Raw genomic sequence first — 71,698 nt, forward strand, 5'->3', positions numbered from 1 at the left:
CACATAGATGGAGCTTCCAATGCCCAAGGGAGCGGGGCTGGATTCCTGCTTACCAACTCGGAGGGAGTGGTTACCGAGTACGCCCTTCGATTCAACTTCAAAGCTTCCAATAATCAAACCGAGTATGAAGCACTTCTCGCTGGCTTGAGAGTGGTGAAGGAGCTCGGGATCGACAGCCTCAGAGTCTTCTCTGACTCTCAGCTGATTGTGGGGCAAGTCAAAGGCGAATTCGAAGCACGGGACCCGACCATGGCAAAATATTCCCGGAAGGTGAGAGATCTCATAGCACACCTCAAGTATTTCGAGATCTCCCACATTCTCAGGTTGGAGAATGCTCGGGCCGATGCACTCTTCAAGCTTGCAACATCTGCCTACGATGCTTTGGGTCGGGCATTTGTGGAGAGTCTCGAGCAACCGAGCATCGACAGGGCTGAGGATGTACTATAACTGACGATCGAACCAAGCTGGATGGATCCGATCGTTCAGTATTTGACCGACGGAGCCAGCCCCAAAAACCCCACAGAAGCCAGGCAACTTCGGTGGACAACCTCCCAATATGTGATGATGGACGGACGACTCTACAAAAGGTCGTTCTCCTTTCCCTTGCTACGATGCCTAGGATCGACGAATGCGGACTACGCACTCAGGGTGGTGCATGAAGGGATCTGTGGGAGTCACCTGAGGGGCAAATCCTCGGTCTACAAAGTCCTATGGCAAGGTTACTACTGGCCCACCATGAAAAAAGATGCGGCTGACTTGGTTCGGAGGTGCGAGCCGTGTCAGAATTATGCTAACTTACAATACCGACCCGCCAACCAACTGACTGCCATCGTCGCCCCATAGCCCTTCGCCCAATGGGGGATCGATATACTCGGCCCTTTCTCTCCGACGTCTGGTCAGAGAAAATTTATAGTTGTTGCCATCGACTATTTCACCAAGTGGGTGGAGGCCGAATCTCTGGCGTAAATCACCGAGCGCAAGATGGAAGACTTTGTCCAGAAATCCATCATCTTTAGGTTCGGACTATCGCACACCATCATCACCGACAATGGGCGACAGTTCGACACCAACGATTTCAGAGAGTTTTGTGCGAGATTCCATATCACGCACATGCTGACCTCGGTCGGCCATCCACAATCCAACGAAGAAGTCGAAGTGACCAACCGGACCATTCTGCATGGGTTGAAGACCCAACTGAACGAAGCCAAAGGCCTCTGGGTCGAAGAGTTGCACTCGATCCTGTGGGCATACCGAACGACACCCCGGGTCCCGATCGGAGAATCTTCTTTCAGCCTGGTCTAAGGGACGGAAGCGATGATCCCACTGGAGATCGGGCTGCCATCGACTAGGGTTGAGCAATATTGTGAACCGGGCAACTCCGAGTGCCGGAGGGCCGACTTGGACCTCCTGCCCGAGCTTCAACGTGAGGCTCAACTCCGCATGGCTTCCTACCGACAAAGAGTGGCTCGATACTACAACACTAAAGTTAGGCTAAAGTCTTTAAGATCCGGAGACCTGATTTTGAGGAACGCGGAAGTCTCGAAGTCTCAGGATCAAGAGAAACTGTCTCCAAACTGGGAAGGACCCTACAAGATTGCAGACACATGCAGGTCGGGCGCCTACCAACTTGAAATCCTGAAAGGGACGGCCATTCCCCGGACTTGGAATGCTGACAACCTGAAATTGTATTATCAATGAATTCTGTATGCCCTCCTTGCTCGGAATGAAATACAATTTCAAAACTCCGGAGTCTATGAAGTTCGGCTCTCCGTCGAAGGTCGGCTCTTGCCAGGAGTCCGAGCCTCGACATCCCGACTTGGTCCCAACACCTTGTTGAAAATCTACGAATCCACGACTCGATCGCCGAATCTACGACTCTACGTCGGATCTACGGCTCTATGATGAATCTACTACTCTACGCCGAATCTGCGGCTCTACGATGAATCTACGACTCGATCGTCGAACCAACGGCCTTCGCCTCTAAAGGCAAAAGGGGCTTCGACCAATGCGGCTGGCTAACTTGCCCACTTAGTTTTGACTAAGAAGGGCAAAATGCCAGGACAACCGCAGTCGCGCTTGCGACAGGCCGACTTAGTTACGATCAATCGAAGGATATTCGGCTTGCTATCGTTTATCATATGTCCCGACGTGTACGTCCGACTAAGGGTCGGACAATGGATATTCGACTTGTCATCGTTATCCTATCCGAATACATCGGACACTACTCGGCTACCAGACTCTACGGAATGATTGTGCCGATGAGCTACGTTCGGTGGTTGGTCGACGCTCGGCCTAACAGACACACCCGACCAAGGCCTGGGCAGTGGATGCTCGACCTACAATCGGTGCGGCACTCGACCATCGGGATGCCGGCCTGTGATCGGGGCTCGCACTGACTTTGGCACGGCGAACGCAACTAACCACTTTGATTGGCTACGCTATACCCTACCGAGCGTCCTAACGACGTGTGTCGGAGCTACGATCTATACACTCGGGGATGGCTCGGCAAAAAAGCACTTCGAACCGCATGCGAGAAAGTGTGAAAAGTCTTTGATTTTATTAAGTTGAAATAACTTACAAAATTGGGCCAAAGTTCGGCTACAAAATTGGGACAAAGCTCGATTGCAAACATCAAAGACAAAACAGAAATAAAAAATACAAAGATAACGGAGCAGACATTCCGACTATTCGTCGAAATCGACTTCTTGCACCGGGTAGAGTTCGGGAGCAACCGATGTGCCCGCTCGGTTCGGGGAGGGATCGGGGGTTGGAGCCGCCTCACCCTCGGCAACTTATCCATCGACAGTAGGTCGGCCTCCTCTTCTGCGGCTTGATCCTCCGATCTTGGAGGGACAATATCGCTCAGGTCGAGCTCCGGGAGCAGACTCTGAATCGCATCCCGAGTGTCCTCGTATCCGACCCGATAGGAGGGGAAGTCACTCTCCAGGAGCTCCTCCCTGTACTCGTCCGAGCCACGGAAGCCCTCCACTGCCAGACTCAGCGCCTCCTTGGCCGACTCCACCTCCGCCTTCGCTATGTCGGCATCGGCTTGGGTGGAGGACAAGTTCTCCTCAGCCTTGGCTAAGTTCTCCAGGCTAACGCGAAACTGTTAGCGCTCGGCCTCGAGCTCCCTGATGCAGTCGTTCCACTCGCACAGCAGTCGGTGAACCGAGCGGGTCTTGCGCCGAACTTGCTCGCGAGCCGACTGAAGCTCGGCCTCCGAGATGGCTGGGCCATCGGTAAGTCGGAAGATCTCCTCCTCGAGCCTAGCCTCACGGTCGGCCGACAACTTCAGCTGATCGACCAACGTCGCCTTCTCAGCTTCGACGGTCTCGGCCCTATTCTTCCAGGCCGTCCAGAGATCGCCGAACCTCCGATACCCGACCTCCAGCTCGGACATATTGTAGATCTGCTGCAAGTAACAGGCCGGTTGTCAGAAGACTGAACTGATAGAAAACAATAATGAAGATGAAAGAGGAAGAAGAGGAGCTCACCTAGATCATCGTCGGGTAAAAGAAAGAAAGCATGTCGGTCACCCGCCGACTCTTCATGATCTCCCGGTCGGTTTGGAGGATGGTCGCCTGACACAACATCCTGGCCAAATTATGGTTGGCCAGGGCCGACGCTCTTTCGGGTAGTTGAACGTCGGATGATGCGGCGCGGCCCGCCGACCTGGTGTCGTCGCTCGACGCCATCGGAGCCTTCCCTTGTTCGGTCACCCAGGCCTGGAAGTCAGAAAGAGAGGGGAAGCTCGAGCTCGACTGGGTCCTTCCTGAGGCCGTGATGGCCGCCGTCGTAGGTCGTTCAGGCTCACGTGCTTCGGCCCGAATCTCTTCTGTGGGTGGGGGAGCTGACACTCCTTCGGCCGCCCCTTCCTTGGATGGTGCTTCGGGTGCCACCGCCGGCACCGACAGTGCGATAACCGGCTCATAGCCCGATGCACATTCGGTGTCGGGCCGTGCTGCCGCCATCGCGATGTCAGTCGGGGATGCTATCTGAGGCCTCTTGGGAGGCCGCGAGGGTCCGGCCCCGGGCGTCGGCCTCTTCCTCGCCGCATGTTGTCGAATGTCGGCATCTGTCAGCCTCACCCTCGGTGGCATGCCTGCAATTTCAACCAAGGATCAGCACAAGCCCAAAGACGGATAAAGAAGACAAAAATGATCGACTGATCGAATAGTACCTAAATGGGGAACCGAACTCAGGCCGGCATCGTACAGAGCTTGCTCGGTGACGAGCTCCCTCTGCTTCGGTACCGACACATCCTTCAGTCGGTGAAAATCCTCTCGATCTCCAGCCTCCACCCAACTGTTTTCATTCGGCTGAGTCCGAGGGTCGCCCCAGCGGGAAGGAAACCCCAAGGTAGCGAAGAGGAAGCAAAGAAAAATTGGTTCTTCCATCCGTCGATCGACGATGGAAGACCAGTGATGAACGAAAGATCCTTTCGGGGACTAAAGAACCACCACCCTCGGACTTTTGGGTGGGGTCGGAGGATGAAGAACGCCTGGAAGAGAGAGATACGAGGATAGGTCGGCAAAAGCCGACACAGCAAGGCAAAGCTGATTATCAACTGGACTGAGTTCGGTGCCAGTTGCGTCGGACAAAGCCCGTAGTAATCCAAGACGTTCCGGACGAACTCCAGAATCAAAAAATGAAGATCTGCCCAAAGATCTTCGACATAGAAGGCCACCTAGCCTGGAGGTGGGTTGTTAACCCGACCCTCATCCCCAGGGGCGAAGAGCTCGAACTGCTCCGGGATACTGTACTGCTCCCTGAGTCATTCGATATTTGCCCCCGAAAGTGAAGAAACCTCCACCTCCGGGATCGACCGGGAGTCGTCAGTCGGGTTCCCCGACTGACTCCCTCGAGGAGAGGTTCTAGCCATAATTCTAGTCCCAGAAAGGAGAACAAAAAGAAAATGGCAGAGGAGGAAGGGTGCAAGAAGACAAGGATAGGCAAAACTTCAAGAAGAGCTTTCGAGGGGAGAGCACGAAGACAACTATCTGAAACTGGGGGATAACTCGATAGAGTCTCAACGTCAGGAAAAGATTTGTAGCAGAAAGTGAAGTTTTGGATGCAAGTGGCCGCATATATATATGGCCCTTCGATGATCGAGATGAAAGCACGTCGAACGAAGGTTTCCCAGATGTCGCCATGTGGCAGCGCCTGGACCCTTCCTCAATCCGACGGTTCGACGCACCTGCCCCCAGATCGGGTCACGTCGCCTCCATCCGCGTGAACAGTTCCGGCCCAATAGCCCCCTGACACATGGCGGAAAAGCCGCATCTCGGGATTCATTAACTGACGGCGGTTCGTGTTCCCAAGGAGACGGTGGTTCGTGTTCCCAAGAAGACGATGATTCATGTTCTCAAGGAGACGACAGTTCACACTCCCAATGGGACGTCTGACATCGGATTGATCGTTGGTACGATCGTCAGAGTCAGAGCATGACGTGATGGGTAACCACTCCTTTCGTCCGAAGCTGTCACCCACGTGGAAACGCTGGCCAACACGACATCCGACTCAGGAGTGAGGGGGCAACTGTTGGGATATACCAACCAACCCCTGTACGCCGACTTACCCTCAGACCCAACTCTCGACTCTACCGACCGACGCCCGACTCTACCGACCGACGACTTCGACGATGACCGTCGACAATGTCCAACCGAAGGTACGTTGGCCGAATAGACCCATACCGTTCTCGATCGGCCAAGCGGTCGAGCTCAAATCACCGACCTACTGTCGGGGGTGGCAGCCGACGTCCGACTTTCACAAGGTGTCAGATTAGCCGACGGTGTCTTCGGGTCATCACTCGACAGCTGAATACCGACATATAGTCGGTCAGCCCACCCAAACACCGTACGACCGCTATGGACAGTTGTCCTGTCAAGGACATGCGGCATGGCCGCCCTGGGGCATTGCCCTGCCAAAGACACAGACTGATCCCAGTAACTTCACAACTCACGATGATTTGACAGCCTCCGACGATTTGACAACTCCTCAGTTGTCTGCACCATTAATGATGGGACCATACCGCGGTCCACTATAAAAACGGGATAAGGCAACAGTATTGGTAGGTTCTAAGTCCCAAGCTCTAAGTCACGAGAAGCGCCTTTAAGCTCTTGAGCTCTCTTTTTCTCTCTCTCTCCCGCTGAGCCTCTGATTTTCCACTGTTGCCTAGTCTCCTCTCTGACTTGACCGTCGAAGGGTCCCCGCTGGAGGTATCTCCGGTCTGTGAGGACTCTTTCTTGCAGGTGCGCGACGTCGATGATCGGGCTATGGGGGGGGATTGGCCGCAACACATATCTTGCCATATTTTCTCGTATGTAAATGGTTATCTCCAATAGCCTCGCTTGCACGTTCCAAGATTTTGATCATGATGGGCTCGGGCCTTATCTATTTAAATTTCTAGTGGTCCTTCAGATAAGTTCAATTCTCAAATTCAAAATATATGTATTAGTGGAGATCCACATAGTTTTTAGGGGTCTTAGGTTGAGTGAAGTCTATATGTGATTGAGCTCCCTCTCTCTATCTTGCACTCGAATCTCTTTTATTACGGTAAAATGAACTAATTTAGACATTAAAGAATTTTTTATGAAAAAATATTGACAAATGAATTTTTTCTGTTTGTGATATTTTAGGACTGATCTGAGCATTAGAACGACTATACGACTATAATAAACCACTTCAAGATCTCTGATCGGCTATTTAATCTCTTTTCTATCTCATTCAGCCCATGGATCCGATTAATCTTCAGCTGCAACAATTTATTTGTGATTGCATTATGAAGGTCCAGTCCATATCTCTCACCATCAAAAGGTGAATGGACACAGCTAGCTACGCCCCTAGAAAGTACCGTGGGCGGCTGGTGATTTAAGACGGGAGTTCTCCCGTTTCCATGACGTGGGCGAGATTCGAACTAGTTGAGCAGTACGCTTGCAACGTAGCAGCTTTATGAGAAAAACCAATGGTAAAAACTCTAGGATTAATTAGACTGACATGATGCTCCGACCCCACGGTTAGACAAAGAATTGGATCCAAGTTAAAGATGGTAGAGATTTTACTTGCCGTATCAGTCATGTCAGATGAGTGCTGACACCATCTCCAACCAGCGTTTGAAAGCCAGAGTTCCCTCAAAGTGGAGAGGCTACTAAACGGCTAAACTTACACTGTTGCCGATCTAGATATTGTATCAGTTTATTCATAGTTATTTTATTTAGATCATAAAATGAGTCAATATACACCTTTAATCGAATGAATTGGGAGAAGAGTTTCTTTCATTCTGTTATTATGTGAATTTTGAGTTTAGATTAGTCAGATTGGTTGAGGAAAGGCAGTTCAAGATTGGCTGGATTAGATTAGATAGGCCAGATCTTGGGTGGCAATCCATGGTTGAGTACAGACCGAGCAATTCCTATCTGGAACTTGTAGATGGTTTGATTGTGGGACAATCAATAGATTTTATTTTTAAATATTTACTAATTATGAAATAAAATATATAAAATAGAAATTATATCCTGCATCATGCATCATGTGCATCTATCGATGCATCAAGACGTAAATTGTTCATATATCACACTAGTAAGCATACAATTTGAAGATATCAAGACCGATAAATTTTTGGAGTCCACTGTACTGGAATCATTCTGTCATCATTGCTTCACAATCCATTAGCAAAAACTTTTTTTTAAAAAATCTCTTTTTTTTTTGCCTCCTTTGATTCTCATCTATATGCAACCATGTGCATGCACTAAGAGGTATCCAATCAAAGATAAATTAAGTTCTATATACTACTAAAGCTAAAGGTACACCATCTGTGTAGGCCCATTAGCAAAATCAAATTCCTCAAACACTAATGGTCAACAAGTGGTGTAGGATGCTTTTTTTGTTTTTTTTTAATAAAAAAATAAAGTGAATTAGGCAGACATGAGAGTGGACTTTCAACACATGCACAAGCTTGCCTTTTGTTCATGTCCCATTTGTTCACAGGAACCACATGAAAATCAGAAAAAGAGCAGCCTAACACCAAATCTATTGAGCAATTCTTTCAAAATCAATATTTAGCGGCTCCAAAACTATTGCCACCCTAAAGATTAATAATTAGACCTTCAATTTTCTTTTTGTGATGGAAATATTACTAAGATATGAATCCTATATTTTAGTGTTGCATGCTGTGAGGATTGATGTGATCTCCAGGGCCCTGAAAGCCATCATGCAAGCATATGCACAAAGTCACCATCTCTCTCCCATTCAAAAACATATATTCCTTATGCCAAATGCTGCTCTCTACCCATTCCTCCACTTGGCTGGAATCTGGTAACGCTCCAACGTGGTGGTTGGTCGCCCATTCCCTGCCTTGAATTGTGGGGAAAACACCACACCCACCCCCCCCCCCCCGTTGTGGACTCATACCAAATCTCTCTCCACCAAACCTCAAACTCTAGCTCTTAACAACTCAAAACCCAACCAACTCTCTCTCGCTCTCGCTCTCGCTCTCGCTCTCGCTCTCATGGGTCTCTTCTGCTGCGGTAAGGACACCACAGCTCTAGCAACCACCACCACTACTACCACATCTAACAAGCTCCGAGTATTCCGGCACGAGGAGCTGGAGACCGCCACCGCCGGTTTCTCCCCCTCCACTCTCCTCGGCCGCGGCAGCCACGGCTCCGTCTTCCTCGCCTCCCTCGACGGCGGCCGCCTCCTCGCCGCCGTCAAGGTCCCCTCCGACGATGACTACTCCACCTTCGACACCGAGATCACCCTCCTCTCCTCCCTCCCCCGCTCCCCCCTCCTCGTCAACCTTCTCGGCGCCACCCCGGCCGGCGGCCCAACCCCCCGCATCGCCGTCGTCGACCTCATGCCCCTCGGCTCCCTCCATGACCTCCTCCACCATCCCCTCCGCCCCCGTCCCCCCTGGCCCCGCCGCCTCCGCCTCGCCCTCCACGCTGCCGCCTCCCTCGCCGCCCTCCACGCCCTCCAACCCCCCGTCGCCCACCGCGACGTCAAGCCCTCCAACCTCCTCCTCGACGCCAACGGTCGCGCCCGCCTCGCCGACTTCAGCCTCGCCGTTCGCCTCCCACCACCCCAAGCTCTGCCCCCGGCCGGCACCATCGGTTACATCGACCCCTCCTACCTCCGCCCCACCGATCTCTCCACCGCCACCGACGTCTACAGCTTCGGCGTCGTCCTCCTCGAGATCCTCACCGGCCGCCGCGCCATCGACGTCGAGTACAGCCCGCCATCTCTGGAGGACTGGGCAGCGCCGCTCGTCGGGGCGGGGCGGTTCCCGGAGCTGTGGGATCCGCGGGGGCGGCCAGCGGAGGGCCGCGAGGAGGAAGCGGCGAGAGACGTAGCAGTGCTGGCAACGAGATGTCTAGCGCCGGTGGCGGAGGAAAGGCCGTCCATGGCGGAGGTGGCGGAGCTTCTCCGGGAGGCGGAGTGGAGGGTCCGATCGCCACCTCCGCCAGCTTGGCGGCGGCTGGCGAGGTGGGTGGTGGGTCGGGCCAGGAATGGGAAAGTGTCCGACGTGGCGGCGACTTGAAGTGCGCTTACAGTTTTCATGTTGTTTAATACGATATAAATTGTTTAATTGCGTTGCTGTTACATCAGCGCTGTGTCATTTCAAACAGCAAACACTTATTCTTCCGACGTGTGTCAATATCCGTTGCTGTTTGTAACGAGACAGAGGATCAAGTGAGTGTTAAATGATATATTTGTTATTTTATACGATCATTTTTTTTCCCGTATGCGTAACGTAATGAATTGGTTGTCGAGGGTAGGGTTAGGATATGATAATCTGGGATATGTCAGGATTAGTTATCTTGAATGGTAATGGATGTGTGGTGTGTTTAACTTTGGTTGAGTGGTTGGACCCACCAATGGGAATGGACGGGGAACCACCAACTACGCAATTATACTCGGGTCCCAGTCCCACGTCGGATTTCATTAAACGCGGACAAGGATTGGGTGGACATGTTTATCTGCTATCTTTAGAGCTTTGTTTAAAGTTTTTGAAACACGGTGTTAGATTTACCGTCATTCTCATCCTTTAAGAACATCACGTCCGTACCTAAAATAGGTAGATGCTGTAGTTATTGCGTCATTGTTATATGGTGCTTGGAAAATATTATTAATATTTATGTAAGAGAAAGGAAGATTTGGTATATATGATCCATAAAAGGAACAGGCGTGCAAGTGAACAATGGCATTTGCACTGCAGAATAGCGAATGCAGGCTTAAGGATGCCAGCATCACCATCCCATCTCTTCTTTCTCGGAAATGGAGGGCTTTTAAAAAAGAGGGCATGGTGCGTCCATCTCGAAAATGGAGGGTTCTCAAAAATAGAGTGCAGGAGTGCACCACAAGGGATATGGTATGTAGAATGTAGCCTTGGTTCCTGAGTATTAATTTTGAGTCCCTCGGTCCCACCGGAACCCGAAATGGAGTTATCGTTAGATTTTTTTTTTTTTTTTTGAAATCTATTTCTTTTTTTAGTTGCATATGAGATCTAAAAATTGACAAAACCTAGGTTGGAAAATTTTGTTGGCTTTCTTTTTGGCTAGGTCAGATCTGCTATTCAATCATATATTTAAATTTATTATTATGATAACACTTAAAAATAACGTTGAGGATTGCCTCTGTCGATCATCCATTACTGCTTTTTACCCAAAAAAAAAAAAAAAACTATCAATGATTGGTTGCCAATTTTATTTTTCAAAATAAAGAATGTCATTTGCATGTTTTGCTTAGCACCTCTCAAACGATTTGATTGTTTTTTTTTAATAAGATAGAGTACTCATATATTGCGAGTATTAATACAATCAAAAAAATCAAGAAGAAGAACGTCATGAAATGTCTACGGCATCTCAGCCACCTTAGTCCACGTAACTTCTTTGATATGCTCAGCCATAAAAGAAGCCATCCAATCGGCTGCACTATTGGTCTCACTATAGATATGTTTGATTTCAATTAAGGAGTAGCCTTCATTAAGATGTCAAATATCGCTGAGAAGAAGATGAGCAGTTTCAACCCTCGGCTACTTTCGTAACCAACAGATGACTGTGGCCGAATCTCCCTTCATAATTGATATCTCTGCATGCAATCGTAATCATGCAAAGGATATACCAGCCCAGGCAGCATGCATCTACCTCCGCTATAGGAACAGTGCTATCAAGAAGGTGACACCCACTAGCTACCACTAGTCTAGAGTCAGGACTACGAATCACAAAATTTGTACCACTTCTGAGATCTCTCATACTGCCATCAAAGTTGACCTTAAGAAAACTCAGAGATAGAGACTCTTAAGTAATAAACACCACATGGGTTGCCACCTGAGCGGCCGAGGTGTCTCAGATGTCTTAAGTAATTGAGGCCGAATTAGTTGATAACATATGCATAACCTCAATCCCTAGCCTGCACCATTGCCCTCTCCAAAGTAAATCTCGCCAGCTGCTAAGATGCCTCAAAAGTTTATCTATTCTTAGCATGCCAAATGTGATATACGATGTATGCCTTCCTAATCCCTATCCCCCTGGAGGAGTCAATCTTCAAGCTCCACCGTAGCCCCTCCAGAAAATCCTGAGCTAGCTCTGTAGAGGCACTAGCTAGCCATCTGGAAGAGCCCTGTCAAAGTCCAAACATGCCGAGCTCTGTGACAAAGAAACAAACCATGGTCCATTGTCTTCTCATCACTACAACCACTTAGATAAGACAGAGAGAGGTCCATACCCCTAGCACACAGCACCACCTTGGTCGGAAGCTAGTGCCAGGCTACCTTCCAAAAGAAGAGACAAACCCTTGGGTGGACATGGAGCCTCCAGATCCACACTCCATCCATCCTCCTAATTGTCTCTTCTCTGAACACCTCGTAAAGGTCACTCATCATTACCTTTGATGTGCAAGCAAAACTCCAGACTCTAATATCCGGACCATCGAAGATAAGGACAGTAGTGGCCGGCACTCTCTCCACTAGAGCAGGCTCAAAGAGCTAGGATACCACATCAACACACCATCCACCCCCCTGACTGGAGCAGATCTACTATCCGCATTGAATCTATAGTCTTCATACTAATATAGATCAGCCAGCGATCCACTGACAAGTTAGCAATCCAAGGGTCACAAATGAGGTTGATGTCTCATCCATCTCTCACAATCCATCTAACATGGTCAAGAACCACTTGGGCCCATAGATAGATCTCCTTCCACATAAAGGAGTCCCTCTGACCAGCTTGGGTAACAATACCAGCAATCTAGGAGCCATACTTGGCTCTCATCACCTTACTCCAAATGCAATCTGATTGAAGCAGGAATCTAGTCACATGCTGAGCAATCAGGATCTCACGTCTCACTGCAAGAAACTGAATGCCCAATCCCTCCTCTCTGGTCAGTTGGTAGACCACATCCCATGTCAACAGATGAACTCCACTACCATCTTAGTGTGATCCCTATATGAAGTGCCTGAACTGCTGGTTGATCTTTGCCATCACTATTTTCGAGATGAGGGTGTTGGACATCATATAGGTCAGAACCGAGCCGAGCACCAATCCAATCAGAGTGACTCTATCCATCATGGATAAGTATTTGATTTGCCAACCCTCCAATCACTTCCGGATCGATGCCTCCATCTCGAAGCAATCTGCTCTCCGAGGTCTCCATCCTGTGATAGGATTTGGTTGTTGGGATTCTATCAAATGACACTTACTTTCCATTCATAGGACCACTCTAGCCTAGTGTCATGCTTTCTCAATGGTTCGACATGCCATGAATAAACTTGCATTTTGATTTTCTTGCATAAATTGTGTCAAGTTTTGAGGTTTACTGATAAAGTTTGAAATGGTTTTCTCTGGAAAAGAAGAGAAAAACATATCAAGTTTTAATTGCCTGCTTGCTTGGGAAGTCTAGCGCAGATGGAAGAGCGAAGGCAGGTTGAGAGCAAGAAATCTGGAGGAGTTGAGCTTGGTCTTATCAAGTGGTGCTGGAGATTTTTTATGGAGCACGGTGCCCTTGGAGGACTAACAAAAAAACTTCTACAATAAGCAAAGGAAGTTTGGACCCAAAACTGAGAGGTCGATGATCCCTCCTTTGTCATGCAGTATAAACTTGAAGGCTGGAGATGGGAAGAACATCAAATTTTGGACCATATTTGGCTTGGTAATTTCAGTTTTGGGTGTCTTTTTCCCTGCTGAGGCATGAGAGCTTATATATATATATATATATATATCCAACGGGCAATTTTTGGAGCAGAAGCAAAATAAAGTGGATGGTGATAGTTGGCACTGGAGAAGCAAAAAAAACTGGATGGAGTATTGAAGAGATCTTGTGGAGTTTTTTGAGTTCGTTGGCCCCTAGCTTTGTCCAAAAATTCGTTGGGTGTTCAAACCTTCGAAATCTTTTCTGTTTGCTCCTTCTATTATCTAATCAATCATGCAAGGTGGTCCCATGAGCACCTTGATCTTTTAGAATATCTCGTGGTGTCTTTTTATTTATTGCCTTTGTGAAGGTTTCAAACAAACATGTGAAAGTTTTTATAATTTCATTATATAATAATGCCATGCAAAAATGATTATTTATTTATGATGATTCATCCCAACAAATGCTGCAAATAGCATTTCATATGATCGGTATTAAGTTGCTAGGTAGAATAAAAGTTTTGATCCTATAGTCTCTCTTTCAAATATTGTGCTATAGTGCTAGCGCCGTCTAAGAACTTCAAGCTTCACATAATAGGAAAATGAATGAAATAAGAACTAGGCTTGACTTGCTTGAATTGGACTTGATTAAGCTTACAAAAAGAATAAATAGATAATTTATCTAAACATTGTTTCCAAGAAATACAAAGTATGATCGCTTGGTATTAGTGGCATGCTATATCTATGCATTTGATTAGCAAAAGGTTTGACCGTATGTACGGGTGATTTGGTAAGGTTATACAAAATTGGTTCGATACTTCACTTTGAAAGTTAATGAAGAATATAAATCAAATAAATAAGTATAAATTAATAGATGTTGAACTTGATTGTAGTTGTCTCAAATAGTTATTCATCAATAATTTTTTCTTAATAAATTTTGTGAATAATAAATATATCAATATCCAACATATGTAAAGATAATTGTTATGGTATAATAGATATGTTAGAATAGCTTCCACGTGATAGAGGTGACATTATTGTTGAAATTTATTGTCAAGTACAAAATACAAATCATTTTTATTTTTTTAATAATTTTTTTTAATTTTTTATAATTTTTTTATAATTTTTTATAAATATTTTTTTATTTGATATTTATTTTGAATCTTTGAACTAATACGATCGATCTATTATACAGGGTGCTGTTCTATAATTATTTCATATTTTGATTAAGGGAAAACTCGAGTTTAATTGGTCTAAGCCCAATTCATTATTTACATTTGATTGGACCAGCAATTAAGCTGGCCCAACTAGCAATGCTATCCGCACTCATAGCGGCGTTTGTCAAAGTTTGACAAAACCGCCTTCCAGATTGGATTTTAACATTTGCAAGTCCGCGGCCATTTCTGGGGTATGATAAAATCACTCCATTAAACGAATTAAACGGCCGGTGACCGGGTTGAAGAGGAGCTGAATGCGAGATGGAAACCCGCTATTGCCGGTAAATCGGGTAAAATATTAAAACCAGTTAGTGGTTTTATCGTTCACTTTTTTTAATAATTCTTATGTATATAATATCAATCGCCGACTCGATTCCCCACTCTCTGTTCTCGATACCCCTCCAACCCAAACTCTAACCTCAGCCCTAGCTTCGGTCCGCCCCCTCGTTTTAATTCTATCCGTATCACTAGGATCATTTTCGGATTTCGGCGTCTTTCTCCGATTCGAGGTTCGTAGACTCCTCCCCATAGTTTTTCTTATGATTTTTTTTCTTGGATTTTTCCATCAATTTGAGTGTTCTGCACGATCCCTGTTCTGTGGTTCTCCTTTCGGAAAATTTGGAAAAAAATTCTTTTTTTTTTTTTCTTCCCGTTTCCCTTCGATGTTTTAGGTCGAGATATTGTATTTCTATTTGTTAATTTGTTCGATAATTATCCAGCTTGTTCGATTTTCTTTTGACGGGAAACATTCTTCTAGAATTAGAGTTTTTTGTTTGTATGATGGGAGTGTTATTTAAAAGCTGCCTTTTTTTCTATGATAATTGATCGTTTTGGCGAGAAAATGATCTATTGCTGTGGCTATTTCTACGACTCAGATATCAGAAGATTGGGTTATTTCATCCCGAGATCTGATCCCCTCATGGAGGCCCTCAAGGAACTCCTCCCTCCGGCAAAATCTACCGGCGCCTCCTTCTATGACCACTCGAAGGACCCTTGGTTCAAGGATAGGTACAGCTCCTCCTCGGACCCCTCCCAGTCCTCCGTTGTCAAGCCTAACCCGGTCCCACCCTATGGGAAGCGCTCTGGTTTCGTCCCTCGGAAGCCGGAGGACTTCGGTGATGGGGGTGCCTTCCCTGAGATCCATGTCGCCCAGTACCCACTCGGCATGGGCAGGAAGGACGAGAAGCCTGGCACCAAGATCCTTCCCCTCACTGTTGATTCCCAGGGAAATGTCGCATTCGATGCAATCGTGAAGCAGGACGAGAATGCCTCAAAGATTGTGTACTCCCAGCATAAAGACCTTGTCCCGAAGTTAGTGACAGAAGAGGAGAAGCATGAAGAAGAGATGGAGAAGGAGATCGAGGAGACTACCGAGCGGACGAAGGCTGCTTTGGAAAAGATTGTTAATGTTAGGTTGAGTGCCGCACAGCCGAAGAATGTCCCTACCCCATCATCAGAATCGAAGTTTATCAAGTACAAACCCTCGCAGGAGTCGGCGGCTTTCAATTCTGGGGCGAAAGAGAGGATTATTCGAATGGTCGAGACGCCTGTGGACCCTCTTGAGCCCCCTAAGTTCAAGCACAAGAGGGTTCCAAAAGCCTCAGGTTCCCCACCGGTGCCCGTAATGCATTCCCCGCCACGCCCGGTCACTGTGAAGGATCAGCAAGACTGGAAGATCCCACCTTGCATCTCGAATTGGAAGAACCCGAAAGGTTACACGATCCCCTTGGACAAGCGTCTGGCTGCTGATGGAAGGGGTCTTCAAGATGTGCAGATCAATGATAATTTTGCAAAGCTCTCCGAAGCTTTGTATGTGGCAGAGCAGAAGGCTAGAGAGGCTGTTGCAATGAGATCAAAGATCCAGAAGGAGTTGATGCTGAAGGAGAAAGAAAGAAAGGAACAGGAGCTGCGTGCATTGGCTCAGAAGGCACGGTCGGAGAGGACTGGCATCGCTCCAGCCCCTTCTGCCCCTCTGCCTGCTGATAAAAATTTGCTTGATGATGATATGAGAGTGGAGCCCCACGAGCAGCGGAAGGAGACAAGGGAGGAAAGGGAAGAGCGGCTGCAGCGTGATAAGCTTCGTGAGGAACGGAGGCGTGAGAGGGAGAGGGAGAGAAGGTTGGAAGCTAAGGAAGCTGCAATGGGGAAGAAGAGTAAGATCACGAGAGATAGGGACCGTGATATTAGCGAAAAGGTTGCTCTTGGTATGGCTAACACTGGAGCTGGACGCACTGGGGAGGTTATGTATGACCAGCGGCTGTTTAACCAGGACAAGGGAATGGAGTCTGGATTTGCTGCTGATGACCAGTACAACATATATGATAAGGGTCTGTTTACAGCTCAGCCTACACTTTCTACACTCTACAGGCCTAAGAAGGATGCTGATGCAGATATGTATGGAGGAGCTGATGAGCAGCTGGAGAAGATTATGAAGACTGATAGGTTCAAGCCTGACAAGGCTTTCACTGGTTCGTCTGAGAGGCCATCTGGTAGCAAGAGAGAGAGGCCAGTAGAGTTTGAAAAGCCAGAAGAGAATGATCCCTTCGGGTTGGATCAGTTCTTGACAGAGGTGAAGAAGGGTAAGAAGGCAATGGAAAAGATTGGTGGTGGAGGAACCATGAAAGCAAGTGCAGGGTCTTCACTGAGAGATGACTATGAGGGAGGAGGATCTGGAAGGACTCGCATTGGATTTGAAAGAGGACGTTGAGAACTGGACCAGATTCAGATATTTTCTGTGTACTTTGGAAGCGCCTGATTCTTAAGATAAAGTTTCAAGGCTGAAGGTAAGCTTCCAATGCTCAGATCTATGATTGGTTTTTGGAGCAGCATTTAGTCTTTCTACCTTCGATCAAGTTGTTATGTGCGGATAGATGAAACTCTTCTAAATGTTTGAGCTGTTGTAGCACTATCTCTGAGAAAACCATGGTCGTTGAACAATTGATGTATTACTTGTTTATGACTGAAAACTACATGTGTGCTCAACTTCTCGTGTTTTTATGCAGTAAGATTTTCTGTTTGTTAACATGTTGATAAAGATTTTCCTTTATTGATCTACTGTGAGAGCAGAAGAGAGAGCATTGTAAAACCTAATATAGCTTCATCCACAGTTTTGAGTAAGTGCCCATAAAAATAGATGTAAATCTAAATTGAACACAAGAATCATTACCATCGATTACTTTAGCTTTGGGTAACTTATTCCTTTTTTTTCCCTTCACTTTCTCATTTGTTGCATCTCAAAGTAGCTTTAATGTCAATTATTTCCTATCTCAGTTTTCCATCAACCTAGTTCTTTTATTTTCTTACTGTGTTTCGAGTCTTTTATCTGCATTCTGCAATATATGCTGGAATCCACATTTTTCCATGATACTGTGAAATGTTATTGCTATTGGGATACTGTAATCGAACATATTTTTCATGACATGTTATTCTATAATTAAACATCTTTCTGAACTGGTCTTTTGTAAATGCATACAGGTTGTTTGTTTTGAGGTACCTATCTCTAAATTATGCTGTCCTGGGTTTTCACATTATGTACTGATCCCTGATATACATCTTTTCCCAAAGCTCTCGAAAGTGCTTTTGTTTGTCTCCCTATTTTTTGCCAACAGTATTTGTCTTACTGAAGAGGAGTTAATCTGTGGAGTTAATCTGTGCATAAGATGAATCCAATTTAAGTTCTTCAATTGAGCTGCTTTGGATTCTCTGCAGCCGATTCCACTTCCAAGCTATTGCACATGACTCTTCTGGCCTCAAATTGGATTGTTCATCAATCAGATGGGTTTATCATGCTTGATTGGATCCTCCTGAGAGTGGCATTAAAAGTGAACTGCAGTGGATCATTGCTGATGGGAGCACTATTGTATGGTGATGAGCAATTTTGCATCATTTTTCCTAGGGGAAATTTATGCAGTTAAGTGAATTCGAATGTGTTGTCTAAACGGGCAAGGCATAGAGCAAGGAAATAGCAAACTGAATAAATCTATAGAGGTCTAATCAAGGGCAACAAAGTACAGTAAAAAGAAACATCGACAGATTTAGTAATTCTGAAGTGCTTCCTTTTGGTAATCTATGTTTAGTTGAATATTCTTCCTAAATCCCAGATACATGGACCCAAAATTCATGTCAATGTTTTGGAATCCATATAAGTTATCGAATATCAGCTTTAACATTGTTAATGCTATATTTGCATGTTAGATTTCTGAGAAGTTGTTTGGAATTTAGACTTTTTATCTGACCATAACTGGTTCAGAGGTTGACTAATGAGGTCATATATTGCAAAGAAGATGATTTGCCCTCCCACTTGCTCATTCCATTTCCTGTTATTTTTTCCCTCTAAGTCTCTCACTTTCTTCACTTCCCTGCAACTATCTAGCATGTCTGAATTCACCATCACCAATCCACTTCAATTCAATATGTACATCATGTCTAGTCCCTCTCTCTCTCCCCCCTCCCCCCGCCATGGCAATGGGTGAGTTGTTATTGGACTTAAATATCATTCTCAAATATCATCTCTCTACTTAGTTGCAAAGTAGAAGCTATAGAATGTTTGTTTTCCACTGGATGTTCTCGAGGATGGTCGAACTCTGACTGTTATCATACGCCAATTTTTGGGTATGCTGCCTAAAATCTGAGTTAATTTTAACAAGATGTTGGTCTTTATTTTGGCAAGAGACGAGATGCAGTCAACGTTTGTTGGGCAGTTTGAAACATGAACCTGATGTCGCTGATCCCATTGTCAAACTCATGGTTCAGGATTCATTACTTTCATTCCTGTATGGATCTTATTGGAACTGTATATTCATCATTATTCTGAATTAGGCATGCGTGCTTTGAACCTCTTCCAGAGAGACCTGGGTGGTCAGGTGATTTGGGTGTTTGAAAGGCCGTCTCCTAGACTGGATTCTTATATTTTGGAACGGGAACAAAGAATCCTACGACAATAGAATCTCATTTAAGTGTCCCAGGTCATTCAGCTGATATCTTGGAGTGGGCAAGATGAGATCGAGTAGGATCTATATATTCTATATATATAGAATATGATTTCAGAGAGTGTATCAGAATTCACATATCTGAGAAGTTATGTACAAAATATTGTGCAGGAGTACTTCCCTCAGTTGGACTCTTGAGCAAATCATTGTAAATCTTGTGATTATTTTGATTCCATGTAGATCATATCACAAGATCCACGATCCTGTGATCATGGAGGTTTTAAGCAGGAACACCTCTGTCTAGTGATTGGATCAAATCAGCAAACAAAGAATGAGAAAAAAATTGAGATGGAAATTTGCAGGAACCAGTGACACATCAATCTGGCAATCGAACCAACTTCCATCAAGAAGACTTGAAAGATCATGAAAAGCCACCTCAGCAGTTCCATTTTTGAGCAATGCAATGGTTAGATTTGTTACTACACCTTAGATTCCGGGTCTCTGAATCTAGATTTTGGACCAGCTTTGTAGCGCCTGAAAATTCATGAATTCATGAAATCAGTCTTACTTATCTGCACAAAAACTATGTAATCGAGTCAAAGAAGACCAATTCAAATCTTGGATCGATCCAATTGTCTCATTTGTCTCTGACCCTCAGATTTTCGGACCACTAAATCTGGGTTCTGGACGGATTTATAAATGCTTGACGGTTCACAAATTCATAAAATGTTTTTCACTTACCTAAATTGTTTAATATAATTAAATAAAACCTAATAAACACCTCATTGTTTAAATCTTGGATCTGATGGGCAGGTGAACGTACGGATTTCTGTTCATTTGATCTGGCTGAATCCTACCTTTTTCTCAAGATTCTTATGTTTAATTCTTAAGCTGATTGATACACCGATCATTATTAAACAACCACGGAGATATACAGCTCACCATAATTTAGAACTGCTGCCTGACAGAAATAGATACTTTTTTAGATAATAATTCATCACTTCTTAGTAAGTATAGTGGATGATCAATTTTAATAATCTGAAACATAAAGATTTTGATCAGATTGATATTTTATGACAATGCAATTTTGCCGCTTGCTGCAACTTTGCATCAATTGCGTCCAAGAGGTTTAGATCATTATTGGGTTTAAGAATGAGTCATTTGCAGGAAGATACTCTATGTAGAAAGTAAGTTTTTCCCCCTTTTTTTTTGCGAAAAAGAGGATCAGAGCTCCACCGGCTTCCTTAAGATATTGAAGAGTATAGAGAGATTGATGATATTACACTACAGAGGTTGAAGAGAAGGTGAAAGTAACAAAATGTTCTCACTACAGAATAGAGGTAAATGGAGACATGGTATCAAGCAGTAATCCAAGTGGGAGAGCTTGGAGCTAGCTGCACTGTTCAATGTAGGCTTTTGTGAAGGAAGATCTTGTAGTTTCTTTCTTTCTTTCTTGCCAAATGGACCAGCTTACTCTCAGGATGGTGGGTTTTGATTAGAGAAACTACGTTAAGTCCTGTAATAAGAATCTGAGATCAAACTTTTCCATGGTGATGCGCGAGATGTGAGTAGTCTCCAACACCATTTTGAGATTAAAGCTCTGCTGAAATCCGATATCAAAATTAACCTTCATACTTAATCCAAAACGGTTGATTCAAAAGTCGATTAATATTGGAAAGATCCTAGACCACTTACACGTATCCCTAGGGTCAATTGGTAAAATTAGCAATTTGGCCTGTTTGAAAGAGAGGTAAATTACCCATATATCTAATAAAATTGACTTAAAAATATAACCTGAAAATAATTATAATAATTATAAATCATGAATTATCACCGAAGGATATAATGAGAGCAAACTTCCATTGCATCTCAAAGCACAGAAAATGCCCAAAGGAAATTTGATTGTTTCATATCATTGTATATCATGCATATTTGTATTTTTTTATATTATTTATATATTCATGATTGATTTCCAACCAGCTTTGTCGAAGGTGGCTTACATAAATGGTTGAAATTAACTAGAATATAATAGAAACTTAGAAAACATGGTTTCCACGTTCCCTTGACAATAGAACATTGTGTGTCGTGGTCTTCATGAGTTTGAATGATATTTCTTAATCCAATTTTCGTGCCAATCCGCACAAGAGGTTTTGGTGATACATGATAAAGAGGTGTGCCTTTTTTTCAATTTGAATCAGCTTAATTATGCTAAATATGTTCAATCCATGCATGTTTGCTGGTCTTGTGGAATCTTTTGTATTCTAACTTCATCAGAGTGGTATGACAGTCCACGTGTATTCAAAAAAAAAAAAAAAAAGAATAATGAAAGAGAATGAGGATGAGGATAAACATTGCATCATTAACAATAGTTAAACTTTTCTTTATCCGAAAGAGTATGCTTCAATGGAAACTCTTTTAGAACCTGAAGACTCCTGTGGAAGGAGTCTCGTGAAGCCGAAACGGATAATAGAAGATTAATTATTAGCAAAAATTGCAAAAAAAAAAGTAAGCAAGAAAATGAATTACTAATGGATCACCAAACGCAAAGAGAGATCTTAAGTTTGGCTTGCTCGCTTCAAACATAATGACAATTGATGCGCATGCGTGTCAAGCACCCCGCGGGACGGTCCCGTATCTTCGGCTCACGAAGTATTGTCTGCTCTGGCTAGGTCTGGATGGGAAGCATGTCCCATGGTCTCCACTGGAGTTGTCCTTGGGGTCCTGGGCCTTACCGGAGATTATTCCGTCTCGGTCCAGCGTCACGCAGACGGTCTCACGGTTTTGTCCCTTCACCTCCTGAAGAGGAAAAAGACGTCTCGTGAGGGAAAGGGGGGTCCCGGGTTTACTTAAGCACACGTACACTCAGAACCCACCCGATGTGGGACTATTAAGAGTATCCCCCCGTGACCTGCCCACAACACAGCCCCCCGGTTCTGAGGGTACTGTGCGAGGGCAGGGGACGGGTACCCCCTATCTGGCGCGTTACTGATGCGCACGCGTGTCAAGCGCCCCGTGGGGCGGCCCCGCACCCTCGGCTCACGAAGTATTATCCGCTCTGGCTAGGTCCGGACGGGGAGCATGCCCCGTGGTCCCCAATGGGGGTTGTCCCTGAGGCCCCTGGGCTCCACCGGGGGCCCCTGAGGCCCCTGGGCTCCACCGGGGGTTATTCTGTCCCGGTCCAGCGTCACGCAGACGGCCTTATGGTTTTGTCCCTTCGCCTCCCGGAGAGGGAAAAGGCACCTTGTGAGGAAAAAGGGGGTCCCGGGTTTACTTAAGCACGCGTACACTCAGAATCCACCCGATGTGGGACTATTAAGGATATCCCCCCGTGGCCTGTCCACAACAATAATAATAAAATAATATTATTAATAGCAACAAAATGGGTCTCTCTGTCTCATCACAAAATTGGTGGCTCAATTCATGAATACAGAGAGACTAAGAATGGTCTGACTAAGGTTTGCTTGCACGTATCTTACATTAGGTATAGATAATGTTCCATAGAAGATGTCAAAACTCGACATTTTACTGCTAAAGCTTCCAATTAGTGGTGAGATTTTCAGCTAAATAGGCTTTTACTGGAGATTGCTACGATGACTGATGATGATTGCATGAAAGGGATGTGGAGTTTGAAATTTGCTGCAACCTCATAAACCTCCAAGGAAATGGAAGCATAGTGAAATAGAGGAGGAAAACAATTAGGCCGGTGGATAGGTAGAGAAAGGCAATGGCTAGGGATATAGGTGAGGGGGACAGAGATCATTGGGAGGAGGAAAACAGAGCAAGTAGATTGGTTTTAAAGAGGATGTAGATGTCTTACCAAAAAAAAAAGAGGATGTAGATGTGGAGTGAGAGAAAAGAAAGAAAAGTCGCCTCAATCTATGATGTCTAAAGGGATGACATGTGGCGAACATACTGAATGTAGCTGCTGAATGTTTAGCCTTCATTTTAAGTCAAACATCAAGTCATACGATTTTTCTCACTGTCTGGACGTGTGCCTCTCATAGCCATAGATAAAAATTCTCCCTTCCACTGGTGGTCAATGCCTTTTTCCTTTTTTTTTTTTTTTATTTTTCTTTCCTTTTTTTTTTTTTTACTTTTAATTGGCTACATTAAGAAACCCCAACGTAAATACAATCCAAAGCATGTGACAAAATAAGATCGTGAAGCCAACGTGTAATCATATCCGAACCCATCTAGATAATGATGTTAATGTGATCAGCAATATTGGATGTCATCCAATCGATTGCGTTATTCGTCTCCTGAGATATGTGCTTGATCTAACAACACGCACAGCTCACGATTAGTCTTCGAACATCGGCTGTTTGAAGATAGTAGTCATCTTGGAGTTCCAAATCGAAAAATAATTAAGAGATAACAATCCTAAAGCCCGCAAAATAAAAGTATATACCAATCCCTCTCAAGTGGCCCTCAACTCTGTATGAGGCACTGAAGTGTCAAAAATGATGAAGCCCTTGTTACAAATGAGCTGGGACTCACATCCTAGATAACGAATCCAGTTCCATCAAGATGTCCTCCCCTCGATGCTGCCATTGAAATTGATCTTGAGGAAGCCAGAGGGCGCGGTGGTTCCAAAAATGAAAGCCCAATTTTTTTTCAACTGTCAAAAATCTCGCCCCTCATAAAATCAGCGGCATCAATCATAGCTTGCCTCACAACTCTCAGGAGGCTATCCTGAGACCCATCAAAGATTCTCCTATTCTGTGCCATCCAAATGTGAGAGGCAGTACAGTAAAAATTCGTAACCATCCTCTGGCACATAGCTAGTCTGGCAAAGAAAGTGGATGAAAGCTTGCTTGTCCCAGCAAGTAGTCAATGCTCCATATGATTGGGAAATTTTATATGAAGTTCTACAAGAAGAACAGCTACGAGAAAAGAAATTTTTATCTTATTTATAACAGAGCATATCTACTAAGAAGTAACTACAAAAGAGTATGTCGTTGCCGAGCAAATTCTGATACGGCTCTGTAATCACACAGCTCGGGATTTCCCTTCTGTTATCTCTTCTTATTTCCCGCTGTATGTGTTTCTGAATCTGCCTTTTTGGTTCTTCTCCCCATAGCAACGATTTCTTTGCATATTGTTTGCTTCCACCGAAGACACGTTTGGTTCGTAGGGAGAGGAAGAAAAATATGGTTAATCGAAAAATAAAGAAAAATCTCATATTAGGTTGGAATTTTCAAAACAAAAAGTTGAAAAGTAGCATTTTTATATGAATAAGGCTTTTATATTTCATGAAAACAAATCCACATGAGATTTAGAAAAATCCAATTCTCATGGATTGAGAATTGGAGTATTTTTTTTTTAAATATATTTTTAAATTTTTAATTAGATGAAATAAAATATAGAGAATTAGAGATAAATTTTCAGCTCTACTTTCTTAAAAGCAGCTCCTCAGATGAGTTTTATATAAAAATAGCTATCCATTCCAAATGTAAGTTAAAAATAATTACCTATTTTTTTAGCTGAAACTATCTTTATATCCTTATATTCTTTAAAATACTGCAGTATTACATTATCATAGTGCAGTATTCTTTGACAATAAGATAGTATTATATTATATTAATATAATATTTTTTTATAATAATACAATATTACTTTATTGTATTATATTAGTGTAGTATTCCTTTACAGTAAAATAGTATTACATTATATTAATATAGTATTTTTTTATAATAATATAATATTACTTTATTGTATTATATTAGTGTAGTATTTTTTTACAATAAGATAGTATTACATTAGTATTCTTTTATTATAATATTACTTTACAACAATACAATGTTGCTTTATAATAGTCTAGTATAACTTTATAATAGTATAGTGTTACTTTAAAATAGTATAGTATTATTTTTATTATAATATAATATTATTTTATAATAATATAATATTATTTTATAATAATATAATGTTACTTTATAACTGCAAGAACAATTGGATCATTTCATCTCATTTAGATAATTACTTTTAAGTTATATTTTAAATAAAAAAAAATTTATTTGAAACTTAAGTGAGTGACTACTTTTAAGTTTAAACTCAATTGATTATTTCTCATTGGTTGTCCCAATAAAATAAATTTTTTTTTTACTAACAGCATAATAGATATTTTACATAAATTTCTTAAAAAAATAAATACTCAACTAATAATAAATTATTTTAAAATATATTATTTTTTCATAATCAATCAAATATACAAAAATTATTTTTTTCAAACATTATATATCCAGATATTCACTTTTTAAAAATAATATTTTAATAAAAAAATTCTTTCAGAGAACTAAATGGATCCTCAAATCTTCTTTCTTCTTTAAAAATATGGAATACCCATCTTGTATTTGATCTCAAAAAACTCTTGATGAATTGAGGTTTTTTTTCTTTTTTATATCAATCTATGACTTATCTACAAGATCCTATGAAAGAGCATCTTGATTTCATTGGCTTTAGTTTAAGCTTATCTGCCGCATCCTCAATTATCACTTCATTTGGTGCTGTAGAGTTCAAAGACCATTATAATGGCGTTACCAGTATCTTTTGACCATTGATTGGCTGGTGATGTCAATGAGCGCATCCGAAAAGATTTGAAATCGGTGCATCGATAGGACAGCAACAATTGTAAATATTGGCCTGTTTGTTTGACTCTTTCTGAAAAGATTGAAGAGATAGTTGGTTGTGACGTTGAAGACTGCATGTCAAAACTTTTATATGTTGGTCGTAGTACACTTTCGTAACCAATTGACTCAAATATCTCATATGGTTGCTTGTCAACAAATAAAGCAGAAAGTAAAATTCTCGATAAGAATCAAATTAAACAAGTCTGTGACTTGATCTTTTGGTGAATTTGGTAGCATTATTTGTACAAACTTGGCATCAAATTCCTCAGCCCACATGCCAGATTTAACAGTTCAAAGAACAAACAACACCAAGTATGATAACAGACAGCATTGCTTTTCAATTTTAGGTTCAATCTCTTTTGTATGTGTCTCATTTAGGTAAATTTAAGTTCTTTCAACTGCCATACAAGGGAGTGCAGATTTGGGAACAGATGTTTCACAGGCTGAAGATCTTAGGTTCCCTGTTTTAAGTCATAGCTTTCTTGGCTTACTAACCAAGATAGAGATCCAGAACTAGATTCATCTCTCATCTCTGAAATTTGAGATAGTTCGATTTCAACATGCCAGCCCATAAAATCCAAAAAAATTCCTAACCATCCTTAGTAAGATTCTATCCCAACTAAATGGTACAATTACCATGAGAATTTACTCCCAACCAAGATAGCACCTTCAAATTTGAGGTGTTAAAAAGCCACTTCTATTCAAGCCAAATATATCATAAAGCCAAAGAAGTTCCACAAAACAATTCAGATTGTTGGGTACCTTTTCTAATGCTAACAGGTGCAAAATATGATTCATACAGAACCCTTCTTATGGGGATAATCTTGTAGACTAGATGATCAAGCTTGTGTCTGAGCTACTTAAGCTCTTGATGGAATAGAGAGAGCCATTGAACTTAAATTCATTTCTGCAATTTCAAACAAAGTGTTGCCTACCCTCCTATCAAGTAGACCAGTTCATGAAATGGTTTATTTTCATATGGACCTGGGTAATCAGCAAAAGGCACTAAAACATTCTCCTTGTTTTCCTTTCTTTACCATGTAGTGCACCACAGTTGTGCTGTCAACTAAATGGACACGCTGAGATGCACACATCAAGGGTGATTTACATAGAAAGGTGGACTGATAGTTCCTAATCCTGATTCCCCAACCCTGGTGGCCAGAATGTAAAATGCATTTCTTTTGGATAAACTGCAATGATGGATGGGTCATTTTCATTTCTTTGGGAAGAAGGATACCCAACGATAAGCACCAAAAATAAGCTCTGGTAGTCATCTTCCTCGCCGTCATGGAAGGTGCTATGCGACATCTTAGAAGCATAGAGCAATTGAAACCAAAGGATAATGTGAAATCAATGCATCACCCTGTTATAGGTCATAAAGATCTTCAGTTTAAGCTTTGATTTTAATCTTGTCATTCAAATCAAAGAAAGAACAGTGTTTTGTGTATTCATTTAAGTCGATTACATTTGGTGGAATTCAAGATCAAACAGTACCATCATTCAAGATATAACACTAAACCGAAACCTTGCAAAATGAAAGTTGAGCCCTTCAGGACATTTGGAACTTGCAGAATCCAGAATACTCGAGAGTACCACTTTGGTCTTCAGCTATTTGTTTAAAATCAAAATTTGAAAGGGTCTTAAATCTAAATCAAGGAAGCAAAAATTCTTTTAGACAGTCATCCATATTTCTACTCTATTGAATGAATATAAGTAGGAAGATTGGAAAAAATTCACAAAGAGGTGAACTTTATCATGTAGGCCATAGAATCCATGGCATATCATCAGGGAATAGGGGAACGCCATGAATAGAAGTGGAGCCAAGTTTTAATGAACCACAGATGATAGATGCAGCAGACCTGCCCACCAATCTGTGCAGAAGAAACAATGGCTTGCAGTCCAAAATATGAACTAATCTGATGATATAGATGTCAACCAATGAACTGTTTCTTTCTTTTGTGAACCATCACCTAACTTATGGCGACCATATGAATGGAAGAGTCATGACTTGTTAAAATCTTGAGGCTGCAGACCAAATCATTGGTAGGGCCTAAGCATATAATTGTTTGTACAGAACTACAGCAGAGAAACGAGTTTAATACCTTTGTGGCAGGTGTATTTATTGTAGCAATGAATCAGTAATATATGAAGAAGAAAGGTAAGAAGGAAAAACTTCAACTCCTACAGAAACTTCGTCTCCAAGTGGCCAGACAGTCAAAGAACCAGATGAAATGAACTAATGAAGCATTCAGAGGTAAATCTTCCACAAATCCTAAGCCAACAAAGAAAATTTTCAAGATTCAAATTTCACTTCAAGATTTGAACACTGCTCCTTGAAGCCAAGTGATGATGCACCTGTATTGCCTGTCCATAGTGCTTGACAGAATGAGAAGCCACAACGAAGTTATTGTTTGAGAATTCCAAGCATCACCTACCATCTGAACTCCAGTTGGACTGGCTCAGCATATCAGTGTGCAGCCTTGCTCCATGAACTCTAATTAAGGTAGGCATGTATGAATAAAGACCTACTGATACAACAACACATTAAGTTCTCTTTCTTCTTCCACTTCATGGAATTTCTGGATGTTCAATTGGAACAAATAGATGCACTGAAACAACGATAGAGTCGCTTATGATCTCATTCTGCAAACATCATTCAACAGCCCAACCATAACACAGAAGTAATACTGGAACCAAAAGAAAAATACTGGAGCTATCTTGTCTACATGGTGTGGAGCATATGAACTCTGAGGGGATACGAAAACCACCCTGCATGGATGCAAGCCAGTTGCCCAATTCGAAAATAAGCTATTTGATCGTCCCACAAAGAAATGGCAAAAATTTTCTTCCTCTCCACGGTCATATGAAACAAGTACTTCTACAAGATCTCCACAAAGGATGGTGCATCATTCCTTGACCCTGCTAGAGATCGGTACATGTATAACTTCGACACAGCCTCATTGTCATGATCTTCATCTCTGTCCCTGATGACTTCTACCACCAAGAGAGGTAACATCTGAGCCACCACCTTGCAACCCCTCGGTGACAGCTTGCATGAAGACATCCACACAAACCTCATGTTGTAGTAATGGTGAAGCCCAGAGAGCAGTGCTGAATCCCCAAACGGACTATCCCTGATCTCAAGCTTCTGCAATTTGTTGCACCCTTCCAAAACATACCTCAGCCCCAAGTCACTGTTCCCAGCAAAGGCAACAGAAAGAGTCCTCACCAACTTGCCATACTCCCCAATGTAAGCAAACGCCTTGTCAGTGAGCAATCCAGAGACAGCGAGCCTTCTAAGCTTCTTGCAGTTCATTACTATAGCCCCAAACCCTTCATCCATTGGCTCTCCAGTCCAATGATCAGGGCGGCGCCGTCCCATGATACAAAGGCGGAAGACCACGAGGTCCTGGCAATTCTGAGACATGGTAATGACGGCCGCATTGGTCATCTGCTGGCAGAAGTAAAGAATGGAACGGAGCTTCCGACAGCCTTCGGAGATTGCAATGAGGCCGACGTCCGAGACAGACCCCTCGGAGTCCTCCCTTGGATCCAAAGGAAACACCTTTAGCTCCCGGAGGTCCTTGCACGTTGCTGCCACTGCCTGAAGCCCTTCATCTCCCACTGTATCAAGCACCTGAAGCACAACACCCAGAGACCAAAAATTTGCAAGTGAAATCCCGACAAATCGATCAAGGACAAGAAGAACTGGAAGTGATCAGTACCCAGAAATTCTGAAGATTGTGGCAACGGCGGATCACTGGCTCCAGCTCCTCGGCGGTAACCTCCGCAAAGCTAAAGTTGAGGGAGGTGAGGTTGGCACAGACGGGGTGGATGGCCGGGAGGTAGTGCGGCTCCACATCACGAAAGCCTGAGAGGCAAACAAGCGACTTGGAGGCGGCAAAGGTCCAAGCCAGATCCTCCACACTGCTCCCTCCTCCTTGCAGGAGTGGGGCGGCGGCGGCGGCGGATCCAAAGGACCCGGTGCCAAGGTGGGTGAGCTGCGGCGCCCGCGCCATGAGGCGGCGGAGCTGCTCGACCGAAACGTGGTGGTTCACCCGCAGCCACCGGAGAGCGGGGGAGCGGGCGACGAGCGCCTCCAGGGCCTCGAAATTGACTGCACTGCCGACACAATCGAACCCGAGCGACTCCAAGCTGGTCGTCGTCCCCGGGAACCTCGAAATCCAGTCCACCGTCTCATCCTCCTCGTCCTCCACACAGTCCTCAATCAGATCGAGCACTCGGAGATGCCTGAAAACAAGTCAACACGTTTGGTTGTAGGGTTTTAGCGTTTTGATCGGTGATATATATTATTCGGTAATGGATGGTTGGATCGGAGAGGGGATTGGAAAAATTTTACCTGCACTTCTCGGCAATGATGGCGAGGCCGGCGGTGCCGAAACCTTCGCAGCAAATAAGGGAGAGTTCCTTGAAATTAGGGAAGGAGTGGGCGAGGAGGGAGAGGTCGCCATCGGCGACGGATATCCTCTTGAGGCAGAGCTTCTCGAGCCAGGGGTAGGCGGCGGCCATGGTGGAGACCCAGGGGTGGAAGTGGGCGCCCCAGTTGCTGGGGACCAGGTTGAAGTCCGCGAAGCGGGGCTTCCCCTTGAGGACCACCGCTCGGATGCAGCGGAACCGCTCGGTGGCCCGACGAGGGGACACGGCGTAGCAGTTGCCGATGAAGAGCTCGCGGCGGGTCTGGGCCTCCGCCCGGTACCAGGAACGGCATACCAGGGACGCCGCGTTCCGGTCCCGGGGCGAGCTCAGGAACTGGAGAACGTTCTCGAGAACGTTCTCCAGCACCCGGTCGGAGAAGGGCGGAGGAGCGTCCGCAACACCGTCACCGGCGCCGTCTCCGCCGCCCGCTCCGCCCCGTTCGCCGCCCTCGACCTCGGACATGTCGCACCGCTCCCTTCGCATCAGAAAAGGGAAGGGAGGATTTATGGGAGGAGGAGAAGAGAGAAAGAGGTAGTGGTAATAATTAAAATTTTGAATGCATGAGATGAGAGGATGGTCATGTGAAAAACTAATTAATTATGTACCAAAAAAATTAATTCATTAAATATTAAGTTATTTATACCAACCCCTAATAATTTTACCAAATGTACTACTCCACAACGTTCTACCGTGTCTTATTTCTTCTAATATAAATGACATATTCAACGAGCTCAACTAATCCATGGCTAAAAATAGGAATACAAACATATTTGATTTACCCACTTTCTAATGTGAAAGCCATCCCGAAAATATCATGGTTTAAATCGAAGATATATTATTTAGATTAGCTTTGGATATAAAAATACATTCACTTTAGATTAGATTTGCATTATTATATATCTCAAATAAAATTTAAATTAATCTAAAAATAATAAATTATAATTTTATATTTTATTTTAAAATTTATAATTTTATTTGATTTCACTTTAGTGATAGTTTTATAGAGCTGACCATTATATTATATTATATTATTAATTATAATTTATATATATTTCCTTCCAACTCTTATATGAAGTGAGTTATTAATACTATTTTTTGACAGAGAGTTATTGATATCATTTAGACATACTTAATTGTTATTTTTTTATAATATATTTATAATATATTTAATTAATTTAATAATATATATTTAATTATTTTTGATCCGATGCAATTTAATCCAACTCAAATAAAAAATTTAATATCTTAATCCAATTCAAATATGAATTAGATTTAGATCCAGCCAATCCTCCATCCAACCTAATCCACCTGCAGCTCCAGCTAAAAATAACAAATTTCTATCTAAAGAATAACTTTTGATATATCATAACTATTTCTACAAAATCTTGTTGCATTTGGATAAATCAAAATTACAAGGATAATATTGAAGAAAGAATAATTAAAAATAAAATGTTTACTGAGTTCGTAAGAAGAATCCACCGTTAGATTAGCCCCTTCAGCATCCGTACAGGGGGACGACTTGATGCGATCCAACGGTTGGCGTTGTGAAAGGTGATGATTTTTTTTTTTTCGGTGGAGGGCAGGAGGGGGTAGAGAAAGATGATGAATTATTATTAAATATACGACCCGAACCCACGTTCACCATGCAGAAAATACTTACGGCGGATCCAAGTAGCTTGCACGAGCTCCGAGCATGAAGATTCAAAATTTAAGTTGTTTTGGCGCTGCTGATTTATCCACCGGTATCATTCTTCCCTAAAAGTAAGTGTGGTCCAACGGAGAACGAGATCCAGGCCCCTTTCCGGGGGAAAACCACCGCCCGCGTCGGAACCTCGGAAACCTCGTCGTCTTCGATTCGACCGACCGAAGCGATTTGAACGCCGATTTATAAATCCCTCCTTCAGCTTCTATGGATCCGCATGTCGATCTCCCCGACAAGAAGAAATACGACGCCGGGCATCCGCCGCACGTCGGCGCCCCTCCGCCACCTCCCCCGTCTTCCACGCAATCCCAGCCGTCTGATCCTTCACCGACGGCGCAGAAATCCGTCAACTGGAGCAGCGATCTCGCCAGCGATGGCCCTCCCTCTGCCGACGGCCCCACCGCCACCGCCGCCGCTACCAAGATGCCGCCGGAGTCCAATCCTTACGTCACTCCCTCCCCCGGCCCTCCCTCTTCCACCCAGAGTATCCCATCTTCCCCTTCCTTTCTTTCTTTAATTTTACTTCAGCTCGAGTAATCTGGTTTTTGCTTATTTTTGATCGTGTTTGTTTGAGAAAAGGCTGGTAGGATGGTGAATTTATTTTTTTTAATTTGGAATTTAACGATTAGATACGATGGAGACGGTGCGCAATGTGCTTGGGAGATGGGGGAAGAAGATGGGGGAAGCGGCGAAGAGGGCCGAGGATCTGTCAAAGAATACTTGGCAGCATTGTGAGTATGAGATTTAGATCAATTAATAAAAATTCTTCTTCTGCTGCTGCTGCTGCTTCTCGTTTTATAAATGGTGACATGCTTAATATTATCGTTTAATATCATTCATGGGCGATGATCTTTCATTCCTAGATCTGTTCATCTTAAAATGCATGTGGATGGTGCTTTTAGCTGCACTATTTCTGGTTTTGATGAGTTGTAGGAGGGAGATTAATTATGCTTTATTTGTCTAGTGTGGATTAGTTGGATGCCGGTAAGAGTCAGGATAGATTGTTTGTAGGTTTTAAGCTCTAGAATTATGACCAGTAAACTCAAGTTTTGTTAAAAATTTTAAAGAATTTGATAATGTCTGATGAAGAAATATTAGATCAATTCAAGAGTAGGAAAGAAAAAGGCGCAAACTGTAGCAATAACTGCTGCTGGAATTATATGTACCTCAGACGTTGGTGAGTTATAAACGAAGAAAGTCACTAAAGCTGATTACAAATTGAACTTTCTATCTTTCCTTCGAAATAGGAGAACCAGTTGCTGCTATTGGAGGGATATTGGGGATTTCAGTGGCAGTGATGCTACCCTTTTCTTAGATTTTCTCAATGCCTTCAAATTTAGTGTCATACGACAGTGGTGTGACTGCCCGCATATACCCCCAAAAAAAAAAGCCTTTAAATTTAAGATTTTTTGGTATTTTCTTTTGAGTGTCGTATTTGCTCTTAAAAACACATGTTGTTTTAAAATTCAAAGCTATGTTGTTTTTTTCATAATTTATTATTTCTTTGGTAAGTAGATCTTTCCATGGCTTGGAACTTTGAGGTCTCTTTTTTTTTTTTTTTTTTTTTTTTTTGGAGTGCAGTAATCACTTTCTCTTACAAATTTGATGCCATATGCTTTCCCCCCTAAAATTTAGGGTTTTCTTTCCAAGAATTTTCACTGTTCATCTTGATTTTGAGATGTACTGCATCCCTCATCATTTCAAATCTAAGTTTCCATTTCAAATCCTAAAACCTTACTGTATGCCCAAGATTACGGTGTTTTTGTATATCAAAATTTTGTATTGATATTAAGCTTGTTTGAATGCTTTACATCTCAGATTTATTTTTAAAATTTAGTGTTTCTTTTTAAATTCTGGAATCTACAATTGGCTCGAGTTTTTTAATATTGTGGTAGACCTTGTAATCTATGATTAGTTACAAATGTTTCAACCTTTTTCTCGTTTTCTTAAGAATTTGGCTTTTTTTGTTAACTTGAATTTATGTTTTGGGTTGTTGGAGATTATGATCATATGGAACTTAAAGATGACATTTTTGAGCTTGTATTTATGAGTTACAACTCAAAATTTTGTTCCTGTTAGAACATTTTTATTTGTTTTCGTCAGGGCTTTCGAAGTAGCATGGCTGAAACCCTATTAAACCCTAAAAAGAACATGGAGTAAAAGCTAAGTGGACCCTAGCCAGGTGGTGTAGCGGCCTCTTTCAAACTATCGATGAGAATATGATTGGACATCATTCTTTTCAACGAAAATTTTAAAATCATATATTTGACTGGAAACTTAAATTCTTTGATCATGGTAAAGGTTTATTTGTTGAGCTGTGTAGCATGCTTCACCTATTAAACAATCTTTTTATAAGATTATAGCGGACCTATCCAATGAAAAAGGACAAAGTGTTTAGGAGTTGCTTAATGGATCTAGTGATTGTTGAAGTGACACAAACACTACATTAGTTTGTGCTTGCTGTTTGTTTCCTAGAGTTAACAATTGGATGTTCTATTAAATTTGTAGGTTTTGATATGTTTTAGTTATGCTTTGTTCAGTTATATGGTTTCTTTTAAGGATGATCCAATATCTGTGTTACTTTTAATCAACTATTGATGTAGGACCACCCTATGGAACCCAATATGCAATACAACATAAAAATGATGAAAGCTTAAACTCTATGATGGTGCAAGCCTAAGCCAAACATACTGTGATAGCAAGTTAACGAACCTGAAAATTAAAATATGTAACATGGGCATTCAGAACATAAACTACATGCAGAAAGTAACTATGTAAGTGCTGCCACGCATGCAAGATGCTGAAACAAGCATAAGTTTATAGACTCTAAGCAATAACAAAGTAAATTGTTGCAAACAAGGTTTTGAAAGTTACCTAATTATTTGAGGCATGTCATGCAATGGATGTACATTCGCACAATTGAATTGCTGTGGTTGCTATTAGGAATCAGCCACATTCATTCCCTATATTCTGCACTGTGTACAAATGCCAGTGAATCCATTCTCTTTGTGAAAAATCGATTGGATTGATGCTCAAGAAAACTTTTCAAATCAGGATTTGGCTTTGGAAATGGGGAAAAATGAAGGCTGGATTACAGCACTGTTATTATAAGAGCTGAAACACAATCAGCAAAAGGAAAGAACCAACAGCTGATTTTGGAATTGTGTTCAGGGATCAGGAGAACTTCTGCACAACATAAATCAAGTCAGCCAAGATGACCTGTTAGTGATCCAGATTGCTCCTTGAGGAAGGCCCATTTGGTGGTTGCTAACAGATGCTATATTAGGTGCTCTTGTGGCTGCTTAACAAAAGAATTTTGGCAGTGGAAGAACAGCCAGCAAAGAAAATACAAAGAAACAGATGCAAGAAAGAATAAACAGAAGTTATGGAAGAAGAGGGTGATCTCACACCGGCTTGATAGGGACTTACCCCTGAGGGCCTTACACCTGATTTTCCATGCCTCACACATAGAAGAGAAGAAGAAAGATTTATTTGTTCATTGGAAAGCAAACACGTGTGTCATTGGAAAGCATGTAGAAGAGATTTATTGGAAAGCAAACACGTGTGTCATGCCTCACACCTGATTTTCCATGCCTCGCACGCAGAAGAGAAGAAGAAAGATTTATTTGTTCATTGGAAAGTAAACACGTGTGTCATCATCCTTGCATAAAACCCTAACAAAGTCTTAAATAACCCCATACTGGAGTTGTGAGATCCAAAGTTGATGGGTCCAAGTTAAACTTCTATTTTCACACATAGAAATTCTTAGAGTTGTGAAAGATTATGAAACCTATGACAGAGCTAGTTTTGCAGAGATTGGATAGCATTGGTTAGGAGGAAGTGTAAATAATCATTGCTTTTTCTTTCCCTTCATTTTTTTTGATAGCTGAAAATGGGTGAGATGAGCAAGACACCTCTCTGTGGTAACTATTGAAACTAGATTAGATAAAAGAGTTTGTGGTGAAGTGATTACAGAAGATCTGTGGATGAATGGATGACAAGAATGCCACAACCATAGTCGGAGCAAGAGTCGCAAATTCAGCTACCTGTTCTTTTTTAAAACCTCCCTCATAATGTGCTGTACCTAAAAATCTGATATTCATAATCTAAAAGTAATAGTTATAGGACATTTTTCCACAGTTTTAGAAAGTAGCACAAGATTCTCTCATTCTTTATATTCTGAAAGTCATTAAGAGAAATTTTATAATGATTGTGCAGAATTTAATGGAAAAATGTGTGGTATGCTGTGACTACATTATATCTTCTGTACTTGATGTAAAAATAGACCACAAGCCACAACTTTTAGGGCAAGAAAGTAAACAAACAATGATGTCCAAAATGCTAATGTATGATAGAGTTCATGCATGCTATATAGTATATAATTTGAAACTACCCAGCCTTTGATTGATCATTCTAAGTAGAAATTTCTCTATATGACAAGTCAACTTTATTTATTTATTTTATTTATATTTCTTATTCTTTCTCTTTCCTTTGCTGAATAGGTTGCACTTGCTATGCTCTTTATACAACCTTAACTGTCCATCATTGAATCTATTTCTTCATAATATCTTAAGGAGTTTGTGTATCTTAAGTTAACAATATGTTATATTCTCCTTTACCCAGTGAAAACAGGACCTAGTTTTGCTGAAGCTGCCATGGGGAGGATTGCTCAAGGAACCAAAGTGATAGCAGAAGGTGGTTATGAGAAGATATTTCATCAAACTTTTGACACACTTCCAGAAGAACAACTTAAGAAGTCTTATGCATGCTATCTTTCAACATCTGCTGGTCCAGTTATGGGAATTTTATATCTCTCTACTGCTAAACTTGCATTTTGTAGTGACAATCCTCTTTCTTACAATGTTGGAGACCGAACTGAATGGAGCTATTACAAGGTAACTATTCCCATAATTGTATGATGTTTCCTTTATCATAACTTGAGAAACATACTAAATGAAATGAAATTTGTTGCTTGACATGTTCCCTTTCTTTGGCTCACTCGTACAAAAAGCACATTCGGTAAGTTGCCGCTCACCTTTTTTTTCACTGCTAATTTGGTTCCAAAATTAAAGAAAAATATAGGAAAAGCATTGTTGAAATATATTTATATATTCATTAAAAATTTTTTGTGATAAAATTTTAAAAAAATATGTAGTGTTGTGGTATCAGGATGTAATACCATCCCAAAGGTCAGGACGTCACCGGCCCAATACCATATTGTTCTAATAAAATACTAGTACAGGGCCGATTCTTTTAAAGCTTATGTATAGGTGATACCAAATGCTTGAGATAATTACTTACAGTGGTCATGCTCAAAAGATTCAAACTAGGATCTCTTTCTCTTTCTGTTCCAATCTATTTTGTCATGCCTTTCCTTGCAGGCCTCTGTAATTTTCCACCTCCCTCTCTAGTGTCAAGATGTTGGAGATAGACGGTAGCCTTCACTAGTCCGCTAGCAACATCCGTAGATTGGGGATTTGGACAAAAGAAAAGTATTTGCCGACACCCCCTACCAACCTCTTTTACACATATGACTAAGTTTGAGTTTCCATATTGGATGCCTAGTCCTTAGCAAACTTGGGTTTGGCTCTGATATTTGGTCTTTACGTACCTAAATCAAACAAATAATCACCCACTACTTCTCTCAAGATCTTTTATGCTATTCTATTTGATTTGATTTTCAAACTAGATTGGCCTGGATACTTCGGTTAATGGATCGGACTTGAATTGATTTCAGTTAGCTAATGCCTAATAATATATAGGCCTGTTAATCATAATATAAGCACCCTACAAGTTGGCCTGGTCTACTTTTGGGACATCTTGTATCTTTATAAAACTTAAAATAGAAGGCTTCATTACTATACTTGGATTCCATATAATAAATTTAGAAAATCTAGTCCTATCCATCCATATCAAACTAGATAGTCAAGATTGACTAATAGTTAATTGGTTTTGGATTGAAGTACACATGATTAGGAGAATGTTTGAGGCATTAGTATTTCTTGGATTTTGACCATCTTCCATGTCATTTAGACTAGGTGATAAGGGGCATGGTGGTGTATTTTTCTTAGAGGAGAGAGATAGAGGAGGTAGTGGTGGAGATTATGATAGGGAAGTGGTGGGGCCTGCGGTAGTAACGGGGGTGGAAGTTTGCTGAATAACACATCAAGGGAGGGGGGAGGTGGAGTTGGCAGTGTTGGAATTGCAGAGCAAAGGAGGCGGGGTGGGTAGTTAACTGAAGTAACAGAGAGAAATGGGGAGAAAGTGAGGAGGCGATGATTGCAAAAGAGGTGACAGCGGGGGGGGGGGGGGGGCACTGTTGTGGTGATGGATCATGTGTAGGAGGGAAGAGAAGAGGTGGTGGCGGCGATGGTGGAATCACATAGTGGGAGAGAGCTAGATTAGTGCTGGGGGAAGGGCTGAGAGCATGCTATTGATTTAGAACAATCTGATTGTTAATGATTTACTCATCTAATTGTTCTAAATGATAGTATAACTAAATAGAGTCTCAAGTTTTCTTAATCCTTTGATATAGTGTTACAGCCGTTCAGATTAAAAAATATAAAATAATTTATGTTGCAATCAGCTTTGAGCCAGCTCCACACTACTTTCCATCTATGTCCTTCACAAAGAATGGTTATGACTGATTTCAACTTTTCACTAAAGGGTTACAAAAAAAGGTACAGTAACAAAACCCTTGTATTGAAATAATGCTATTTATCTTTTCTTTTTCATATTTGAGATGAAACAATTACTAGATGTTGTTGTCCTCTTGTAGCTGATCCTCTTTCTTGTCACAGCTCCTGCTTGAAAGCCTGCACCTTCTGCAAGTGCAATAGGATTTCCTATGCTTTTCAAAATGATAGTGTTTGAGGCCAGAACATGAAAACAAAGTATATAACATAGAACTTTCTATTAACTTTCAGCTCTCTCATCCTTTTCAATTACTTAGAGGAAACAGAATCCAAAAATCAGAAGCTCTAATAACCATCATAATGTGTCATCTCACTCAACCTCAAACCTCTTCTTATGCTTGAGCTCCACATCATACTAAAACAGGAAAAGCAAAAGAGATCTTGAATTGATGGAGCTTTATGTTGCTTGGACAGTACATGTGTCTTCATTAGAAACTGTAACAAGTTGCTAATTTCTTACTGTCCTAGATTCTTCACTATAACTAAATTAAGATTTGACGATGTGTCTATTATTTCAACATGTATATGTGCACTCAAATGTCTAATATGAGTTACATTAGAAGGCAATGAAATTGAATGATGATGTGTTTTTACAACATATAATGTTCTAGACAAACTGCTTGTATTTAACTGTAAAACATATCTTGTTAATAATGATTTTAACCCATAAAGAATGCAGGTTCAGCCATCAAACTATAAATTCGTGTAAACCTCATGAAAAGCTATATCTTACAATGGAAATTTGGCATGTAGGTTTCTATGTTTTTTCTTTTTTCTTTTTTAATGTTTTTTCTTCTTTTATGAAGAAGAGATAAAACAATCTTGCATGGATTGATACCCATTGGATGGGCAGGGGAATGTGTTTGATATTGATACTTTAGCCAAGATAAAGGATCTATATAACACAGCAAGCTTTAGATTCCTAACATTGCTTTTATCTTAATGGAACAATGCAGGAACAGATTCATGCATTTCCTTCTCTCCAGTAGTTTCTTGTCTTTGTTCTCAGTTTTATTCGTTAATATTTTCCAAGAGTTCTGCTGTGCACACCAGATAGACCTGATTTGGTATTGATATAGCACTCATGGTGAGTTCCATGGCTGAAGTATTAAGGGAACTGACCACTAGAATCCAGAACGAGATTTCAGTGCAAGCAATTAAAAGCATGATTCTGATTTGCTGATTTATAATAGCAACTCATATCCCAATTCCTTTTCTCTACCGGTAAACAAAGTTGCCAAGGATTTTGCTCACCACAATATAATCCAGTTTCCCCAATATTACTCCATCTTTTTGATAAGCTATATGATTCTGAATGCAAGTTATCTCTTTGCTTGATTAGTTGATTTTTGCACCTGATTCTTTATCTTTTACAAGCACAAATAATTCTGCTTGTTATATTGCTTCGTCTTTGTTGTGGTATGATATCTGTGACCAAGGAAAAAAATGCCAACTTATGCACTTTCTAATGTCTTCTCTTTGGCAAATATATAGGTGGTAATTCCTTTGCATCAGGTAAGAGAAGCTAATCCTTCAGTGAGCAAAGCGAATTCTGCAGAAAAGTACATTCAGGTTGTCTCCATAGACAATCATGAATTTTGGTTCATGGGTTTTGTAAACTATGATGGTGCTGTAAAGAGCCTACAGGAAGCTCTGCAGGCTGTGCAGACATTGCAACCTTAGAGATGGCGGTGGGATTTGGATTTGCATGTCAGCTCTTCCCCAAGGATCTATGTGTGATAGTTATTATGACATATTAACAAGCAGTTTCTGCTTGCATGATTTACTCTCCTGTCTCTTATACTCATTGAGGTGAGGTGGTGTTATTGTTTGATCACCTTTCAAACAGGCAAACAGTTGCCTTTGTCTTGGTTAGATACTCATTTTTGCAAAGTGTACTTTGAGTAATCTATCTTCATGTTGGATATTTTGTAATTGCTTATTTGATCCACTTGATGTCAAGGTATGGGTTGAATACCCAGAGAACCTGTGCTAATTGAGCGTTTCAGCTTTGTTTCATGAAGAATTGATGGGGACCCTTGCAGGCAACACGGTGAGAAATTCTCGAACTTCTAATGGCCAGGGTTAACACTTAAAATGCTCAGTGATGGCTATTCTTTGAGTGAATGAACCCAGATTTCTCTTTTAGGCTATTCCTGCATGGGAGTTCATGTTTCTTACCAGTCAATGAAGGTATCAGTTGCTGAGTTCCCTGCAGCCTTATAACCATGGATGTATATCCGGATAAAATTGAAGTCATGAAAAAAAAGTAACAGTAAAATTCTTTTTCTGAGGTTAACTAGGGAAGATCTTTATATCTCCAAATAGTACTACAGTAGGTATGCAAATTGGAAGCTGTCACAAACAAATATTAGAAAGAGGTCATACGCTACATTCTCAAGTCGTTTTCTAACTTATTTGTTCGAGACCTTATCTATAATCTATCGTGGAGGAAGAAAAACAAGAGAGGAGAGATTACATATGGATGGATGAGTGGTAAGACGAAAAAAATTAAAACATGTTTGGTTTGCAACTAGAATTGAAATAGGAACTGAAATCAGAATGGTCATATTTCTTAATGCATTTAATTCGTGACTGAAATAGAAATCAAAAAGAAAACTCAATTTGAATGCTAGAGAGAATAGGGATTGGATTTTAAAGAATCAGGACATTCTCATTTTCTCTTAAAATTAAAATGGGAATGGAACTGTCCTAACTAAATAGCTAGAATAGGAGTCACTCATTCTCATTTCTATTTCAAAATCTGATGTCCTCAAATCAAACATGCCTTTGGTGCCCGAATAAATTCAGACAATACACAAGCTTAAGATTTTGACATAATATAACCAAACCTAATTCGAACCTAAACACAGGCCACTTTCAGCCTTTCACTGTTTTGGGCAGGGCTTGGCCCATCAACGCTGGTACACTGCATCAAGACTCTACAAGGCTATTATCATGGAATTAGTTGGCCCTCCTGAGGACATTTTAATGCTTTCTCCTTTTGAGATCCCACCTAAAGTCTAATCCCTTTTTAGAGGGACCATTTGGTATGTAGGCAGAAAAAGTGCATTATTTTCTGAAAAGCAAAGGATGTTATAGAACACACAATTGAATTTTTAGATATCACACACGCTTTTCATTCCTCAATGGGCGATGAAACAACTCGTGCAGCTTTGTTAGTTACATGTATATGTCATCCATAACTCTCATGATTCCATGGCAGGAGGATGATGGATTCATGATGGATATCTGCAGACCGAATCCTTATGGGGTATCCCTACGACTTGAATGCCATTGATGCTTGAAGTACATGCCAGTGCCATTTGGTGCAAATTGTTGGGAATTAATGCATAGTTTGGGCCCCGTACTGACGTACAGCTAATTTGATACTAACAGATTATATACTAACAGATTATGCGGAAGAATCAGGAAATATTAATGCACCTTGATGCACAAAAAGACCGATCGGATCCAACATAGCTCAAATAATAAATTTAAATTAAAAATATGAATAAACAAAATTCAACATAGAAAATAAATAACTTAAGTCCGACTTGAAGTTTTGATTCAAAGCGTGAGTAATAAATTTAAATGAACCGTAATATGCTACGCATAGCTCAAATAATTCTTAGGATATCGTAGTTACATTCGACGGAAAATATTGTATCAGCTGAGGCCCAGCTAATTGTGCTAAAACTTAAATTTGTGCAGACCAATCTACATTAAAGTTGGCAAATAAATAGGGAATATCTATCAGCAGGATAATTGTTACCTACTTGACTTACAAATCCAAGAACCCATGCTTTGTTGATGACAATAAATATAAATGATCACCAATCCGATCCAGTAGGACCTACTCCCCTTCCCTCGAGGTTGGAGGACCACGACCATGCGCGCCCTTTTGAAAAAGAAATGTTTATAACTTTGGACCGTCCCTTGGACCACATTGGCTCCGTGGCAGTTGACCAAGCCCTCATTGGGTTCATCAGGGCCTACCCTTTTTGACTTGGGTGCACCCACCTTGTAGTGAGTGAGGGTTCACTACCGTTGAATGCATTACAGACTCTGAAAAGGAGAAAGCCGAAGAGTGGTCCAAAAAGATGAATTGGTTCAAGGGCCCCACACGCACATATCCAATCCAATACGGTCCTGTGAGCTTCCATGTCCGAATGCTCATAAGATAATGATGCAAATGGGCCTAGGAATGGATTTGGCTAAGAACCTTTCATTAGGATATTCCACGAGCTTCAATGCGATTGATGGTGTTTGCACCGACAAACTGCCAAGCCCAACTAGTGTGTGTCCGGGTGGATCCTGCTCATCTGACATGATCCAAACCCAACATGCTTACGGACCACATCTTTGTTAGATGCAGTGTTCTGCTATCTTGGAATCATTGAGTGGGACCAAGATTGTTGCCAGTTGTTCAGGCCATAATAGCTTCACCTCGTTGCTGTAGTGTGTCAAGTCAAGTCTTTCCAATTTTGTATTATTTGGATCAGTTTTATTTTTTTATGAAATAAGATTCATTGTCCCAATACCAGATTTCATATTGATATTATTTTATTACAAGATCGATACATTCAGTATAGAGACCAATTTGACATACTAAATATAGATATGCGCTCCATACTACATATTTGTTCAGTACCATGGTACGATACAATCATATGCACTGATACTAATTAGTATAGTAGATTGATGGTGGTGGTGGTGGTTATTATTGTTGTTGTTGAAAAAGCTTTCTCTTGTAATGAAACAAGAAGAGTTAGGGTGCGATGTTGATGCCAATAAAATCATCATTGTTGAGTTAAGAGTTGGCTCGAATCTGATTTTTGAGGAAGCACCAATGAAGAAGTGAACTAGTATCTTTAATTGCAAACTAGTTGAATTTCTCATAATTTTCTTGAGTGAAAGGGAGGGAAACTGTCAACATTGTATCACATGTATCCAGATTTTTTTGAAAATGCCTCACTAATTAAGAAATGAATCTGGAGCTGACGGAGAAGTGTAACCACTAAGAAACGTCCTAGTTTACTAGTGAAGAAATATTATTTTGAAATAGTTGAATTCATCATTCACGCAATCTAGGCTAGATACAGCCCAAAGCAAAATTTTGGTTATATAAAAACAGCCATTATATAATTTTAGATACAAGTAATTAATGTAAACCACAAGATAATCTATGTACATCATCAGACTTTGAATTGCTTCATGGCTGCTGGTTAATATTTACAAAGTTGTATTTTTGTAAGCCAAAAGACCAACAAGTTCTAAGAATAATAAAGTCAAACCATGAAAGAAAATTTTTGCCATGGGAAGAAAGATGTTGGTGTGTATTTTTTTTCTTCTCCTTTTTTTTTTGGGAGGGGGGGATAAAACGGGCTCATAAGTAGGTAAAAGAGGGCCATCCTTCCTATGATGGGTGGACCTAAACTCATAAAACTTCTGATGGAAATCAGAACTTTACTAGTTTGGTCAGCTAATTAACACTTTCGATAATTTTTAGTAGCCAAAGATTTATGTAAAAAAATAAAGACCTGATGCTGTTTATCTTGACCCAAGCACAGAACCCACTGGAGAGTGGAAGTGGTGGGCATCCTGTCTTGATGTTTGTCTCCAATAACAACTGTTTGATTAGCATTAGATCCACTTTTTCCCCATGAAAGGTCTATATCAAGTCCAACTGGAGGCCTATCAATCATTCATATCGTTAGAAGACCAGGACAATAAAACATTGGTGCCATTCCCAAGAATAGAGACGGATCGTGTCTCATTTTGGAGGTTATCTAAAGAAACAAAATGGCAGTTGGCAAATTAAAGAGAACTCCTGTTTGGGATCCAACATATCTGGTCTGATGCATATGAACTGCAACTTGACGTACACCTATGGAAAACTACGTGACCATATATGTTATTGATTGTTGGAGAATAATATAACCAGAAATTATATTAGTGATGATGTAGTTCTTGGAATAAGTTTTGAGTTGTGAGTATTGATGTAGGCTCCAAATTTCTTGAAGTAACGATGAATGAAGAATATCTACGATATAAGAATTCATTTGATTCGTGAAAAAAAAATTTTCTTTTAATTTTTTTTTAATTATTTTTTAAAAATAAAATTTTGATATATTTGATTGATCATAAAAAAAATAATTTATTACAGGGTGACTTATATTTGGTTGAGCATTCATATTACATAGAAAATTATGTAGAATATCTATTATATCTTTAATAGACAGAAGATCATACTTTTTGCTCTTAAATTTTATATAAATGATAATATTATATTTATATTAATATAGATATAATATTAATATATTATAATATAATATTAAATCAAAATAATTTATTATATTGATACAATATTATTATATATTAATATTATATTAATATAATATTAATATTTTGATATAATAAATTTATTAGTATAAATATAAATATAATATTATATTAATTTAAATACTAATATATTAATATAAATACTATATTAATATTAATAAAAATATTATATTAGTATAAATATTAAAATTTAATAAATATTATAATATTAATATCAATATTATATTATATTTATATAAATATTAAAATAATATTAAAATAATATTATATTAATTATCACTATTCAGTGTTTGATCCTAGCCGGCCATTGATATTTTATAAAATCTTAGTTATAAATCTTAGAAGGATATTTAAAAAAAAAAAAGAATATCATCACTTTCCATTCTATAAAAAATTTTAAAACATATCTCTTCCATGAATTTCTACTTTTCATGAAATGTACAAAGTATCTTTCCATATAAATTTTTTTTTTTATTCTCTCTTCTCTTAAAACTCTAACTAAACAAAAAGCTTCCTCTCTACTTCTCAAGAATTGCCTCTTCTTCCCTTCACTTTTCATGAACCTAATAGAGTAGGGACCTTATGGATAGTTTTGTATTATTATTTACTTACTCATACCTTCAGTGAACATAATTATGTATTAGATTGGTTGCTCAGTTCGGTTGGCTTTTTTTTTACTAGACCTAGTTTGGTTACTTGATTATTCCATTGAGTAATGATGTGGGCCCAACTTGATGCCTTTGTCTTCAATAGATGAATGAAAATTGCCGGCAAACTTTTATTATTTAAAGAGAAAAATGGGTGATTCATGTAAGAATGAAGGTCTATGAGCCGATGGAAGGCATGTTGGTGAAGTGCTAGAAATTTAATCTAAAATTTTGATGTTGTTTTTTTCTTTTTTTTTTTTTTAGATTTTTTTCCTTTTTTTACTTAAAAGGGTGCATGATCAGCCAAAGTTTTTCATATTTTTCAGTTTTTTTTGGATAGTTTTGGCTTAATCAATAATAAATTTCTTTTTCCTCCCAAATCATCCTTTTCTATTTAACAAAGTTGATTAAAAAAGAGAATTGAATGAATTTGTGTACTGGCATTCACCTAAAAAGAAAAGAGAGAGAGAGAGAGTTATATTTTCGCATTATAACTCTTTACAGTACAATAAGAAGCGTTACATTTTATACAAATATAGCTCTTTACATTACAAACTAAATGTTATACTTCTGAGGATATCAATATAAAATGATGACATTATCATTATTTATTTGAAACTGTTGCTTCTTAATGCTGTTGGTCAAAAATCTAATGGAGAGGTATTACTGTAAAAATAAAATTATCGAAAAGATAAAGATATAATTACTGTGCCTTGGTTATGTCACATTGCCAACTATATTATAGTCTTTAAGATGTTGTTCAAAATACTTTTACAATATTCTTAACTATATAATATTGCAAGTCATTTTGTCTTTTTTATACTAAGACTGGCTGCTATATCTTTCATCGCTATCATCAATAGCTATCAGTTTTTAACTGCTATGTGTCGCCACTATGACATTATGCTACTGTTATCTTTACACATGAATACTAAAGTTTACTCATTTTGGTCCTACATTGGACTAATGTCTTTTTTAATGTGCCATTCTTTACTGCATAAAGATACAATATGAGGATGGGGAAGTACAGAAAAAAAGAGAAAAAAAAAAACAAGCAAAACAAAAAGAAGAAAAAAAGGAAAATGAAGAGGAAAAAAAAAGAATGAAAAAGAAAATAGAAAAAAAGAAAATTTTTTACTAATCTTTGTTTGTTTTGGTTGCAGGTTTCATTATTAGTTGCCATCTTTTTCTATGATGTAAATGTATATTGCAATCCCTTTATTTACCTATTTGAATTTGGTTCTCTGCTATCATATGAATGGTATGTATAAGATATATGGAATTCTTGGTTTTATCAGCATACGTTGCACATTTTATCAGTCTTCAATAGGATACATATCAGCCTTCATCTGCAAACTATTATGTGCCTCTTACAGCAGAGTGGTGGGCTTTTCTGTTTTCTCTTGATAGTTTACTACTGCAAGAGCTCTTTTTCTCAAACTTCTTATGGGATTCTGAAGTTTATAGTGCCAGCATCTTCCACTATCCATCCAGATTACTTCAGCTGCAGGGGAAAGTATATAGATTCTATGTTTGTGAGGAAAAATCTTTTGAGGAACTTGGTTGCCGGCTTATTTCCTATGCATCTACTATTTTGCATAGCAAGTTCAAGTTGGTACACACTGTGCTCAAATTTAATCAGCTTGGAAGGATGTTTGTGCACAAACTTTTGATTCCTTTATATTTCATGTTATATATGTAACTTTTAAAACAGGTTTCTTGTTCTATATTCCCAATGTATCAGAACAAGTTCGCTATTTGAGTTGTGTGCCCACTGTCCTTTTTACTTTGCATATGGAGCCATAATATATGCTGTATGCTTTATGTTGGTGTAATATAATCCTGTTTCTTACCAAAAAAAAAAAAGAAAGAAGACAAATATACAAGAGTAAATATGTAATAAAACGCTTACATATAGTGTGTCTATATATACACAAAAATAAAACTATGGGAAGAATCCTTTACTTGTAGGGCCACGTTGTGATGGAACTTGCTAGGTGAACAGGTACCTCCCCCTTTTCCCATTACAATAGTATAGATTAATATTGTGGCTCACTCAGAAATCTTTTCTAGCAACAAAGTTTTCCTTCCCTCCCCGGCCCAACCACTTCACTTGCACCAATGGGAGCACGCTACTACAAAGAAGAGTAGGAAAACGAAGGGAGTTTATATAGAATACCCCTCTTGCCAGCTTGGTAAAGCAGGCTAGGCTACTTTTCCTACAGGCAATTCAACTTTAGTGTCTGAAAGAGGATTCCAACCCATGGAAGTGATATCTCACTATGGGAGCTTTTGCTTTGTAAGCACATGTATTTTGGAAGCATGTAGGCAAAGTTCCAAAGCCATAAAACATGGAATATGTCCTTCTGAGCTTAGATTAGATTGCACCAGGCCCCTATCTTTTTTTTTTTTTGGGTACAGACCAGGCCTGTCTTGATGAGCTGATCTTTCTTGCATCTTGGCTGACTTGGAAATTGTTGTTTACAATTTATAATGTTTTCTGCTACAGATCAACCAGGTTTGCCTAGTGGTCTGTAGGGAGGTATGAGGTTGATGTAAAGAACAAATACAACTAAAAATTGATGATTGGTGAACTGGAAAAAGATACCAATATTTAATAGCCGATAGGTTAGTTATTGGTAATGAATGTATCGAGTAATGGAGGGCTTTCCTAGTTTTCAGCTGCTTAAGTATGACTTCTTGTAGGTGTTGTACCCTGACATGATCATTGTGACCTTAGGTTAGGTTTGCAGCATTTAGTTTGCATCACCTAGAATTATATATGCATTTTTATTATTTTGGGAATGTGGTTGGAGATACAGCAACCCCCCTCTCCTTCCTTCTCTCTTTCCTTCTCTAGGAACAAAAGACAAATCAACCTTTTCATTGATCTTTGAAATAATTAGAAATAAGTAGAGGAACTAGAATAACCTTAAGGGTGAATGAACTAAAATCATTATCGCACTTCTGAAAAATAATTACTATTCATATGTAAATGATTTTCTATTTACTTGTAATATATAGCCACTGGCTCCTCAACTTTGCCAAAAAAATTATTATTACAACAAAAATGAAACTAATCATTCAACATGCAATGAACAACCATCCAAAAAAGATTGAAGTTGCTATAGTCAAACTTACAAACTGGTATTCAAACAATCACTGCAAATCTAAGGCATCCATTAAAGTTTTGGAGTATAATTTGTACTATAATTACTAAATTCCAACTCTACACAACTCCGTTTACCTGCAGCCACCAAGTATTGCTTTACCACAATGTCTCATGAAATAAGTCCATATGAAAGAAAATAAATCCCCATCTCTTCTGGCTATTTAAGTTCTCATTAATGTATAATTTATGATTGTGATATGACATTTTAATGCTAATATCATATAATACGTGAAAAATATAAATAATAAGCTATATATGTTAGATCTCTATTCAAGATTTTCTACTTTATCTGCATGACTCAACTAACTATTACAAAAAAAGGATGCCTGGAGCAATAATTGATATCTTTGTTTTTTTATCTTTACTATAATCTTTATAATGTACAATCGCTGTTGTAGTTGAATAAATGATCATAATGACCATATAATTACATGTAGATGATCACTTTCATCATTGACTATATGTTTTGCTCTACAGCCTTCTTCTCATTCATTGATTCCAGAGTTATATTACTTTTAATGAATCTATCTTTTTATTTTTTTCCAAAATTAGTTTTATCTAGATGATTTTTATAGTGTTGGTTGCTACATATGCGCATGCGTATATTGGTTAAATACATATATAGATCTTTTGATTAAACTGATTGGTCCATAATGGGTAGAGTAGTCTCCTAAATTACTTATTGATAACTTTTCTTAAAAGAAAGGAAAAGAGATTTTTTTGCAAATATAATTAATTAGGTCCAAATATTTTGAGATACACCACCCAAATCTCGAATTCAAAATTCCTAATCGCTCTTCAAGTTGGTAGGCATACAAGTGACTGCTGATCAAATCTCACTTTCACCAAGACTGAGGGGTTAGGGAAATTATGGGAGCGCTATGCATGTTACCCAAAAAAATAGGAAAAAAAAAACTTCAGAATCCTGATTGTGCCTGGCCCACTAATTTAGTCTATCTTTATTATGCATGAGCAGCCAAGTATACACAACCTAGTGGAAAAAAAAAATAAAAATCAAGCATATTAGAAATTCTAAAATCAGACCCTTAAGAAGCCAAGCCAATAACAAGATATATTCATTTTATATATTTACTTGCCTTAATTTTAGAGGCAATGATCTTATATCAAAATCGAATAGTTCATTAAATCCAAATTTGTCTTAATCCAAATATTTTCTCCAACTTGTTATATTGAAATGAAATAGTTCATTGAATCTAATTAGTTTCTAATCTAGGCATTTCTCCAACATCCTATACATACTTATAACCATTCATGAAAATCCTACAAGGTCCCTTATTTGGTGGACACTTTTTCCTTATTAGATTGAAATTCAATTAGACTTTTCTCTCTTCATAAAGCTTTCATAAGCTGATGCTACAGAAACTATTAACTCATTATGGAGATCGTCACTTAAACCTCTTCTCCAAGCTGAACAATGTTACATGCATCTCATACTTGATGCTTTGAGTTAAGGTAATTTATAAGAGTATCAAGTAGGCTCCAAATCTTATATCATACGTTTACAGAAAGGTTAAAGGATTTCAGAAGTTAATGCCTTATATTCTTCTACATCACTTTCATCATTGAATGCCATATATCAGAAAAACCATCCATGCGGAGAAAGCTCATGGAGCCGGAGGCAAAGGTTATTGAAAGAAAACATAATTGAGAGCTTGGATGAATGTTGATTGTGAGTAATTAATTATTTTTCTTGAGAAAACAAGGGAGATCTATCCATACTATATGACTACCAAGGTCCAAATTCTTGGATATGCACTACGTACCCAGCACTCAACCTAGATCCTTTTGGGTGGCCTAGTTCACAAATGAATTGTTTATTATTAGTACCTATAACATTTATCAACCAGAGCAAATATCACGACGTACATACGTGCAATGTCAGGGAATTACAAGACGATTTTTGCTCCCTTAAGCAGGATAAGAGTCCAAAAATCCCTGTACTTCCTCCAAGAAGAAAAAAGTTGTTATTTTAGCAACATAATATTTAAGTTACTTTACCAACCAAATGCAAAAGAGGGTACATGGAATTGCCATGGAACTAAAAGAGGGTGAACAACTATACCTGAAACGAACTTCAGTATGAGTGGCTTAGTGAGGTGGAGCCGTCATCCTTGTCCAAACTTCATGCACACTTTCAAGTTGATATATTAATATACATTGACTATTCCAACTATCTAAGATGTTTGTCAACCTCTACATTTCAATTGCTTTGGCTCCCCGCAAGATCATGAGCAAGCTACAAAGAGAATATGGGGTCATATTGCAGTAGGTCATCATATGTCCTCTGAGGGTACAGTTTGAAAGTTAAATAAACTACGCATCCTCAATTCCATACTTAAAAAGGTCCCGTGATTCTCAAATGTTATCTTTAGTCTACACAAAATTAAAAAATATGGCCTTATGAGCCCAGCTGGTAGGAAACAACACGAAAAAAAGATTATCAAATGTTAGAACCATGCAATTAGGCGCACTAACAACCTATGTCGTACCTTTGTTTTTCTTTTTGGTAGAAACCTATGTCGTACTTCAACATGAATATATTAAAGTTACATGTCCCTTGGGATATGATGAGACAAAACTTATAATATTTTCTGTACCAAAAAAAAATCTAAAAAAAGGAAGATATATAAAATAACTTGCACTTTTTCTACGCAATTGAGATAGATAAAGGTACTCAACAACCGCAAAGAGAGTGCCTTGCAAACTTCTTATGCCAAAAAATTGTCACCCGGCTTTACTAACAGCTTTCCTCTCTCTCTCTCTCTCTCTGAGACTTATGGGAGAAATGCTTCATTTGACAAAATATAGGATGCTGTAACTCGAGAGAAGAAGACAAAATATTTATGCTACCACCATCTAATAAACTTCGAAGCCAATCATCCCACCTTCAACTTTGCTGTCCTGCTCGACAAAAACAAGCAATCTGGGCCTCCACAACTCTTCTAGCTGACTAAAATTATGGGACTAAACCTCCCTCCTCGCAGGAGACATCCTTCCTTCCAGGGAACAGCTCGCATTCATGCACTAGATCCGCTCACCTAGAACTCCCAGGCTCCCTCCCTTTCCTTATCTGGTAGTCTAATCCCCCAAGCTCATAGCCACCCTCTGATGCCTGATGGCCCTTTTTTCTTCTAGCAGAGTCCCACGGGAAGAGGAAGCTAGAAGCAGCCACAAGGCTTTCATGACCGGGGCGCCAAAGAAAACCCAGAAGACCCCCACCAAGAGCCCGCATCACATTAGTGGGCCCCACTATGGTGGGTCTTGATTGGGTGACCGAAATTCTGGTCCGGCTTTTCCACGGGACCACCCCTCCATCGGTGTCTCGGATCCACAGCCTCTCGTCCAATCGCTCTTAGTTTGACCCTGGGCCGGAGAATTTCCCGGGGTTGGACCACTTGCACCGGCACCCGTTTATAATTATCATATTCCCATGGACCAAGCCACATGGGCAATCCCTGGGCTCCACGGACCGAGACCAGCCTTATTCAACGACCGCTTCACACTAAGTTGTACCTGAGAATCCGCCAAAGATCGCACCCATCCCATCCTCTCTCTACCCCCATCCCTCCTCCGAACTTAATAAAGGAGACGAAGTTGTCGGGCCAAGGAGGGGGTCAACGCTGTGGAGTCGTCGTGGAGGACTCACAGGGCTTCTTCCACGGGGAGGTCGGAGGCTTGGAGAAAGACGGCGTCTCAAAGAAGCTAAGGGAACGGTGGAACAAAAGGAAGAAGAGAGCACGCAGTCTCCGTCGTGTTCATTAAAGGCCATCATCTTTCTTCTCCTGCTCTTCTCCTTCTTCTTCTCTATTTAAGTTGTGTGGGACTGGTCTCGGGACTGAGCAGAGATGAGGAAGTGGACAAAACTCGAACAGCTACCATCTGGGTATTTAATGGCGAGGAGCTGCACCCACTTACTCATAGAAGGTGATATTATAGTAGTATTTAATGCATCCCAGGTGTAGCTCGAGGCCGTCGATGGGTATTAATGCATACAACCTCAGATACCATGCCAGTGAAGATGGAGAGAGAAGCGGGGGGAGAGGGGGAGAGAGAGAGAGAGAGAGAGAGGGAGGGAGGGAGTTCGCGTGATTCTAATCAATGGCCAATGTAACTACCCATTTATGGCAGCAAGTAAAACCAGAAAGCTGGAGATCATCTCAACGTTAGATGAGAGAAAAGGGGTGATTAAAGAAGATGGAATGAGAGGCCAAGGAAAGAGAGGAAGAGAATATTTGAGAAGGAATTCGAGTCTGTTCATTCAATTCCTCTCCTATGGAATCTCATTCACTGCTGCAATTCTCTTCGCAACCACCTAAATCTCAAGGTCTCATTAACTATGAAGAAAGGCAAAAGAGTGGAAAGGGAGAGAGTAAAGCCTGTGAAAGCCTTGCTTTCCTCAAACCGACAACAACACAAGAGATTAGCACGCAAACAACGCAACAAAGAACAGATGTAGTCGGAAATGCAGGTAGAGCATTGCATGGAGGACACGTTTCGAGTCTCCTAAAACAGCTCGTGGAACTATTGTCGTTCTTAAGGGATACATCCAAAGCATCAGAAGATAAGCTAGAGAAGAAAGTAAAGAAAGAAAAGGGAAGGGAATCCAACAGTACCGATCACAACCCACCCATTCCCCAAGAAACCACTATCTATTTCGCATACACAATCTTCTCTCTTCCCTCGCTCCCTCCCTCTCCTGCATCCATCTTCATTAGTACCCCACTCCAAGTGTTAACCACATCATCCAGCACCACCAAATTAATAAGTAAAAGCCCATCAGCTCCACAGCTTCCCATGCACCCCCACCCACCACTCTCCACATCACCAAGATCATATTCATCGAAACCATCAGCAACCAGTCTGCCCCCCACCATTCCCATCCCATCCTCCAAGAACATAAAATCAAAAAGATAGAGGGGAAGAAGAACTCGAAATGGCAGTACAGCTAGATTTAAAGAGGAGGATATAATTAAAGCAGTTCCCAGCTAGAGAGAAGAAGATAAGCAGCATAGCCTAGGAATACAGATAGAAAGAAGCAAAGAAGCAAAGATAAGTAAGAAACCCTAACTCCCACCCGACCCCTTCTCTAAGAGCAGTGTGGTGGGTGTGGCGAAGGAGCTAGGGTTTCTTACCGAGGGTGTGCTTGTTGTTGTGCATCCAGACCTTGAGCACGTGGCGCTTGATGCCCGCCTCGTTGCAGAACTGCTGCACCGCCGCCTCGTCGTGCTTCTGGATCCGCCACCCTACCCTTTCCGCGAACGCCAGCATCTTATCCTTCTGCTCCTGCGTGAACTTGGTCCTGAAACGCTTCTTCCCCGACCCCGACGCCCCCCCTCCGCCGCTGACGCCGATGCCTCCGCCGCCTATCATCGGGTTCGAAATATCCTCCTGATCGTCCCTGCTGTGCCCCCCGCCGCCGGAAGTCGATGGCAGAGCCAGCGGCGGAGGGCGGTGCTGCTGCTGCGCGGCCGCTGCCGCCGCCGCCGCCATGTGGTGGTGCGGGTGCAGGTACGCCGCCGGCGTCCGGTAGTAGGGGGAGAACTGGGGGTGGTACTCCGCCCCGATCGCGCCGGCTCCAACGGTGCTGGCACCCTCCACCTCCTTCCGGTGGAAGTTCCGGTGGCAGCCGCAGGCAGCGCAGCGGAGCGCGTCCAATGTCCCCTCCTCGCCGGCCGCCATGAACTCCCCGCATCCGTCGACCGCGTGGCCTCCGATACTCACGGCGTGGTTCTTGAGGCACTCTCTATACCTCCCTCCGCCTCCCCCACCGCTCACCTTCCGGTTACTCGACCCCGCCGCCGCCCCCGCTGATACCATCCCCCCTTCCCCTCCTCCTCCTCCTCCGCCGGCGACTTTCCCTCCTCCAGCGGCGCCTCTCCCGGAATTCCCCAGCGGGGGCTCGTAGCCGGAGCCCACGGGCAGCCCGATCTCCTCCTCCGGGTCGTCGTGGTCGTCGAAGTCCATCTCCGCATCTGTCTCCCGGCGATCCCCAGTCAGATCTCGGGATCGACAGCGGACCCTTCTCCTCTCCCACCCCTCCTCCCCTCCTCCTCTCTATCTCTCTCTTTCTTTTCCTTAACTCTCGAGCTTAGCTTAGCTTAGGGACAGGAGATAAGAGAAAGAGGAGAGTGTAGACACCATCAATTCACACACCGCCTGCGAGCTTTGTGATGATACAGCTCTCTCTCTCTCTCTCTCGCTCGCTCGCTCGCTCCCCGCCCCTCCGTCTTCTGAAAGCTCCCCCCTTTCTCCTTTCTCTCCCTCCCTCTCTCCCTCCCTCTGTACTCGCTATCTCTTGTGCTTTCAGTCGCTGCCGGCCTCGTCCACCGGCTACACCCGGTAGCTTAAGCTCTCCACTAAACCGGCCCCTCTCCCTCTTCTTAAACCCCCACCAGGTTGCTACCTTGTTGGGTTTTTACCGTTTTACTCCCCGGGGTGAATAGCAAAAGCGTCGCGTCAACGTGAAATGACCCGGTGAAAATATTAGACAAAACTATGCATAATTCCAGACAATTTTAGCTTCCTTTTCATTCTCTTTTTAAAGTTTGACAGGAAGTCTCAATTTCAATAATTCCTGTATACCCTAAAGACAGACCTTCTGCGTCCATACACCCAGCTTTTTCTAAAGAAAATTACGGTCGTAATTTTTCTAGTCAAGTCTTTGACTGCATGCCTTCAGTTAATACAAGAAAAATAGTTATTTGGAATAAAAATATTAAGTAATAATCATAAAAGATGAATGTAGTTTGAGATTTTAATGCAAAAGAAATTACCTAAACATGCATGACTGTCTTCGTTATATATATATATAATTAAGGATTACTATAACAAATACTAGATAAATAATAATTATTCATGCTTTATTAGAAATTTAGTAATTCCAATATTTTATTCAGAAAAATAACCCAACTGGTTCGGATTGTAGTTTCTATGAGCCATCAGAATCCTGTCACTGTTCTCCAGTAATCCTGCTTTTTTTTTTTGTGTGTGTGTGTGTTGATAAATATGCTGCCAACTTGGACCACCAAAACTGTTAAGAGGGACGTTATGTCATGATAACGTCTGTTATTTTAGACCAAGCTTTTCCAGGTTTGACGGTCTGGGCATAATAAAGGAAAGGAGGGAAAAAAAAAAAAAACTTTGAATGTTCCTACGTCTTTGCTGCACAAGAGACACCCACCCGAAGATTAACATGGAGAGCGGAAAACGAAGAGAAAAAACTAGGGAAAAGTAAATTAAATGGTCCATTTAAGGCACCCTGAGCTACCTGCGTCCCTTCTCAGACATGCGTGACGCCCCTCCAGCGTCAACACCCATTTAATAAGGCCATGAAAACACTCCCCTCATCTCGTCATCATTCCGTCTTTTCTTATTTATTGTTTCTGCTATTATTGAGCCGTTAACAAATAAATATATGTGACGGAACCCACACCGTTACGGCTCCATTTATACCATCCCAACGCTCCAAGGACGCCAATCTTGTGGCGATGACCGGTCTACGTAATTAAACGCTTAAGAGAGGAAAGAACAAAAGATAACACAATTATATGAGGTTTCTAATAGCGAGAAAAATGATACGGATGTTGGGAACATCCCAGGATTCTTTTGATGATCTTCATCAAACAAGACACACCATATATAATATAAAAAATTATCTTATTTGACAGCTATCAAATACTGTGCGGCAGATCCATACTCATTGGGTGTTTCAACCTTAGAATTAAGTTAGAAAATGATGATCTCTTAAGAAAATTTGGACCATACCATATCGACAAAATGTCAAGACAAAGCCTTATCTTTGTTAAAAGCCTTATCTCGGTAAAAGCTATTAGGAACCACAGATTTGTTTTCCTGCCAATCTAATATGGTCCATACAATCCGTTCTCGCGGTTGCGTCTGAATCCAGGTGCCCTAATTTGGCCGTTTCTTTACTCGCTTGTCGGTGTTCGGTGCAAGTATGGATCTGATAGAGATGTGTGCAATTTGACCTTGGAATTAGTTCACTTGTTCATTAAGAGTTGTCAGAGTATAAGCTATTAATTGTGTCTCAGCTAATCCTAATTTGTGTCTTTTCTGCAAGCCTGTATGTTTATAAACGACAAGAATTTTTGTTGTGGATTTCATTTGTTCCAAGTAGCAGCATCATGCAACCGCTTTTTATATAGCACCACATGTACTTATGTTAGCTTGATTGTAAGACACGTGTCCAATACATACCAAAGAAGAGATAAGAAAAAGATAATAGTAGCTGCTTCCAGGCATGTAAGACACCTTGCAGGTGACACTAATACCTGCGGCGCCGAATAGCCTGGTCAACACTTATCGTATAGCTCTATGTATTCCTTCAAATATATTCTAATAGAAATATTGTACTAGTTAAATAGAAACGCAAATTTGTAACTGAAGAGATACGCTGCATCTTGTTACTTGGATGGAAGCGGCTGGAGCCAAAAAAGAGTGACTAGATGATGAACAAGCAAACAGAGGAGACTGAGAATAATAAAACCAATCTATTTCCAGGTGTGAGGGTGGTCATGAGAAGGGGAGGGAAGCAAGCCGTCTGTCTACAAACAGCAAGCAGCTTTGAGCTTCGAGTCTCAAGTGGTTATTGGTCAAAACGAAGTGAGGGGGCCCCACATGAAAGGGTTATATACACGACCATGAACGGTTGGAATTGGAAGCTGGTTGGTGTTCGAGAGGGTAGAGGCGAGGGGAGGTCGAGGAAGACAAGGGCAGGGGGCGGGGTCATGTGAGCGGGGCCAGGAGGCCGTCCGCGTCGCACTGACGCGACGCTCTGACACCGTACGTCAGGCCTGTCAGCTGGCAGGAAACCGCGGGGTTGGCATAGGAGAGGGAGAGAAAAATGAGCTGAATGAATAATGTTTTTTCTAGAGAGGGAAAGAGAAGTTTACTTACACCCCACAAAGATAGATAGATAGAGAGAGAGAGACAGAGAGGAACGGAGGGGGAGGGAGAGAGAAGGACAAAGGACTGCAGCGATGCAGTGGTGCAGAGGGAGACACTGTAGCAGCAGCAGCAGAATGCTCACGCTTTCTAATTCTAAGTCCACAAGCAACCCTGGAAGATCCAAGCAAATGGTTCAATTATGATCCCGTTACGTTATGTCGTTCTAACGACCGTTTCGTTTTGCTCTCATAACCCCGTTTGATCCCCTCTATTCTGTGTCTGAATCTGTTTAATAGAGAGAGAGAGTGGGAGGAGAGAGAGACTGAGTGAGGGTTTTGCGGGGAAAAGGATGTTGGATGTTGACAAGACGATAAAAAGGTCGGGCCGACCGTGATTTCCATTTCTATTCCTTGCAGGCTTTTCTCCCTTTTTCTTTTATTTTTTTTTTCTCTGTTTTAGAGCTGCCTTGCTACCTCTTTCTTTCTCTGCCCCGCATTCCTCTCACTTCTTGCACCAGATCACCTCCCACCAGACCATTCTAAATCTTTCCCCATGTTGTTTTTCTTTAATTAAATATAGCTAGTATGCATATTATATATAATATATATATCTCTTGTGTATGTTACTAAATGGCGTGGTGTTCTCTTATATGGTAGCGTGGGGAAAGAAAGAGGTATGGGGTGATGAGGTGATGGACCACACCCCACAAGAAATGGGGTTCGTTTGGATCGATGATTCCTCAACAGTGGTAGGAAGGAGAAGGTGTCGAGTGTGGACTGACATTCCCACCAAGTGATGAGAGAGAAAGAGTGTTGTGTGCTAGGAGGAGGGGGGGGGGGGGGGGGGTGGAGAGAGAGAGGTGGGGATAAAAGGCTTCCTCCTTTGTCCCCTAACTCTCCTTCCATCATTGTCTTTGTTCCTCTTTTCCCTCTCTCTTTCACTGTTGCCTGTATGTTTCATTTCTCCATACACTACCATCACCACACCACACATGACCCCCGGCCCCGGCCCAAAAGACTCCAAAAGAAACAAAACAACAAGGTATGGAGTAGAAAAGAGCACCCTTGTGCTTGTGGTTCGAGTAAAGTTTGAAGACAGCAATGGACCGTGTACTGTGGAGTGAGTGAGAGAGACCAATATAGAGAGAGATTGAGAGAGAGCGAGCCAGTTATGATCTTTCTTTGGTATCATGATTAGTCACTTCCCAGCCTGTTTGGCTTGACACGTTAGCCCAATCCTTTTCCCCCTATCCCACCAACAGACCCAATCACTGGTGTACCCTCCCCTCCTTGCCCAAAAACAAAGGACTTTGGTGGGAAAAGAACCCACACCCCCATCCATCATTCATATATACCCTTTGCCACTTGATGAAGGCATTGATTGCGAGCGAGAATAACGAGATATAATAGTGTTGAAATGGGAGGGATGGTGGAACTTCTCTGAGAGCATCTTAACACAACAACAACAACACAAATACAATAATCTTTGATTAAGACAATACGTTAGCATTGTTGTGATCCCTCGTTCACTGATACCTCCTCCCTTTTACCTTTTAACTGTTTCTCATGTGAGACCTAACAGTGAGAATCCTGCAGGGAGGCCGTAAGATCACTACTAGCTATGCTAGCTCAGTGAGATCAGGCCCCGGACTAAGCTCTATTATAACTGGTACTGCTGAAGTGGTGATCCTTAACACTCGACACGTACCAGTCTGTAGCTGAGAAGAGACAGAGATAGCTCTGAGCTCGGGTAGTGTCCTTCGAATCCTGAGGCCGGGGATGAAGTCTACACGAGGAAGAGCATGTGGGGATCACATGCAGGGGTGGACGGTCGAACGAGCGTCAGACTGTGGAGCAGAGGTTGGCCATTGGAATTCTTGGAAAGTTTTTTTTTTTTTGGAAAAAAAAGGCTGCCAGAACCGCCGGAAGAGCAGCTGGTGATGACACGTGCTCTAATTCCTCACGCTGCTGTATCTCGTGTGCTTTGCACGTGCGAAACCTTGCTATGTTTAACGTGGACGTTGCATGGACACTGAGTAACTGGATTATTGATTTGTATGGATCCAAGGTTATCAAATGGATATGGAACCGAAACTTTATCTAGTAGCATACCAATTGATCTCATATGATCAGTTAACTTAGTTGTGGTGATGGATTCAATCGTGGTGCATTTTGTGGTCATGCACAAGATTTTTCATGCATGATCATATATTAATTTGTCATGTACTGTCATGTGGACATTTGTGGTCGTGAGTATGGATATGGGAAGATTTGAGATCATGCAACTATATTGATTTGTTTGGGATGTCTTAGCTTAGATAATGCAAAATTTGGCAATAAAGTTGATTGACAATTTCAATTATGTTGGACCATGTTGTATCAAAAGAAAACGGCAGAGTAATAAACAAAAGACCAAGTGCCTTTGCGGAATCTTTTGTCGATTAATCATTTACCTGGATTTTCACGACCTTTATCTGTCATGGATATGATTTAAGGTTGATGTACCACAAAAAGGTTTCCCAGATGAGTTTGGCTTGGTTTGCACGTGTTGATTGGAAGCATTTTATGTGTAGAGTTGATACTATGCATACCATCCCTTATTTATGACGTGCAATACTGGCTATAGATCTTATAGATCATGGCCACAAATGGCTTACATATTAAGGTTCGTATTTGTAGTTCTTTGTCTACGTAAGTCCTTGATGCAACATGACCACATGCCCTTCCGATAGAAGATAGCTCGAATTTAGAGTTCTACAAATAAAAATCTAAGTCAAGTACACTCCTACCTATGTAGCATCCTGGGGTTAGTGGAAATAGCATCAGCTGGGTTCATCACGTTTCCTTGCCGATACTCTTCGATAATTGTTTATAATACATAATATATCGCTTGTAAATGCTAAGACCGTACCTTAATCATCCCCTTAATGATAATTCAGGTGAGTTTTCCCTATGTTTTTTCTCAAAAAAAAAAAAAGAAAATAATTTCATAGACTTGGTGAATGTATGTGATCACAAAAGGCAAATATATATGAATCGTGTTAGGATTTGACGTCTCAAGATTCAGCCCATATTGAGCCCACAGCGAGGTTCGCGGCGAAAAACGGAGTCCAACGAGACCAAGATCACCTGAATCGGAGTTCGGATGGAGGAGATACGAGCTTTTGAAGTCGGCACGAGAATCAAGGCGGCGGAGGACCGCCGGCGACCGGCGGCGGGCGGCAGCGGTGCGGCCGCAGGCGGCGGCGCGCGGGACGCGCGTCCCAGGCCCGCGTGGAACGCGGGACCCAGGCCCGCACGGGATGCGCGACCCAGGCCCAGGCCCGCGCGGGACGCGCGACCCAGGCCCAGGCCCGCGCGGGACGCGCGACCCAGGCCTGCTGGCCCCTTGCCCCGGTCCACCGTGGACCGGGTGGTCCAAGGCGCGGTCTGTGGACCGCGTGGGCATTTCCCATGCGTTTCTTGCAGTCCACGGCACTATTCCGTGGACCGGAGCGCGATCCAACGGTCCAGGTGGCTCCCGATCTTGATCCGATGGTCCAGGGGGTTTTTTGGCTTTGTTTAGGACTCCTAATCCTTCTCTAATCAAGGTTTAAAGTCTGTTTAACCCTTTAAAAGGGCCTGAGACGAATAGAGAAGTGGTGTGCTCGGGTTTCTCGCCGTACAGCCGTACGAACCCGATTGGAGAGAGAGAGAGAGGCTAGGGCGCTGTGAGAGAAGGAGCAGGAGGCTTCTGGACAGCGGTCGTCAGGCTCTTCAGGGGTTCAGGGGGGTCTCCAAGAGAGAGAGAGCTTTTGTGAGGGAAACTTCAGGTGAGAGAGAATTGGGTGTACAAGGGTTGAGGGTGAGGTCTCCTCTTGTAAAATTTCTTTTTCATAGTGAAGTTTGCATGCCCCGTGGAGGCGAGCCCTTTTATGGCTGATTCACGTATTTTGATTGTTTTTCCTTTTGTTTTGTTTCTTCTTTCTTCCTGCTACATCGCGTGGTACTGAAAGGATCTTGGGAGGTGGTGTCCTGGCCAGACATCCACCCAACAAGTGGTATCAGAGCAAGGTGGTACAAGGATGCAGATTGCAGTGGTGGTGAGCAAGACTGAAGATGGAGAAAACAGGAACAATCAAGATGGAGATCAACAAGTTCGATGGTAAGAGCAATTTCTCCTTGTGGCAGGCAAGAGTGAAGGACGTGCTCATCTAACAGGGGTTGATCGATGCTCTCTTGTGCGATGAGAAGCCGACCACCATGGAGGTGCGGGATTGGAAACGGCTACAGATGCAGACGGTGAGTACCATCCGCATGTACCTGACGGATGAGGTGGTGATCCATGTGCTGAGCGAGACTTTCCCGACGGTGCTGTGGTCGAAGCTCGAGGAGTTGTACATGGCGAAGTCTCTTACCAACACTCTTTTCCTCTGGAGGCAGTTTTACCAACTGCGGATGACTGAGGGACAGAGCGTGCAGGAGCATCTGAGCCACTTCCAGAAGATCCTCACCGACCTTCTCAGCGTTGGCGAGAACGTTGAGGAGAAGACCAGGGCACTGATTTTGCTGGCGTCGCTTCCCTCTTCGTACGAGTCCTTGGTGACTACTCTTCTAGTGGAGAAGAGCACTATCAAGATGGACGAGGTCACCGCGGCGATACTCCAGAACGAGGTTCTCAGGAGGGAGAACCCAGCTTCGAGCTCAGGTGGCGATAGCTCAGCTTTGGTGGCTTCTGGAGGAGCAGGAGGCGGTAGACGGAGCGACAGGAGATCGCAACGAGGGCGGTCTAAGTCCAGGAGGGACTTGAGCAAAATCAGGTGTTACCGGTGTGAGGAGTTGGGGCATCTAGCCAGAGATTACCCTCAACTGAAAAATCGGACGGTGGCTGCTGTAGCGACAGCAGGCAGTGATTTAGATGGAGATGCCTTTGAGATATCTGACGAGGTATCTACTTCTTCCCAGCAGTGGATATTAGATTCTGCATGCCCCTATCATGTGTGTTGCAGAGAGGAGCAGTTTGACTCCCTGGAGAACAGTGAGGGCACTGTATATCTGTCGGATAGATCGAGCTGTGCGATCAGAGGCATTGGGACGGTCAGCTGGAGGACACATGATGGTGCAGTGAGGAGATTGGGGGAGGTCCGATACATACCCGATTTCAGGCGGAATCTTATCTCACTTAGCAGACTGGATTCGAGAGGCTACATGACAGTAACTGGTGGAGGAATCCTGAGGGTGCTACGCGGCGATAGGATTGTGCTGGAGGGGAAGAAGGGGAGCAGAGGACATTATTACCTGGCAGGGAGCCCAGTGCGAGGTGGAGCATCGGGAGTCAGGTGGAGCCCAGAGTGAGGTGGAGCTCCAGGAGGCGGATCGAGCACGAGACAGGAGACTCGGGAGGACGAGAGGCGACGTCGCAAGGTAAGATTCTTATTGCCGCAGGATGATGCCCCGAGCAGGTCTCAGGTCAAGAGGAGCACAGCATACGACGGAGATGGGATCGAGCAGCCTGGCTCGACTCCCATGTTTGCCCATCCATGATCAGCAGGCGATTGCCCCAGGGCATGGGGGCGAGGAGATCCAGAAGCTCTCAGAGTTTGGAGAAGACCGAATATCGAGTCGAGGTGAAGATTGTTAGGATTTGACGCCTCGAGATTCAGCCCATATTGAGCCCACAGCGAGGTTCGTGGCGAAAAACAGAGTCCAACGATACCAAGATCACCTGAATCGGAGCTCGGATGGAGGAGATACGAGCTTTTGAAGTCGGCACGAGAATCAAGGCGGCGGAGGACCGCCGGCGACCGGCTGCGGGCGGCAGCGGCGCGGCCGCAGGCGGCGACGCGCGGGACGCGCGTCCCAGGCCCGCGCGGGATGCAGGACCCAGGCCTGCGCGGGACGCGCGACCCAGGCCCGTGCGGGACGCGCGACCCAGGCCTGCTGGCCCCTTGCCCCAGTCCACCGTGGATTGGGTGGTCCACGGCGCGATCTGTGGACCGCGTGGGCGTTTCCCACGCATTTCTCGTGGTCCACGGTACTATTTCGTGGACCGGAGCACGATCCAACGGTCCAGGTGGCTCCCGGTCTTGATCTGACGGTCCAGGAGGTTTTTTGGCTTTGTTTTGGACTCCTAATCCTTCTCTAATCAAGGTTTAAAGTCTGTTTAACCTTTTAAAAGGGCCTGAGACGAACAGAGAAGTGGTGTGCTCGGGTTTCTCGCCGTACAGCCGTACGAACCCGATTGAAGAGAGAGAGAGAGGCTAGGGCGCTGTGAGAGAAGGAGCAGGAGGCTCCTGGACAGCGGTCGTCAGGCTCTTCAGGGGTTCAGGGGGGTCTCCAAGAGAGAGAGAGCTTTTGTGAGGGGAACTTCAGGTGAGAGAGAATTGGGTGTACAAGGATTGAGGGTGAGGTCTCCTCTTGTAAAATTTCTTTTTCATGGTGAAGTTTGCATGCCCCGTGGAGACGAGCCCTTTTGTGACTGATCCACGTATTTTGATTGTTTTTTCTTTTGTTTTGTTTCTTCTTTCTTCCTGCTGCATCGCGTGGTACTGAAAGGATCTTAGGAGGTGGTGTCCTGGCCAGACATCCACTCAACAAATCGCATGAGATGGAATTTTTGAATTAAAGACATCAAAACCTTCAGGTGAAACAATTTAGTTCATAGTGGGCGGATCAGATCATCCGGAAAAGTATTTACTTGTTGATGCCTTGGGAAAATGAAAATGGAAGGGTTTCAGGTGCCTTCGTAGTGAAAGGAAAGAGCAAAGTATCATCAACAACAATATGTCCATGGAAGTAGGATAAACTGTGGAGGAAAGGTCCTATCGTAAGCAATAGATTGACAACAAAACTGCACTCTGCATAAGCTAATCGTTTCGATGGACTTGTATCTATGGGATGACGCAGTTGATCTGAAGGAGATAAAAGAGGTGATCAGAAATATATATGTAAGAAAGGTTTAATAATCCGAAAAAGAATTGGTCAATAGGTTTCATCGTGGAGAACTGCTGCAACAAATGAATGATTGACCAAAACTTCAAAAAAGACAAAACATGGCTGGAGGTCGAACGTAAGGACTCTGTAGTAAAGTTTGGCATCATATACCTGATCAGATTAATGTAAGAAATATTGGACCTATGTGCAAAAGAATGCCTAGTCTAAGTTTTCAAGCTAAATTGAGTTCTAAATTATACCAAAGCTTGATTTGGTATGATCCATGGTACGAATCCAATCTATTTTTAATTTTATTGGTCTGTTTGGATATTTTGATCTTTTCTTTTCGTTTTAGAGTTTGATGGATATATATATATAACAAAAGATGATCCTCCAATAACAAAAAATATATGATTATAATATATATATATATAATATATAATCTTATATATATATATATATATATATATATATATATATATATATATATATATATATATATATATATATATATATATATATATATATATATATATATATTGTTATTGGAGGGCGGTGTTTTGTTATTTGAGCCATCATATACTCTTTATACTCATTTTTTTTTGATATAGTAAAATTTCTCCATATCTTCATTCGTGAACATAGGCTATAGGTCAAACCATGTAAATCGTTGCATCATATTTTTTTCAGTGTATGATTATTTATTGTTATTCCAAATTTTATACTAATTAACATATATTCTTACAATAAATTGGTATCAGAGCTTGACATTTAGATTTATTCAAGTTTGTTCATCATATCTATTTTAGATTTTAATTATCTGATAATTCTATTTTTTGTTCTTCATGATTTCTTCCTGATAGCTATGAAATTCAAGATCAAAAAATTCAATAAAAAAATAATTTCAATCTTTGGCATGTGAAGATGCAAGCCCTATTGATTCAACAGGGATTGCTGAAGGAGCTAAAAGGTAGAGATGCTTTATTAATCTAAGGATTGGTTTTAATGAATATGAAATATTTGAGTACTCATTTTGATATTAACAAGTTAGTGAAGTTTTTATATAAGTATTTTTGAAAAGCTAAAATTATTCTTGAAAAACATGTATTGATTGATAAGTTTTGAAAGTAAAAGAAGGTGATTGGTTAAAGCTACATCATGAAAAATTAAATAAAGAAATCTAGAGTCTATCCTTAGCCCAAAAGAACCGACTTTGGTGTATATTTTTTAAACGGAACAGACTAGAAGTTGACTTCTACTTAATATGAGTTGACTTTCTCAGTTAGATAGTGAACTCTCTCAGTCAGACAGCATGTAAAAATTTTCGTGTCAAATCTCGAGTCAACCTATATTTGACTGTAAGCAAACTCTCACAAAAAAAATTAAGAAGTGTTTTTATAGAATAGTGACCAAGCTAACTCTTACTTAATTACGAGTCGACACATAGTTACTCGAGTTAACCTCTTCTTAGTTTCAAGTTGACTCAACTACAGCTGATAGCAATAATAGTTAGTTCTGCAGAAATTTTAGATTTTTTCAAATAATTTTTAATGGCTAGTTTTTATTCTCCAACAACTAGAAATAGCTAGTTTGACTTTTTTTGAAGTATTTAATGATATTCAAACTTGATTAAAATAAAAGAGAAGGGTCAAGAGAAAAAAAGAAAGAAAAAAATTAAGTTTGAGCCCAAAAATATTAAAAAGACCTGAAAGCAATCAATTTCTTGAAGCATATTTAAAGAGTTCCTTAGTACATTGATTGAAAAACTTTCTCAACATGTTTTCAAAAGAGCTTCATTGATTTTTATTTGCTCTATTAGGAGCTTTTATTGTGTTTATATTTGTATTTCTCATTTTCTGTTGTAAGCAAGTTTCAGTTACACTAAAACTTGGAAAAAGGTCAGTCCAAGCCTGAAATTGGATTGAATTTATTTGAGAAAGTCTAGGAGAGGCTTTGGGAAAAGATTTTGCTTGATGAATCCAGAGAACCAACTGAGTTTAGATTGTAAGCCCACAAAATAATCTTACTATAATCTATGTAGAAATTATAGTAAAATTTTTAAGTAAGGCTGGAAGAGTGGACATAGGTGCTGAATTTAACATCGGACCGTCACAAATTCTTGGTGTTCATATGTGGCTTCTCTTTAGCTTATATTGAATCTTAATTGCTCATTTATTTCAACATTCCTATCTTTGTATCATCTCACTACACTTCATATACTCTAAAATTTATACTACAAGAAAATCAAGTAATAGCGACAGTAACCCCGACGTCGCTAATACTAAACTTTACTGACCAGAGGTTACGACGAAAAATTTTTCCATCGCTAAAAAATTGACGAATTATTAGCGATGGCTTAAATACTTATTAGTAACTATAAATTTAACTTTAAAAAATATCTATTAGCGATGACTTTAGCGATAAAAACTAACCATCGCTAATAGTGTGCCCTAAAACTTCTCCCCCGATTCGGCCCTGACAGGCTCGGTTCTATTGGCCGCCGCCTCCCCTCTTCCCCTTGCCTCCTATCCCCCTTCTCTCTCGCCATATCGTTAGAGCCTCCGACCTCCTCCCCCAACCCCCACGCCACCGTCCCTTCCCCTACCCCTCCCCTTGCCGGATTGGGCCCTCCGCTGCATGCCTCCCCCTTCTCCCCCCATCCATCCCCTTATCGAATCGGATCTGCACGTCTGCCTCCCTCCTTCGGAGTGCCCAATCGCTGGAGCACCGCCCCGCCAGACCCACATCGTCGGACCCATGTCGCCGCTGCTTGGTGAGTTTTAGCGATGACAAGGGTGACGGCTCCATCGCCATCGCCATCGCCATCGCCACACCCTGTTCTCATTTTTTTTAATTTTAAAATTGGATTCTATGCCCTAGGCCCCGCCTAAAGTCTGAAAAAATTTTCAGGTCGGACTCAAAGAGGGGTGTGGTCTAGTCCAACTCGATCCATTTCTAGCCCTATTTGCAATATCACTCAGCATTTTGAAACCTCCAGAATGAGATTTGCCTAGATGTCATGTTGGCAAGCTCACATGGCCTAGTCGTCTGACACGCTCCAAGTCCGCATGAGCGAGACACACATCCTGATCCTCTCCATTTGCAATGATGCTATTTACTTAGAAATCTACTAATTTAAAAATTTTAAAAATATTAAAAATATTACATTGCATAGAATCATAGATCCATCTTTTGATTAATATATATATTTTATAGCATCCATACATTTATATATATTTTTGTATGGATGAAAAAATTATGTACATTGGTCAATTGACTGTCCAGTTTGAAAATTACAGTTAATTCTATAGATAATTACAGTGATCAAATGGTATGTCGAGGATTCGAGAAAAATTTTGGATAGTATTGTTCTTTAGTTCTTCTCACACATCTTCAACTGTATGGAGAGAACTAAGAAAAAATACTATCAAAATTTTTTTCGGCCTCTATTGCATATCGTTTGATTACTGTAATTAACCTATAAAATTAATATAATTTTTGAATGGAATAGGACCTTCTATACCTATTAGTTGATGATATGATGCATTTATTATGTAAGCCATTTTAAATGATAAAATAATTGATAAGCATTTTGCCTTATATTTGTATATGCAGAATCTTTAGATAGTGTGTTATGAACCGTAGATGGATGGATCATTGGATAGTTGATGGGGTGATTCTGCTGAATACAAGGAGGGTGTCAAGTACTTCTGTGATGATGCTTTTGAGAATGTGTCACTCTTAGTTCAAAGATGAACTTATTATCCTTATAAAGAGATGCATCAATAGAGAAATACTTGATAGGAATACAATAATTATCTATTTATATAAGAGTGGATTTATACCAAACTACAAGCATTGGTATCTGCATGGAAAGAGGTAGGAGACAATTGTAAGGGTTAGAAGTTAGCAAAATAGGGACACAGATAGAATGGTAGACATGGTTATGGATGCAGCTGGTCCTGAATTTGACTGAGATATAGAAAACGATCCAGAAGCTGGCAGCAGTAATTTCTATCGTATGCTGAGAGTTGCTGATGAACCACTATAATTGAGATATAAAATATATACTGTACTATCAGTTGTGTCAGTGTTGTTGAACTTGAAGATCGAGTTTAATATGACGATCATTATTATGATAGAATGATAGCAATAATAAATAATATGCTATCGAAGGATGAGAAGCTTGTTAGGAGCTTTTATGCTTCAAAAAAAATAATGAAAGGGTTAGACATAGAATACGAGAAGATAGATGCATATCATAATGATTGCATGCTTTTCTACAAGGAGGACCAACTAAAGAGCTCATGTGACGTATGCGGTGAAGTCGATTTAAGCTGAGGCAAGAGGGTAGAAATCAGAAGGACATACTATATAAAGTTCTTCAATACCTTCCTCTCACTTTTAGGCTTCGGAGGCTCTACTTATCCAAAAATATTATTTTGGATAGATGAGATGGCACAAAAAAAAGATTTGCAAACACATCGATGTGATGAGTCATCCATCGGACAGTAAGACATAAAAAAAATTTGATGCTTGCCATCCTTTATTTGCTCAAAAATCATGCAATGTCTGACTCGATCTATCTATGGATGTATTTACATCATTTAGTCATACAGTGATCTCTTATTCATGTTGGCCAGTCTTTATCACTCTATACAATCTGTCGTCTGAGATGTGCATGAAAGAACATAACATCTTTCTTGCATTAGTCGTTTCTGAACCACAACACATTGGTAAAAATATTGACGTATATCTAAGACTTCTTATTGATGAGCTGAAAGTTTTAAGGTCCGATGGCATACGTACAATTGATGTATTGAAGAAGCAGAATTTTATAATTAAGATTGCATTGATATGGATCATTAGCGATTTTTCTACTTATAGAATGCTGTCAGGATGGAATACTCATGGAAAGCTTGTATATCCCTATTGCATGGAGAATACAAAATTATTTCAACTTGAGCATGATCGTAAACCCTGCTGGTTCGATTATCACCATCAATTTCTCTTCGGACATCATCTTTTTTGAAAGCAACGGGATAATTTCAGAAGAAATAAAATAGAGAAGGATAAAGCACCCTTGCGACTCAGTGGCATGGAAGTGTTCTAGAGGGTATCTTAAGTGGATGAAGTCTAATTTGGCATACTATTTGATAAGCAGAAACTTAGGAGGTTCGATAGAACCCATAACTGGATGAAGCACAGTATCTTTTGAGAATTGCCGTACTGATCCACCAATTTGATCCTTCATAATCTTGACATCATGCATATTGAGAAGAATATCTTCGATAATATTTTCTACATTATTATGGATGTCAAGGGCAAGATGAAGGATAATCCTAAGGTTCAAGCGGATATGAAGAACATATACAAGCGTTCTCTATTAGAAATGGTTGAGGTGTCTTCAAAAAAATTTTTAAAGCCTAAAGTAACTTACACCTTAACGAGAGAGCAGTTGAAGAACGTATGTGAATGATCCAAAAGTCTTAAATATTCAGATGGTTATGCAAGTAATCTAGCTCGATGCATCAATATCAAAGATTACAGGTTATATGGGCTAAAGAGCCATGACTGTCATATCTTCATGCAACGATTACGTCCATTGACTTGGCATGATCTCTTTTCTAATCCTATATGCAGTTCTTTGATCGAGCTTAGTCTTTTCTTCAAAGATATTTATGCTATCGAACTATCTACCGATCATATTTTCAGTCTTGAGGCTAGCAGTATAAAGACTATATGCAAGTTAGAGAAGATATTTTCTCCTAGTTACTTCAACTCTATGGAGCATCTTGTGATTCATCTGATGTATGAAGCTAGAGTCGAGGGACCAGTACAGTACAAGTAGACGTATCCATTTGAAAGATACATACACGGTCTCAAGAAGAAAGTGAAAAATAAGGTCAGAATCGAAGGTTCTATTGTGGAGGTTTACATAATTAAAAAAATTTTAATTTCAGTCGATATTACTTTAATCCTAGTGTGCAGATAAAGCTGACTCAAGTGGGTCGAAATGATGATGGTGGTGAGGGATCAAAAGCAGAGATCTCAATATTTGCCTATCGTGCTCGTAAATTTGGGCACGAGATTCATCAAGTATTAGTTGATAGAGAGCTTCGATAGGCAGAGACATATGTTTTGCTCAATTATATGGAGGTTAATCCATATGTTGAGTAAGTATCCATTACAATCTCAACTCTATAATCATTTATCATCCTATACTTATCTTATGCATGTATAGGCAATATGATGATGCTGAGATGGAATAATTCGATGATAAGCGAGGAAGAAGTTTTCACTCAGCGTTCACAAAATTTTGCAAATTGGTTCCATCAATTGGTAAGCTACCATTGTTATTTTATTTATTTTAATTTTTTTCAACTTATTTCTTTTATAATGTATAAGTATGCAATGGGGTGAATCCATACCTAAAAAGTTAAGATCATTAGGTTACAGACCAACATAGTACATGACATATTGTAATGGCTGTAATGTAAATGGTTTCGAATTTCACACACAACAATACGGATACCATAAGAGTACAATGAACAGTGGTATGTGTATAAAGGACAGCTGATGGGCAGAGACGGAGAGTGATTACTATGGAATCCTCGAAGCAAGTGATCAAGTTGACCTATATTACAGGTAATAGTATCATTTTGTTTAAGTGCTGATAGTCTAATACCGATAATCGTATGAAGATTAATCCATGGCACGAGCTTATTGAACAAACAAGGATCAAAAGCATATGTCAATAACCCCTTTGTGCTAGCTCAACAAGCTGTTCAAGTATATTATACTCCTTTTCCATCAAAAGAGAGAGGAAGGAAAGATTGATAGGCTATATGTAAGGTTAAGTCTCGAGCAGTTCATTATGAGCTCGAAGAAGAAAAAGAAGAGCCCCATATACCAGAATGCTTTCAGAAGGATGAAATATTTGAAGTTCATCGATCTTTCATA

The 71,698-nt window shown here is 41.2% G+C and overlaps 6 protein-coding genes across 6 annotated transcripts; 4 read left to right on the forward strand and 2 right to left on the reverse strand.

The window, feature by feature from the left end:
- The first annotated feature begins 1,314 nt into the window (after positions 1–1,314).
- On the forward strand, positions 1,315–1,698 carry LOC140853980 (uncharacterized). The gene has a single exon (XM_073249104.1). It carries the CDS (start codon positions 1,315–1,317, stop codon positions 1,696–1,698), a length of 384 nt encoding a protein of 127 aa, XP_073105205.1.
- A 6,614-nt stretch (positions 1,699–8,312) lies between these two features.
- LOC105058480 (serine/threonine-protein kinase-like protein At1g28390) lies at positions 8,313–9,723 on the forward strand. The gene has a single exon (XM_010941430.4). It carries the CDS (start codon positions 8,507–8,509, stop codon positions 9,536–9,538), a length of 1,032 nt encoding a protein of 343 aa, XP_010939732.1. The 5' UTR covers positions 8,313–8,506; the 3' UTR covers positions 9,539–9,723.
- Positions 9,724–14,707: 4,984 nt separating this feature from the next.
- On the forward strand, positions 14,708–17,363 carry LOC105058479 (SNW/SKI-interacting protein A). Its single transcript, XM_010941429.4, has 2 exons — positions 14,708–14,850; positions 15,217–17,363. The coding sequence occupies exon 2, from the start codon at positions 15,261–15,263 to the stop codon at positions 17,046–17,048; it is 1,788 nt and encodes a 595-aa protein (XP_010939731.1). The 5' UTR covers positions 14,708–14,850; positions 15,217–15,260; the 3' UTR covers positions 17,049–17,363.
- Positions 17,364–27,990: 10,627 nt separating this feature from the next.
- LOC105058478 (transport inhibitor response 1-like protein) lies at positions 27,991–30,853 on the reverse strand. The gene is made up of 3 exons (XM_010941427.4): positions 30,259–30,853; positions 29,624–30,149; positions 27,991–29,535 (listed from the first exon to the last, which is right to left on the reverse strand). Exons 1-3 carry the CDS (start codon positions 30,816–30,818, stop codon positions 28,777–28,779), a joined length of 1,845 nt encoding a protein of 614 aa, XP_010939729.1. The 5' UTR covers positions 30,819–30,853; the 3' UTR covers positions 27,991–28,776.
- A 1,105-nt stretch (positions 30,854–31,958) lies between these two features.
- On the forward strand, positions 31,959–40,659 carry LOC105058477 (GEM-like protein 1). The gene is made up of 4 exons (XM_010941426.4): positions 31,959–32,521; positions 32,667–32,768; positions 36,661–36,932; positions 40,227–40,659. The coding sequence occupies exons 1-4, from the start codon at positions 32,245–32,247 to the stop codon at positions 40,413–40,415; spliced, it is 840 nt and encodes a 279-aa protein (XP_010939728.1). The 5' UTR covers positions 31,959–32,244; the 3' UTR covers positions 40,416–40,659.
- Positions 40,660–50,668: 10,009 nt separating this feature from the next.
- Positions 50,669–55,270, reverse strand: LOC140854038 (zinc-finger homeodomain protein 2-like). The gene is made up of 2 exons (XM_073249360.1): positions 54,081–55,270; positions 50,669–51,153 (listed from the first exon to the last, which is right to left on the reverse strand). Exons 1-2 carry the CDS (start codon positions 54,879–54,881, stop codon positions 51,118–51,120), a joined length of 837 nt encoding a protein of 278 aa, XP_073105461.1. The 5' UTR covers positions 54,882–55,270; the 3' UTR covers positions 50,669–51,117.
- Between the last annotated feature and the right edge of the window lie 16,428 nt (positions 55,271–71,698).

Source organism: Elaeis guineensis, chromosome 15, assembly GCF_000442705.2.
Source record: "Elaeis guineensis isolate ETL-2024a chromosome 15, EG11, whole genome shotgun sequence".
NCBI lineage: Eukaryota > Viridiplantae > Streptophyta > Magnoliopsida > Arecales > Arecaceae > Elaeis > Elaeis guineensis.

Bases quoted from the DNA above. Each gene is read 5' to 3' on its own strand.
- LOC140853980 (XM_073249104.1), top strand. From the start codon at position 1,315: ATGATCCCACTGGAGATCGGGCTGCCATCGACTAGGGTTGAGCAATAT.
- LOC105058480 (XM_010941430.4), top strand. From the start codon at position 8,507: ATGGGTCTCTTCTGCTGCGGTAAGGACACCACAGCTCTAGCAACCACC.
- LOC105058479 (XM_010941429.4), top strand. From the start codon at position 15,261: ATGGAGGCCCTCAAGGAACTCCTCCCTCCGGCAAAATCTACCGGCGCC.
- LOC105058478 (XM_010941427.4), bottom strand. From the start codon at position 30,818: ATGCGAAGGGAGCGGTGCGACATGTCCGAGGTCGAGGGCGGCGAACGG. The intron at 30,150-30,258 runs GTAAAATTTTTC...ACTTGTTTTCAG, and splicing joins ATCATTGCCGAGAAGTGCAG to GCATCTCCGAGTGCTCGATC. The intron at 29,536-29,623 runs GTACTGATCACT...GTTGTGCTTCAG, and splicing joins ACAATCTTCAGAATTTCTGG to GTGCTTGATACAGTGGGAGA.
- LOC105058477 (XM_010941426.4), top strand. From the start codon at position 32,245: ATGGATCCGCATGTCGATCTCCCCGACAAGAAGAAATACGACGCCGGG. The intron at 32,522-32,666 runs GTATCCCATCTT...TTTAACGATTAG, and splicing joins CCCTCCCTCTTCCACCCAGA to ATACGATGGAGACGGTGCGC. The intron at 36,933-40,226 runs GTAACTATTCCC...GCAAATATATAG, and splicing joins CTGAATGGAGCTATTACAAG to GTGGTAATTCCTTTGCATCA.
- LOC140854038 (XM_073249360.1), bottom strand. From the start codon at position 54,881: ATGGACTTCGACGACCACGACGACCCGGAGGAGGAGATCGGGCTGCCC. The intron at 51,154-54,080 runs GTCTGGATGCAC...TTCTCTTTGTAG, and splicing joins TCAAGCGCCACGTGCTCAAG to CTTGCTCATGATCTTGCGGG.